Source organism: Panicum virgatum, chromosome 2K (assembly GCF_016808335.1).
Source record: "Panicum virgatum strain AP13 chromosome 2K, P.virgatum_v5, whole genome shotgun sequence".
In the NCBI taxonomy this organism is placed as follows: domain Eukaryota; kingdom Viridiplantae; phylum Streptophyta; class Magnoliopsida; order Poales; family Poaceae; genus Panicum; species Panicum virgatum.
In genome coordinates, this window is record NC_053137.1 from 33,395,371 (window position 1) to 33,467,459 (window position 72,089).

At 44.6% G+C, this 72,089-nt stretch overlaps 2 protein-coding genes and 1 pseudogene across 2 annotated transcripts; 2 read left to right on the forward strand and 1 right to left on the reverse strand.

Moving 5' to 3' along the window:
- Positions 1-32,394: 32,394 nt before the first annotated feature.
- LOC120673796 (enoyl-[acyl-carrier-protein] reductase [NADH] 2, chloroplastic) lies at positions 32,395-37,065 on the forward strand. The gene is made up of 13 exons (XM_039954802.1): positions 32,395-32,684; positions 32,962-33,212; positions 34,191-34,300; positions 34,381-34,436; positions 34,552-34,636; positions 34,711-34,758; positions 34,860-34,934; positions 35,023-35,134; positions 35,930-35,981; positions 36,067-36,118; positions 36,202-36,259; positions 36,469-36,567; positions 36,684-37,065. Exons 2-13 carry the CDS (start codon positions 32,966-32,968, stop codon positions 36,812-36,814), a joined length of 1,125 nt encoding a protein of 374 aa, XP_039810736.1. The 5' UTR covers positions 32,395-32,684; positions 32,962-32,965; the 3' UTR covers positions 36,815-37,065.
- A 2,332-nt stretch (positions 37,066-39,397) lies between these two features.
- On the forward strand, positions 39,398-40,487 carry LOC120673802 (18 kDa seed maturation protein-like). Its single transcript, XM_039954814.1, has one exon. The coding sequence runs from the start codon at positions 39,482-39,484 to the stop codon at positions 40,106-40,108; it is 627 nt and encodes a 208-aa protein (XP_039810748.1). The 5' UTR covers positions 39,398-39,481; the 3' UTR covers positions 40,109-40,487.
- A 12,830-nt stretch (positions 40,488-53,317) lies between these two features.
- LOC120673786 lies at positions 53,318-55,072 on the reverse strand (annotated as a pseudogene).
- Between the last annotated feature and the right edge of the window lie 17,017 nt (positions 55,073-72,089).

Below are 72,089 nucleotides of genomic sequence, written 5' to 3' on the forward strand. Positions count from 1 at the left end.
TTCAGGTTGCGGGATATATCGGTCCCAACTGGACCGCTGTCCGGCCGAGGGTCCGGCTGTTCCAGCAGCGGGTGCATAACCTGCATAACCATGAAAAGCTTGTGCTTGTAGTGACAGCATATCCATCGCATCATTTCGTGACCAGCTTCTGGTCATCCTTCCCAACACACTACTCCTGCGAGGTACTTCGATGGGCTGCAACTCAAAAGTATAACCACGGCTTTTATATAAACGGAGTCTCGGGTTAGGAAGTGGAATGTCGTTTACATAACCGGGAAAGGAAAATATAATAGAGCCGTCTGGAGCACTTTTCAGAGTATGTCCTTGAACTAAATATGCCATATCGATTGATGGTCGTGGAGTAGCGATAAAAGAAACTCGAGCCCAATTCAACACGCACAAACTTGTGGAAATTCTAGTGGCCAAAGAAGTGCACTCAACTGGTCCGGACATTTGAAAATTTCCGAGCCATTGGCGAACCATTTCTTGCACAGGGGCAATTTTTATTTTGTTCACCATGGCATAAAGAATACGAAGTTCATCCACACGAACTGTTCGGACATCATCTCTAGGGAAACACATAAGAGCAATCTATTTATGCATCAAACGTAAAGTTGGATGCGGAATATCATTGCAACGGGGGTGCGTGTACGCGTTTAACCCAGAGATGGTGTGCCAAAAACTGTCCCGGTGATAACCCTTGGTTGCTTTCTCAAGATCAAGATTACACCTATGGTGAAAACCCAAAACAGTACTCAACTCTTTCCATGATAAAGAGAATTCCTCCCCGAAAAATCGGAATGAAATACCGTCGTTTGTCTCCACAAGAGTGCAAAGAAACTAAATGGTTAAATCTCTCGAACCAAACTCAGAAATTTCAACAAATGAAGACCATCCCACGGCTTTCCAAACACTCGTAAATTCAGCATTCATACCTATCTTTTCCAGCAGGTCTTCATCGAACTCCCATGTATGACCGAAGGTTCGACCCTTCAGGATGTTGTACGCTTGGAGTTCTCGCTCCCCTCGAATGTCGAGGTGGGAGTCATTGGCGCCTCCTCTTCTTCTTGTTGTACTGGCTGCTCTTCTGACGCCTGGGACTCAGCTTGCTCATCTTGATGAGTGTAGCTTGGCATGGGGGTGGACGGCCGATGCAAGCTTGATCGACTTGAGCTCGAGCCGGTCACCTTCTTGAGCGCTCCCGACATCTTCCTTCCGATGTTTCTTGATGTGGTGTCTGGGGTACTCGGGATTATCATTTGGTCCTCTTTTGATTGGGTTGAACTTCTCATGATACATATCATCCCGTGGTACTACCCCTGAAATGTTAGAAATTACTTACCTGGATTGCACCATAATGTGGTCGCTTTCTTGATTGATGCAGTGCGCATTGTTGTTGGTGATCAGGCAGCGGCAATAGAGCACTTCTTCAAACAGAGAATTCGAGCCTCTTCCAAAGTTGGATGCAATCATGATCAATTCAACTGCCGGAGTGTTGACTTCTTGAAATCAAGAGTGCCAAGTCATGCTTGTCTTAAAGTTGACTTAGATTCGTCGTGAAGTACATTGGCGAATTGGAATTGATCGGAGACTACCCCTGTCTCTACACAAAGAGAAGACAGCATGATTGTCCTGCCACATCACTGGCCACTAACCATAGAGATTTTCCTTACATAAAGAAATTCTTTTAACCTATGCCTTCCCCGGCAACGGCGCCAAAAATGCTTGTTGGCGCCTACCAACATCACCAACGATGACGCCCGCAGACGCCAATTTGCGTGGTAGGTAAATCATGGGCCACGAATAAATCCGCAAGCGCACGGAGTACCGCCGTAGCATTTTACCCGAGAGTAACCGGGGTGTCATTTATATTTCTGCAGGGAAGGCGGCAGTGTATAGAATTTAACTAAGCTCGGAAAGACTACCATGGATTAATGTCAATGATCCGAACAGGGAAATAATATTCATGGTAAAAGGGGGTAGTGAACACACAAACACAACTAGATAACACACCTAGGATATCAGAGAGGAAAGAGCAAGATCAAGGATGACTAGAGCTATATTCTATTGTACTCTCATGAACAACTGAACTGAGTCGTTCACAGCAAAAGGAAAAGCCTAATCAATGGACTAGGGAGACCGCATCCAGATGAACAGGAGAAGCCTGATCATCTGACGGCTTTATGTACCTCCTACTCTTCTACCCGAACGTGGAGGATTACTCGGGGCATGGACAGGACTGTCACCACCTGCCGGCTATCTCTACAAACCGTGGGGTAGAATCGCATTCAAACGTGGTCATCAACCTAGGCACCACGCCTACGCTAACGAGCACCACTCTAGCCTTGCGCCAGGACACCCTTGTCTATCCAGGGCCTTAGTTCTAGAGCGCCCAATTAAGGAAGATGAAACAAAGCCATGATACACGACTAGTCTATACATGCGAATCACTCAAGATACTCATAACTCACAAGAAGGATCATATACACAACAAGGGCATACGAACCAAAGTACTGAATAGAGTAAATAAGCATCTAGTACAAACTCAGAGAATTATATGAAGAGAAAGTAAAAGACATACCGGACTCTCCATGAAGACTCTAAGACCTCGAACTATGACTCGAACCTGAACTCCTCTAGTCCTAAGACCTCTACAAGAGAAGATGAACTACATCTTGAGAGAGTAACTTGATTGCTTGGATGCTTGGTGATTGCTTGAAATGGAGCCCCTCCCCTCATATATATAGTGGGGAGGCATCCCTTGCTCGGCCGGGAATTGTGCACGGGCCTCCTGGAATCGACTTCCCCATCCAATGAGGAACTGCCATGTCGAAGGATTGAGGCAGTGGGGCCCATGGGTAGGTCGGCTGGCCTCCCACTGGGCCCACCGACCTTCTCCTTTGCCCCATGGGCTGCCCTCGGGGCCCATTTGTTACTGGTGTGTGGCTCGGCCTTGTTTCTACTGAATTTCTGCTCTAGTGGCCTTCTGATCCATGTGTGATGATGTCTGATTAATCAGTGTTTGCTCCTTAGCCAAAAAGGGTGTGATTGCCCTCCATTTTCAGCTAAATCCTGCACTCATAGAAATCTAGAGGGATATGTGGAATTCGGTTATTTATTAGTGGCATGAGTGTAAGAAATGCAAGTCCATCCATTTATTATGGCAATATTGACGCACAGAACTGGTCGTTAGTGAGCGTCAACAAGACCCCCCAAGCTGAACTTTGCTCATCCCTGAGCAAAGCTAAACTTTAGGTTGTTGATCAGGAGTTGCTGCAATGCTTCATTTCTTCATCATGCACAAGTTACAATAAAACATTCAATCTCAAACTGAATAAGTTGGTCAAACTTTGGGCGTAATGAACAAGCATGTCGGCAGGATCAGCCGATGCGGATAACGAACAAATCAGCTTAAGGCAGCCGATTGCACGTGTATAACAAAATCTAAGCTACGAATGTGTAACCCAGATGATGCAAGCTCGAAACAGATCTAAACCGACTTTTAAGATAACAAAGTGTTAATCCAAAACCTAAAGCCGATCTAATATGCTTCTGGCAGATAAGTATGATAATGGCCAAAAATATAGGGAAAACCTACAAATCTAGCCGATATCGATAAATTATGAATAAATCTAGATGAGAAAACAGTGATGCACCCGAGATCAAAGCCTAGATAAACTCGATAACTTTTGAATAGATTTGAACGAAGCCACAACGATACTCCCGGTAGCTAATGCTCAAATATACTCGGTAAAACAAAAATTCACCAGCAAACCAAGTCGCTCGAATGTGAGGCGTCCTTGATCAACTTGAAAGAACTCGTCGAAAAGAAAAGAAGAAAGGCAAAGTCGCCGAAAAAGTGCAAAGGAATTGTAAAATGTTTGTTGTATTGGATGTGTATCAAGTTTTTTCCGGTCCCTTACAACTGATATATATAGCCTAGCGCTACCAAGTCCTAGCCGATTACGGCAAACTTTACTTGACTAAAAAAAGACTTTCTAAAAAAATAAATTGCTTAAATATTACAACCGAATCATCAAAATCCTCGTAGAGCTTGGATTTCCTTTTCTCCCCCTGATTCATCGGCAACCTCTTCAATCGGCCAATCACCAAACCGCGTGGATCAACATCTTCATGGAATATTCCTTCTGGCCCATCGGCTGCACTTTATCGGCCGGTTCTAATCCTGTGCATCTTTTGGTTTCTTTCAAATCGGCAATCTTCCCTTAACAAAATCATCTTCCTTGACATGTGCCAAAAAACGATGTCAACACATGCCACCAGTTTCGGAGTAATTTATTCGTTGCTTCGAAACTACTCTGACCCATAATTACTCTTTTGTACCAACACTCCAATCAGAACCTAAAGCAATTCCTCGAGTCATGTGCCCATGGCATGCTTCACTATAGCCAGGTAAAACTCTTATTTGCCCCTGAACTTTCGCTTCCGATCCACACAAACCTCTCGCGATGATTCACTTTCCGTCTTTTCACCTCCTCGGTTTGGTCCATAAATATTACCCTTCGGCCCGACATTGGCAACAAGCCTCAATTAGCTTTAGCACCTCCTCCTTTCTTCTTCTTTCAACCCAAAAACCCTAGGTCTTTCTGTAGCAATGGCCGGCCTCAAGCGCTCCGACGAAGGTCCCTCCGATGCTCCTCTGACAATCCGCCACCGCTTGGAGTAAGCTTCCTCCTTTCACCTCTGATTACCATACTTTTGTTCAATCTTGATCTCCAATTTCTTTATTTCTTGTGTAGAGACGACGCTCCTCCTTCTTCCGACTCCTCCGATTCGGAGGGTCCTCCTTTCCCCGGTGTCCCCGAAGACACCAAGGAGTACATTCGCCACCTCCTCCGCGAGAAGGATGAAGCTCGGCAGAACTACTCCCAAGAGACCATGAGGTCTTAGCGCCTCGCCGCCGAACTGGAGGTGGCACAATCCGTCCAGGCAGTCGTCCGGGCTCAACTCACCGCCGCAGACTCCAGGGTCACTCGTAAGTTACCTTTCTCATGCATCGCTCCCTTCTTTTCAAATCTTCACTTCTGACTCTTTGCTCTTTCAGTCCTGGAGTCGCAGATCCAGACCCTCCACGCCGCAGCAGCGACCGCCACTGGGTCGGTTAACGCTCGCGGCGATGTTGATGCTCACTAACGATCATTTTCAGGCGTCAACTTGATCAGAAAATCATGAGAGTTTGCATTTCTTACACGCATCCTTATCCAATAAAGTCCCTAAACAACACTTTACCTTCTAGAATATGCAAGTTGTGTTTTTGAGCTAATATGCAGGTTGCAAGCACACTTTGGCCCAGCAGAAAATCACAAAAAATATCAGAGTACCGATTCAGGCTTAAATGGACCAAGTGTAGCCCAAAAACCGAAGCAAAACAAGTCAAGACAGGCCAACCCCAGCGTGGATCAGACAAGAAGGCCCAGACAAGCCCAACCCCCAGCAGTTGGGGGCGGTTGGCGGCCAGGGCAGGCCGGCCGACCAGGACCATGGGCCCCACCGCCTCGACTTTGCCATGTGGCACCTCCCTGTTGCTCCTTTAGGTCGCTTTGGGGTGCTGCGGCCGGTGGCTCCCTCCTATAAATACAAGGGAGGGTAGAGAATGAGGACACACACACACACATCTCACTTCACTCACCTCTCAAGTTCCTTCTTGCATAGTCTTTAGGCTTAGTGGAGTTTAGGAGAAGTCTAGGACTCATTGAGTCGCTGGTGTTGCTCGAGAGTCTGGTATGGGTTCATCTCTAGCTCTCTCTTATAATATTCGGTCGTTTGTAATAGAATTAGACTATGGTTACCGATATCTGCTTGAAGTATATTCTGAGTTATCGAGTATATGCTTCTTGTCATGGTTGCGTTATCATTCTATGCTTGCATTGTATGATCGTCCTGTGCTGGAGATGGTTAGTTTTTTGTTCCTAGAACTCTGTATGGGGGTAGGAGGTACATAAAGTCATCGGGGGTGTACGGGCTCCTCCCGTCGCTTCGATAGCGATCTCCCTGTTGTGTACTTTAATCTCTGACGAGCTAACCAATGAGAAAGTGTAGATATAGCTAGCCTAGCACAGCTGACTCGAGCTCTGACTTTTACTTTGCTCCCGGCCTAAAGCATCTTTTATCTTTCTTTTATCTTTCTTTTTTTATTTATCCGAGAGGGTAGTTTGTGTGTGTGTCACACTACCTCCTACCATGTTATTATCTTACCCCTGTTTATGCATGAGAATATCCAATCTAGATAGAGTTCACCCACTAATCTATATATTCTCTCACTCACCGCCTTCCCTGCGGAAATATAAATGACACCCTGGTATACTCCCGGGTAAAATGCTACAGTGGTATTCCGTGCGCTTGCAGATTCATTCGTGGTTCATGAAATACTGCCACCCCAAATTGGCGTCTGCGGGCGTCATCGCTGGTGACGTTGGTAGGCGCCAACAGGTGACACCGTCGCCGCCCTTCTGTGGGACATTCCCCACTGCAACCAGGAGGTCGCTGGACATAGGGTCCGCCACGGTGCTGCTGTGGCCCTCGCCACAGCCCAGTTCCAGTCCACCTACCGCTGGGCGGTGAGGACTGGTGGGCGTTCGAGGAGCTCGCCGACGACATGGAGATGGTGGCCACCGCCATCTCCGAAGAGATTAGCATAGAGGCGATCATCGGCAATGTCTTTGCCGATGACTAGATCTCTAGGAGTAGCGTCTTCTAGGAATAGCCTCTGCTGTATCGGCCAGATCATCTGATCGGCCTTTTGTAAAAATATTATTAATGCAGTATTTTCTTTCTCTGTCAACTTCCACTGAAATTTCTCCAAATTTTCTCGTTGCATCAACTGACAATGCAAAAAATCAACATTGACCTGAATCCAAACAATTTGGAATGTATAGATTTTTTGCACTAAGGGCAATACATGTCATATCGGCCATAACAACTCAACCGATAACTCAAATCATTCGGCTACGCATCCACCAAACGCTAGGATAATACTTCTTCAAATATTTCCCATTAAGGGCCCTAGAATACTCTTCCCCTTCAAGCGTTTCCAAAATATAAGCATTACCCGGAACACATCTGCTTATTCTGAATGGTCCTTCCCACGTTGGTGACCATTTGCCGAATTTCGAATTCTTTGTCCCTATCGGCAAAATCAACTTCCAAACCAGCTCTCCTTAATCAAAGGCTTTGGCTTTTACCTTTTTATCGTACCATCGGCCAACCCTGGCTTTATTTGCTTCAACATTTGCAAGAGCCTTCAGCCGATAACCAGCCAAATCTTCCAATTCATCTTTCATCAAAGCCGAATACTCATCGGCGGTTAACTGATCTTGAAACACGATACGCCGCGAATCAAGCTTTAATTCCCAGGGGAGGACAGCTTCATTCCCATATACCAACTGATACGGGGACACTTTTGTAGCACCATCACAAGCCATCTTATACGCCCACAAAGCCTCATTAAGCATAGTATGCCACTTCCTAGGACACTCATCAATCTTCCTCTTGATCAGCTTGATGACCCCTTTATTAGACGCTTATGCTTGGCCATTAGCTTAAGCATAATATGGAGAAGAATTCAGCAACTTAATTCCCATTCCAGTGGCAAATTCTTCAAACTCCTCCGATGTGAACATAGTACCTTGATTGGTTTGTAATGGTTTGTGGAATAGCAAACCGATAGATAATGTGTTTCTTGATAAACTCGGTCATCTCTCTTGATGTGACATTCTTCAGAGGAATCACTTCAACCCATTTGGTGAAATAATTCGTGGCCACTAGGATGAATTTATGATTCTTACTAGATGGTGGATATATCTGACCGATCAAATCAATCCCCCATCCTCTGAACGGCCACGGCTTAATTATTGGGTTCATAGCAGATGCAGGAGCTATCTGTACACTTCTAAACTTCTGGCATTCTTGGCAGTCTTTATAATATGTGAAACAATCCTCTAGCATTGTTGGCCAAAAATAACCATTTCTCCTAATCATCCACTTCATTTTATATGCCGATTGATGAGACCCGCAGACACCTTCATGAATTTCACCCATTAGCACCTTTGCCTCTTCTTTACCAATGCACTTGGGTAAAACCCCATCAATCGTCTGATAATACAATTTTTCTTCCAACAACAAATATTTGATCGCCTGGAATCTGATTTTTCTATCCACTTTTTTAGAGGGATTTTTCAAATAATCAATAATCTCTTTCCTCCAATCATCAGCTGCCAATTCTAAGGCCATCACCCCTTCCATCAGCTGATACCCTGAAGTATGCTGAGCCAGCCGATTTGCATCACTATTATGAAAATGAAACTTTGAAACATGCTCAATGGTCACCTTTTAAAATTCTTTCAGTAATCGGAGACACTCTTCATGATATAAACGCAGAATATCATCTTTGCATTCATATTACCCAATTAACTGATTAATTACCAACATAGAATCCCCAAAAATTTCAACCGCATCGGCTTTGATCTCTCGAAGTAATTGAATCCCTTTGAGAATAGCACGATACTCAGCTTGATTATTAGTTGCAGATACTTCAATTGGAAATGAGAATTCAAAATTTGCCCCCCCCCCGAGGGGAAATCAGCACTATACCAATTCTAGGACCATTCCCACATGAAGATCCGTTGAAGAATAAAGTCCAAGGAACAAGATCTACCATGCTTAGCTATGGCCCACAATGTCACAATGTTGCACAATAAAATCGGCTACGGCTTGACCATTAACCACTTTAGCCGATTCATATCTTAAATCAAATTCTGACAAGGCAAAAATCCATTTTCCTATCCTCCCATTTAAAATTGGCAGTGAGAGCATGTATCTAATTACATCATCCTTGCTCATGACAACACACTCAGCCGATAATAAATAATGCATAAGCTTAGTGTAGGAAAAATATAAGCAAAGACATAGTCTTTCAACTAGAGAATACTTGGTTTCAGCATCCAGTAATCTTCTACTCACAAAATATATAGCTCTTTCTTTTCCTTCAAATTCTTGAATAAGGGCCGATCCGATGGCACGTTTGTCAGCCGATAAATATAATTTAAATGGCTTGTGCTTTTGGGGAGGAACCAATACTGGAGGATTTACCAAATAATATTTGATCTCATCCAATGCCTTCTGATGTTTCTCTCCCCATACAAATTCCTGATCGGCCTTCAACTTTAGTAATGAGCTGAACGGCTGAATCTTTCCAGACAGATTAGATATAAATCTCCGAATAAAATTAATCTTGCCGGTCAATGACTGAAGTTCAACTTTTGTTGTAGGGGCTTCAACTTTGTCAATGGTTGATATAGTCTTCTGACTAATCTCAATCCCTCGCTCATGTACCATGAAACCCAAAAATTGGCCAGCCGATACACCAAAGGCACATTTATTTGGATTCATCTTTAAACCATGCCCCTTGTGCATTCCAAAGCTATACACAGATCGGCCAAATGTTCTTGGTGCCCTTTTGATTTTACAACCACATCATCAATATATATTTCCACAATCATGCCGATGAGTTCATGAAAAATGTAGTTCATGGCTCTTTGATACATGGCACCGGCATTCTTTAGCTCGAAGGTCATAACTACCCATTTGAACAAACCGAGATGTCATGGACATCTAAATGCAGTCTTGTGAATGTCTTCTTCTGCCATAAAGATCTAATTGTATCCAGCATTGCCATCCATAAAACAGATCACCTTGTGCCCAGTAACGGCATCTACCAACATATCGGCTATTGACATGGGATAACGGTCCATCGGCGTGGCTTTGTTGAGATTTCTGAAATCAATGCACACTCGCAATTTTTCATTTTTCTTGTAAACAGGAACCACATTAGAAATCCATTCATCATATCGACACTGCCGAATAAAATTGGCTTCAATTAACCGTGTGATTTCGGCTTTTATATCTGGCAAAATCTTAGGATTGCACCATCTTGTTCCTTGATGATATGGTCGATATCATGGTTTTATAGGTAAACGATGCTCAACAATAGATCTATCCAAACCAGGCATCCCATAGTATTCCCAAGCAAAACAATCCTTGTATTCTTTTAAAAAATTCTTCAATTCCTTCTTGTACTCGGGATCCAAGCTAGCACTAATAAACATCGGCCTTGGTCTATCACCATCTCCAATATCATTCTCTTCTAGCAAATCGGCCGACGTAAACTCGTGTCCCAACTTTCCTTCTTCTTCTAGGAATTCATCCATTAAGAACTTTTTGAAGAACCGACTGCTTGGATCGGTGTGGAATCATTATCAACCGATGAATCATTATCTTTCTCACCATCGGCCCTAGCTTTGACACGCCAGACTTGTGACTTGATTTCCTTCTTGCTCAAACTCAACTCTTGCTCTTCCTCTATGATCTCCAGTTGGCGTAACCTCTGAACACACCTCTTTTGTGATCTGGTCAAACCTCCTAGACACCATTGTGGTTGACTAGTGCGATCTGAATCAGGTTCGCGTTCTGGATCCCCTCGCTTTGGCTTATCATCTTGCACTCTGTCATCGGCCATCTATTCCAGCCGATCGTGCGCGGGTACTCGTCTTCCAGTAGGATCATGTAGCATGGTCCTGCCCCCCAGTCGATCATGCACCGATACCCTTTTTCCTAGCCGATCATGTATAGGAGTATGCTCACGTCGATAGGGTTCATCAGCATGATGTGGCCTTTTATACGACCGGCTGCCTTGACCATTGCACTCAGGACAATCATATGCGGATGGCAATGACAACCCTTCTTCCCAGCAGTAAACAAAGAAAGGACATCTCCAATGCTCCTTTTCACAATGCATCTCCTCTTCTTTGCATTGCCGTCTTTCCCGGTCATGCTGGAACTTGCTTAACAATATTTGAGATGTGACACGTCTACGTGGTGCCAAAGAACGTTCGGCCTCTTCCTGTGAACCCTTCCCTTTGACTTCATCAGCCGCTATCTGTGCATTGGGATCAACAGCCCCAGATTTCCTAGCCGATGATGATGTCAGAATCTTGGCTTGAGGAGGACCTTTATCTCTGGCTACATCCACCATGTTCGTAGAGAACGGATGCTGGTCAATCTTCATCGTCCTTTTGGGAGTTTCAAACTTCAGCTTCCCTTGCTCGAAAGCCAACTGAATTTGCTGCCAGAAGACTTTGCACTCATTTGTATCATGCGATGTGGCATTGTGCCACTTGCAATACTTCATATTCTTGAGTTCTTCCTCCGACGGAATCTTATGATACGGCTTCAATTTGACCAACCCTTCCGACAATAATAAATCAAAGATCTTGTCGGCTTTGGTGATGTCAAACCCGTATGACTCAGGTTCCTTTTTCCTGAACGGACACATCACCGGCTTCTTGTTGTTTTGGTTCCACTCAGCCGACACGACCGTCTCTTGCTCCTCATCAAAATCATTATTAGCATAATATTCTACATAATTTATCTTATTTTGAAAAGGTTTTTTGGACTCATAGGACCAAGTCTCTCCTATCATCCGACTCGCGATCTGACTGATGCTTTCAAACTCCTGTCATGCATATTTATCCTTGATATGTGGCAAGAGTCCATTAAAGGCCGCATCGGCCAATTGCTGATCGAACAGTAGCAAGCTGTAGCACCGGTTCTTAACATTTCTGAATCTTTGAATGAAGGAAGCAACCGATTCATCGATCCTTTGTCTTAAACCAGTCAAATCGGTCAACTTTAATTCAATAACTCCAGAGAAGAAGAACTAATGGAACTGTCTCTACAGATCGGCCCAATATAATTTGGAGTTTGCTGGCAATGTAGTGAACCAAGCAAAGGCCGATCCAGATAAAGAAAGAAGAACAACCAAACTCTGAGTGTGTCTTGGTTGCCCTCTTCTCCCAACTGTAGAAGGGACCTGTTAACATGTTCCATCGTAGAAACTTCTCCCGCCCTGATAACTTGGTAAAGTCAGGCATTTTGTACTTATGTGAGAGAGGAATCTGATTGTAAGCCGGAGGATAAGGAGTCTTGTACATAACAGACTGCTGCTTTGGCCTTAAGCCAAACTGCTCCCTCATTACTTCAGCTATCTTAGAGTTCCAATCAACCTGCTGGTCAACTGCTGGCATCTGCTGAGGGGAAACCATGTTCGCTAAGTTTGTCATCATCGCAAGTTTTGGTGACGTATGAGTCATCGGTTGTCCAGCCGATTGCATCTGATGTGCTTATTGAGCCACCCGATTGGGTGTCTGCTGAATCGTTGGTGGTTGGATCGATGTACTAGTTGACTCCATGTACGGCACGTTGATGTATCGCAATTGTCCAGTCACTTGATCATAGAAAACCCAATTGACTCCATTCTGGTGATGAGATTGTGAAAGCAGAATTTCTATAGGAGACTTGGGTTGGAGTAAGATTGCGAGACGCTGCTGTGGGGTCATCGGCGGTGGTGCCGATGCGTTGAACTATGACAAAAGTTGTGTCGCTGATGCATCCTGCTGGGAACCCATCGGCTGAGTAGCCGATGGATCAGGCCAAGGGGTCATCGGCTGAGTAGCCGATGCATTAAACTGTGTCTTGGGTGGTGGAGTAAACAACTCAGGTGGCATAACATATCCAGTAGCAGGATTCCACCTTTTGGGAACCCAGATGCATATCCACCTTGCATGGCTGTATGGATAGTCAGAGTAGTCATGTAGACAGGAGCCGTCGTAACGGTGGACGCCGCAGTAGAAGTCTGTGGTGATGCTTGACAGTTACTCGCTTCTGCCTGGCAATTTTGAGCCGACAAAGCCGCTGCCATTGACACCTACAAGGGGATATACTGCATCTGATTTGGCTGTATGTAACAAGGACCCATGCAACTTGGGAACGTGCCCTCTGCAAAAGTCTTGACCACTGCGTTGTGCACCATGTTGCCCATGACTGTTGCACTCTTGACAAATGCTTGTGCCACAGCTTGACCAACTACATCTATCATTTTGTTCTCACGTTGCGTTTCTGTCAACGACTGGAAGGATAGAAGATTAAACTTCTTGATCACATCACCAGATCTAGTGACGCTGTATGACTTGAGGCATTCACGTTTAAACTTCTCCACAAGCTCCAAGTAATCTTGCTTTTGATCTTCTTTGAGCTTGTCTTCAGGAACAGGGACGTAGTTTTCTTCATTGACTTCAGAATGATCACCAAGTTCCACCATGTTGAAGCTTTCGGTCCCACCAGGCGTGTCAAAAGATGTGTTGACGCAAAAATCAACACACTAGAATTCGAGGGCAAGTGTTCGCCAAGCTCCGGAAAGTCAACCAAGCGTGCCAGTCAATTTGACCTGTAATTGACAAGGGAGAAAATGAAGTCAAAATTCGAGAGCGTATCGGCTGGAATTCCGAATATCTCTCACACAAGCGTATCGGCAGACTCTGCCGATACAGAAGACGACAAAAGAATATTAAATGCAGGTGCGTAATGAAGAAGCATGTCGCCAAGATCAGCCGATGCAGATAACGACAAAATCAGCTTAAGGCAGTCGATTGCACGTGTATAACAAAATCTAAGCTACGAATGTGTTACTCAAATGATGCAAGCTCGAAACAAATCTAAACCGGCTTATAAGATAACAAAGTGTTAATCCAAAACCTAAAGCCGATCTAATATGCTTCTAGCAAATAAGTATGATAATGGCCAAAAATATAGGGAAAACCTACAAATCTAGCCGATATCGATAAATTGTGAATAAATCTAGATGAGAAAATAGCGATGCGCCCGAGATCAAAGCCTAGATAAACTCGATAACTTTTGAATAGATTTGAACGAAGCCACAGCGATACGCCCGGTAGCTAATGCTCAAATATACTCGGTAAAACGAAAACTCACCAGCAAACCAAATCGCTCGAATGTGAGGCGTCCTTGATCAACTTGAAAGAACTCGTCGAAAAGAAAAGAAGAAAGGCGAAGTCGCCAAAAAAGTGCAAAGGAATTGTAAAGTGTTTGTTGTATTGGATGTGTATCAAGTTTTTTCCGGTCCCTTACAACTGATATATATAGCCTAGCGCTACTAAGTCCTAGCCGATTACGGCAAACATTACTTGACTAAAAAGAAAAGACTTTCTAAAAAAATAAACTACTTAAATATCGCAACTGAATCATCAAAAATTCTCGTAGAGCTTGGATTTCCTTTTCGCCCCATAATTCATCGGCAACCTCTTCAATCGGCCGATCACCAAACCGCGTGGATCAACATCTTCATGGAATATTCCTTCTGGCCTGTTGGCTGCACTTCATTGGCCGGTTCTGATCCTGTGCATCTTTTGGTTTATTTCAAATCGGCCCTTAACAAAATCACCTTCCTTGACACGTGTCAAAAAATGGTGTAAACACCTGCAAGCTTGGTGTTGTTGGAAATCTGCGCGGCCTCCATTTGCCCAATCTTCTCATTTATCACCTGCAAATCATTGTCAATTCCAAAGGTGTACTCCCTCACTTGCTTTTGAAAATGTTGTACGATGCCTTTGGTGCGAGGTGTAAGCAGACCTCCACCATCCTCATCCTCACTCCCTGCACCTGCCATGGTTAGCTTGCAGCAAACAAAGTCACAAGAAGTTACCTACCAACTAAAGGAAATAGGTGGTGGCACACTATATGTTCACTCACACTTGTCCATTCAAGTTCTTACATGTTCTTACCAAGCAAGGCAGGAGGTGTCGGCAGCTAGCAAGAACAACACAAATGGTTACACAAGCACAATCCCGTGATGTAGTAGATAATTTGTGGAGCTATAGGTGGCCGCAAACAAAACAAATCAAGGTACAGCTAGAACCACATTAGTCAAAGCAAGTTGAATAAGCATTCATTGATGATCCTATGCTGGTCCTAGTGCCAAATCAAGCTAGAGACGTGAGCCTGAACACAAATGTTGTCACACACCAAGACAACAAGGAATGCAAGAAAACAACAGCTTTACTCCCTTCACTTTTGTTTCTTTTTTTTTTGCTCTTTCTTTCCTCCTTTTTTCAAGGGTCTAAAACTCTTTTGTTTAGTATCACAACAACCCAAACAATGGGATTACTTCAGACAGCTCCTTTGAAATCAGATCAACATCTCAAGTTACAAACAACAGGTCGTGAATCTCAAACGCTATTGCGAAGTGCTCAGAGGGAATTAGGGAGCAAAGTTAGATCCGTTGGAAAGAACATGAGATAAGCCTTCCGGATTGTATTTAAACACTTGAATCGGACATACAACACAAGATATAGGACTATTTTCTTCCAGTGCTTAGATCTAGGAAGATGGAATCGTGGTGGCAGAAATGACAGTGGAAATATGAATGGATTTGGTGGATTTTGTGGTGACTAAAACGTGACCAGAACTCAAAACTCTAAAGATTAAATCACTAAGAAACAACAACTAGTCCAAATAATGCAACTGAAAACTCAACAAGCAAAGAACTAAGTAGAACAGCAAAGGCTCAAACTTGTTGTTGGAATTTTCATATCTAACTTATTTTTGTGTACTCTTTTGGACTGTAGGTAAAGGATGGGTAGAATCTCTCACCGAAAAACCTTGCTCTGATTACCACATGATGGAAACCGCTGGGGTTTGCTCCCGATCTTTCGATGAGAGTGGGGGATAACTCGATTTGAGGAGGATCGACGTTGTGTTGCCCGACTACAACACCACAAGGGCTGCGCTGCGCCTTAGCGACAGCTACACCGCCTCCGATTTGTGTTGTTCTTGCTGTTCCAAGAACAACCTTGAACCTGCAAGCAAATCAAAGAACAAGCAAGAACAAGTGGACAAGCAAACAGCACACAGACCTTGCCCAAAGGATGAATCCGATACACACAAGTTTAGGGTTCTGAATCAAGCAAACGGGTGGTCTAATCGACACACGCGCTCACCAGGAAGTAGCAGAAGCTAAACTTACAACAAAACAAAACCCAAGTCTCAAATGGTGGCTGCTAGTGGTTTATATAGGTGGGGGAGCAGCCAAGAGGTGTGGAGGGTGTAAACCCTAACTTAGAATGGGCCCCTAGTGGGCTGAACTAGATACAAGGACCTCAGCCTAAGACTGGAAGACTGAATGTCATTTTGGTGATTCTGCTTAGCTTCTTTGGAATTTCGTCATGAGGTTGGATCCATCTGAAAATAGACTTCAGGAGCTTTCCAACAAGTACTCATGGGCTTCAAACAATATTCAGAGCTAAGAGTTATGGCCTTCCGAAGTTACCCCTGCCTGGAGGTCCGAACTGGTAAGGTCTGATCTGATCATCCACACTCGCTTTCTTGTCATGTTTGCTCTCCCTCCAATCTAGTTCAAGTCCCAAGTTCCTAAGCATAAGAAAAGCATCACAAGAATTTAGTGGTACCCCATTCATGGATGAAGGTTTATGGATAGCGAGGAACGAGTTTACCTAATAATTTAGCTCTCGTTCACGGGCTCTTGTCATTGGTCCTTGCTGCATAGTAGGCATGGTTGTATCGTTGGGAGGGATGTCTTCATCAACAGTTGCCCTGTGCGGGCCCCCACAACGCGGCCGACCCCCCTGCTCCGCCGGTCCGCCCTGGCCACGGGCATGCCCCGCCGTGCCTGGCCGAGGCCGTGGCCATGGCCATGGCGTGCGCAAGCTGGGGCTGGGCTGGGCCTCTCACTGACCAGTGGGGCTCGGCTGTCAGCCCCTGTTTGGGGTTTAGGGTTTTCCAAAAGTAGATATTTTGGCTGAAATTTTGTAAAATGCATAATAAATCACAGAAAAATGCTAAAAATGCAAAATGAATTTTGTTAGTTTGACTAGATCTTGATCTACAGAGGAAAAATACTCATGCTGGGGAGATGCTAGTTTTGCCCATGCTAAATTTTTTATTGTGTGTGTAGGCTTGTTTATTTTGTGTCTGCTGTTCTAACAGTCTAAAAATTATGAAATTTATGCAGTAGCTTACTCTTTGCACGTGTAGTTCACTGTAAAATTTTCATGCGCATAACCTATATGCATTTTTGTGGATCTTTAGTTGCTCAGTTTATCTTGCTAGGGGTGAGTTAAATACTTTCTTCTGCAATAAATGTTGGTGAATTTTTGTTGCATACCTTGTCAACGTATTGTTTTGCTTGTAAATTTTTGTGGCTATATCATTTCTGCAAGTTAAGTTTTTGCAAGTGTTTAGCTCCTAGCTGCAGTTTTCCTTGTTTGTGCTAAATAAATTCTTGTCTACAATATATCCTTGCAACAATTGCTCGAATTTCATCTACCTTTTCTGTCCTGGCTTTAGGATCAAAAAAGGGTGCACTTGGGAATATTTTGGTTCTATTTGCTTGCTACTAAATAGAATCTCTAGTTGGTTTTTCTTGCCTTATGTTTTTGTCTAGCCATCCTAAGCAAGTTAGTAGTGTTTTGAAAAGAATCTTTCAGGCTAAACCAAGTGTGGAATCTGAGCCCTTAGATTAGCAGCAAACTGTTCTTTTATGAGTTGGGTTTCTTGTTGCTTAGTAATTGCTTGCCCAGTTCCATCTTTCTTTTAATTGCCTTGCATTGCATCAGGAGCACCAGGTATCAATTTATTGCACCGCTGTTCCTCTAATTGTTGCATGGCATCTTTTTCATACGTGTAGATGCTGCGAGCGAAGTAGTCTACGAGCTGGTTGCAGAGCCAATCCAGGAGCAGCAACCAGGAGAGCGGCAGGGCGAAGACACAGTTGAGCAAGCTCCCAAAGAAGTCGCTCACCCCACTGACCTGCAAGGCAAGCCCCGGAGCATGACCCCTAATTTCAGTATTCAATGTTTACTAGTATTGTGTAATTATGTTTCTAGGAGTTGATTGGAATCTTAGATGCATGACCATTAGATTTCCTCCGTCACTCTACTAGTGTGCAGGTCATTAGTACTACAATGCTTAACTAGCATTCAGTAGAAGTCGAGTCATTCCTGTCACTTATGGCAACGTGGCTTGAGAATGAATTAATGTGAAAAGAGAAATAGAGACCAGGTGGAGATGAGTTTGGTTCTGGAATATGTAATGGATGTAGAGTAGCCTCCGCCTGTGTCATTTGAGGACGGTACCATTGTTGACTATGCTGACTAAGTTTGAACAGTACTAACCACATGCCAGAAGTAGCAGGTAGTCGAAAACGGTAAGCTAATTACCTAAGTTGCAACGATACTTTGAATCGCGACCTGCTACTCTGGGAGTGGTATGATGGTGGGTGTTGGATTGTGTGTCACCTACGGGTTCTATGGGAGTTCGCATTGAGGGGCCCTTCGCCCGAGTTTTGGTAGGCGTGATTCAGACATCGGGGTAATGAAGGGAACGGTTGACATGTGTGACCCGACGGGGTTTACGCGTATCGTGTGAGTTAGGTTCACCTTGCAAGGTTAAATCGGATTGATTCACCGTCTCTCTTGGTTTAGAGAACCTTGGTCACTTCGTCACATCGTAGTAAATGATTGAGATAGGATTTGAAAGGTGAGCATATTGTTGACGGTGCTTAAGTGCCATTTTCACCTGTCAACTATACTCAACAATAAAGGAAAACTACATGCCTTACCCACATATTTGTATCACTAACCTCGCTCCACAGTTGTTTTCGAGTTTTGTACATTTCAGATGAGTAGGAGCGGAATAAGATGAAAACACGCAGTAGACGCCATACAACTATTGTTGACGCTCCTTAGCGCCCCCGATTTATATACTGCAAGCGCACGGTTTCATGTAGCTTTTCCCTTAGAGTATTCCCCCAAGGTTTATCAATCCACGCAACCAAAGAGACAAGAAACAATCTACTAGCATAGAAATTCCTTTGTGTGAGATGGTGAAAAATGAATCTAATCTACTAAAAACGACAAACACCGAAGGTAGCAAGAGAAAGTTAGAGATAACCAATCTAGATCACCTAGATCATGCATATGTTGTAGTTCTAGCTAGATAAAGTGAAGTAAGGTAGATGTGAATCTCAATGAAAAGCCTCTTTAAACCCAAATTCTCCAATCCGATCCCTCGATACTCCGCCTACTCTGTGGAGACGGTCTGTCACGACGCCCCCCTTTTGAACGAAATACCCTGAAGCAAGTCGAACCCCCTTTGGTAGTTCCGTCATGAACCTCTAGCCACCATGACTACAAGATCATGCTAAGCGATCTATCTCGATAATAGATCTAGGATGAAGCAAACCCAAAGAAAAGAACGAAATCGAAAGAGAGAACATGGTCGCTAAACATTCGGAATCACAAATAACTTCACCATGAATGATAGTACATCACAAGATCACAACCGGGGCCCTACCTTGATCTTGATGATCCTAGCTCCAGAACTCCGACGTGGTCTTCCTTGCAAGGTTCCCACGTCGGCTAAGGCGAACCCTAGACAACTAGCATGACCCTCGGCTCTCAGAGAGGTGTCCCTCTATCTTCTCTGCTCCTTGACGTCGTCTCCCGAATTGATCTCTGCGTGAACCTTGGGGAGGGGTCTTTAAATAGCCTCAGGGAACCCTCGGTCAAAGGGGAGGTCGAACCGACCTAGAAAAGGACTGGGCCGGCCGGCCCAATGAGCCTAGGCCGGCCGGCCTGGGTCTTTCCTTCGCCGAATCATGTTCATCTTTCTCCCCAAGTCTCCTGGAATCTTCTAGAGTTTATGTCTTTCACGATTGCACCCCTTTAGACGTCGTTATCTTCGAGATTTCTTCGAGGAGAATGATAGGATGGAAAATCCTTCCTTAAATATCTCTTTGCTTTGCTTAGCCCCGAAGTATCTTGATCTTATGGGCTTTGTCTTTTGGGCTTCATTGGAGGGTGGAAGTGCATGAACGGGCCTCTAATCATCATGGCCTTCGATCCTTTGTTCAGGCTTTGGCCTTTGTCTTTCTTCGTGTCATCGCGTGATCATGGGCCTCGCCATTTCATGCTCCAAAATTGGTCAAAAACCTGCAAAAATGAAGTACCTCCAAAATATATGTGCAAACGCGAAAACGACCAATAATTGGGCCGAGGTTAAGATGGTTAGTAATTCTGATATTAAATTCATGCCATTATCAAAGTTAAACAGGGGATAAAATGGATACTTAAGCAGCGCCAATAACTATGCAGAATATCGCATCCGGCGTCACCCCCTTACAAAGAAGGCCCACATGTTAGAGGAAACGGGGCCTCACGCAAGATGCACCAGAGGATAAGGAGAATATTCCATGGATAAACCATCCAGTAGAAGATCAGGCTGAGACGCTGCCAGGTGGGGTCGGCCGAACCTGGCCTGGTTCGCGTCCAGGTGCACTTCGAGGAGGAGTGGCTGCCAAGGCACCTGATCACCTTCCATATGTGTGTTGGCGGGAAACCGACCTCTAGAGCTATAAATAGGCCTCTCCCCCAACCCCCTCAACACACACACACACACACACACACACACTTCATTTCATTCTCTCCAAGAAGGCTCTCCTCTCTCTTGCTCTCTTAGCTAGGTAGTGGAGCTAGGCTAGTTCTCTTTAGCAAGCAAGTCGTCCTCGGAGTCGTTGAGCAATCTGTTGGCGCCTACCAACGTCACCAGCGATGACGCCCGCAGATGCCAATTTGGGGTGGCAGTTTTTCATGAACCACGAATGAATCCGCAAGCGCACGGAATACCGCTGTAGCATTTTAACCGGGAGTCGGGCTGTCATTTATATTTCCGCAGGGAAGGCGGTGAGTGAGAGAATATATAGATTAGTGGGTGAACTTTATCTAGATTGGATATTCTCATGCATAAACAGGGGTAAGATAATAACATGGTAGGAGGTAGTGTGACACACACACAAACTACCATCTCGGATAAATAAATAAAAGAAATATAAAAGATGCTTTAGGCCGGGAGCAAGGTAAAAGTCAGAGCTCGAGTCAGCTGTGCTAGGCTAGCTATATCTATACTTTCTCATTGGTTAGCTCGTCAGAGATTAAACTACACAACAGGGAGATCGCTATCGAAGCGACGGGAGGAGCCCGTACACCCCGGCGACTTTATGTACCTCCTAACCCCCATACCGAACGTGGAGGATTACTAAAAGGCTCGGACAGGGCTGTCACAACCTGCCGGCTACCTCTACAAACTGTGGATATAGTTGACATCCAGCAACACTTAACTAATCTAGACATCATGTCTACACTAGTAAGGGATACTCTAGTGTCCCGTGCGGAGCCCCCACCCTCTGGATGGACAAACATCACACTAGAGCAACCATACGAATACTGGAGCAGTTGATAGAGTTCTAAGAACAAAAGACTAACCATCTCCAGCACAGGGCGATCATACAATGCAAGCATAGAATGATAACGCAACCATATCAAGAAACATATACTCGATAACTCAGAATATACTTCAAGCAGATATCGGTAACCATAGTCTAATTCTATTACAAACAATCGAATATTACAAGAGAGAACTAGAGATGAACCCATACCAGACTCTCGAGCAACACCGACGACTCGATGACTCCTAGACTTCTCCTAAACTCCACTAAGCCTAAAGACTATGCAAGAAATGCAAGAGAGGAGAGGTGAGTGGTGTGGTGTGGGGTGTGTGTGTGTGTGTGTGTGTGTGTGTGTGTGTGTGTGTGTGTCTGTGTGTGTGTGTGTGTGTTCCTAGTCTGTACCCCCTCCCTTGTATTTATAGGAGGGAGCCACCGGCCGTAGCACCCCAAACCGACCTAAAGGAGCAACAGGGAGGCGCCACGTGGCAAAGTTGAGGTGGTGGGGCCCATGGGCCTGGTCGGCCGGCCTGCCCTGGCCGCCAACCGCCCCCAACTGCTGGGGGTTGGGCTTGTCTGGGCCTCCTTGTCTGATCCACGCTAGGGTTGGCCTGTCTTGACTTGTTTGGCTTTGGTTGTTGGGCTACACTTGGTCCATTTGAGCCTGAATCGGTACTTTGATATTTTCTGTGATTTTCTGCTGGGCCAAAGTGTGCTTGCAACCTGCATATTAGCTCAAAAACACAACTTGAATATTCTAGAAGGTAAAGTGTTGTTTATGGACTTTATTGGATAAGGATGCGTGTAAGAAATGCAAACTCTCATGATTTTCTGATCAAGTTGATGCCTGGAAATAATCATTAGTGAGCGTCAACAAGATCCTCCAAGCTGTCCTTTGCTCGTCCCGAGCAAAGTAGGACAAATCAGGTTGTTGATCAGAAAATCACTTTGACTCGTACCTTACCTATCATGTCATAGTCTGAAGCAAAGGGATTCATCTATAAGCTTAAATAAGTTGGTTAGCATACCTTTGCTCAATTACCTTACTCCTTTATGTGCCTTTTTAGCTATCTCCTTGTCTTGAGCTGTTGAAAGTCAGAACGGTGCATAGAGTGATACTTACTTGTTCATAGATCCGTAATCCATCTGGAGATACTTTTTTTTGAAAGAATTTTGAAAATATGGCAAAGCTCCTAGGATAACTCTCTCGAGGCACTCATCTTGTATTTCCTTACCAGGGCAGTATCTGCCTTTGATCTTCCCTACTACTATAAGCCTTTGTGGAGCTCAAGGTAGGATAAGAACAGGGCACACTTGTATTCTATTTATTGTAAAGTCAAAGAGAGGATCCATGGAGAAACAAGTCATGCAATCTCGATCAAAAGGTGCAAGTGTATGAGGGGATGGATGGGTGGATGGATATGACTTACTCCTTGAGGTAATGGCTTCTCTCTCTCAAATCATCCCTATTTCTTTTCTTTTTTTGAGACATGGTTACCCTTTTTTTCTCTCTCTTTTTTTTGGGTCATGCTTCTTTGGCATGCCATCTTTTCTCTTTATGGGGCAACCATAATCTCACTTTATTTTATTTCAGGGATGTTCTACAAGAGAGATCACCAAGACATGGAGCACTTATTATGTGGAATGAATGGGTGGTGGTGCCAATTCCCAGTGTAGGAATGTAGCAATTGGATGGGATGTGTACGTGCTTATGATCGAGAAAGCATGAAAAGCATCTCACTAGGGTCACATAATTTGACAAAACTCAACAGAATATCAAGCAGCATATGTGTAAAGGGTTTTTTCGTGGAATATGACATATGGCTTTGGTAGGACATTGCATATCGCTGGGGAACTTGCCTCTTTTAGAATTTTTGAAAACAACTCCAGACTTCAAGCATTACTAGAACAAGCTTGCACAACCTTATTTACCATATCTAAACTCGCAACAACTTAGATTTGAACCAAGCATACGTAACCCATGGAACTTTCGGGTTCATTGACAAGATATTTGCATAACCAGCAGATTTAAACTCAAGAGAACTCTTATTTTCAAACTAGGCACAACAGACATGATAGAGCAAAGCAAAACTCATCCTTTCAACTTATCAAAAGGAGTTAAAACATTCTTACCGCACATTATGAAAAAGGGAAATAAAGCAGTAAATTTTTATTTTGTTTTTGAAAGTTTTTTTATCAAATTTTACTGAAAGCAAATAAATGGATACAGTTGACTTAGGGGAGGGAACCTCCCCCAAGCTAGCTCTTGGTTTAGGGTCCAAAAAGCAGGACCTTTCTCCATACCTGATCAGATTGAGGTCGTTTCGTCCGTACCTGGAGAAGTAGTAGCGGTCGATGACGTCTTGTTCTTCTTGCGCCACACCTTCTTGGTCTTCTTTGGTGGCATAGGCGGCGCAGGAACAGGATCCTTGGATGCAGGATAGACAATTTCTAGATCTTCCCATATTGTGTTGGTGATGAAGTCAGGGATCTTCTGGTCGTCTTCCACTGGCTCGGTTGGTGGAGTATGAATTTCCCAATCCTCCCAAGCTGGCTTGGAAGGGGGATGATAATCCTGACCATCCCAACCTGGCTCTGCCCATAGCCCTTGTTTCTCACTATCCTCATGAATCAGGAATACCTCCCTTTTGTTCTGGAACTTGAATTTCATGATCTTTCCCATAATACGGAGGCTGATTCTTCCTGTCCCCACATCAATTCTGGCGTTTGTATCCATGAAGAATGGTCGCCCAAGTATGAGCAGAATTCCAAGATCTCCTTCCATATCAAGGACTACAAAGTCCACTAATATGTAGGTATTCTTGACCTTTACCATTAACCTTTCCACAACTCCTTCTGGATATCTTATCGTGGAATCCGCCAGCTGAACACACATAGTGGTAGGAGAAATTAACGGATAGCCTAGCTTCTCGAAAGTCACCGTGGGCATGATGTTGACGCTGGCTCCAAGGTCACAAAGGGCGTGATCAAATTCATAGTCAAAGATTGAGCAGCTGATCACTGGGGTTCCGGGATCTTCTCTTATTGTGGCTACTAACTCGCCCCACGCACCTCTTCTTGGGTGTGTGAGCTTTTCTGCATAGCTGAGGGGTGTCCTGCTAAGTGACTCTTTTCGCATAGCGTTGATGACATTTATGGTCTCTAGAGTTGATTCGAGTTGTCCTGGAATCTTTCCTAGTCAGCAACAGGTGTAGCAGCAGCTAATTGAGCCAATTGAGTTTCTAGCGCCTTATTGAAACTCAGCTGGTTCTTCATAGTCATGGAGAATCCATCCATCTTGGCATGGATAGTCTCCATAGATTTGTCTATAATAGCCAACTTCTTCTGAAGGGACTCATTGATCTTCGCTTGGCCGTAGACAAAATCTCTCAAGGTAGCCTGGTTAGGACCGAAAGAATTCGAATTCCCATTACCTCCTTGGTAGTATGGGCGTGGTTGATTCCACCCCTGACCTCCTTGTGGACGAAACCCATTGCTGCCATTGAGGAATAGAGCCTCTTCTTGGGTTTCTGAGCAATTATTGCCCGAATGTCCAATATTTCCGCAGACCTCGCACATCATGCGAGTCCCAAGGCTTGAAGTGTTTGCAATTGAGCCTTATCTTGGGAATAATCCTCAAATTTTTTGAGGAGGAGATCAATCTTCATAGCGAGCATGTCGCCCTCCTTAACGGAGTGCATACCTCACTGGTGCGGTTGGAGGCGATCATCGCTCCAACCTTGGTTGGAAACCATCTTCTCGATCAATGATGTAGCTCTTTCAATGGTTAGCGAGAAGAAAGCTCCACCCGCAGTGGCATCCACATGATCACGGGTTGACTGTATCAACCCATTGTAGAAGTTCTATAGAATGAGCCAATTATCCATCCCATGGTGCGGACACGCTAGAATGTACTCCTGAAGCCTCTCCCAAGCCTCCGGAATTGACTCATTTGATGCCTGCTGGAAGTTCGAAATCCGACCACGAAGAGTTTTGGTTTTGCCCGTCGGGAAGAACTTCGAGAGGAACGCCTTGGCAGATTTGTCCCAAGTATCCACAGCAGCCTTGTTAGCATAAAACCATTGCTTCGCTCTCCCCAAGAGAGAGAACAGAAACAGACGGAGCCGAATAGCATCTTGCGATACACCCTTGATAACAAAAGTACTGCAGAGCTCCAGGAACTGCTAGAGATTAGCGCTGGCATCCTCATTCTCCTTGCCACAGAATGGGCTGGCCTGCACCATCGTAATGAGACCCATCTTGATCTCGAAATTTTCTCCTCCGGTGTTAACCTCGGGCCCGGTAGGGACCTGGTTAGCAGACGGAGCAGAGTAATCACGGAGTGCCTTCTGGGCCATAGCTCTAGGAGCTGACGATGATGCGATGGCTGGATCGACTGCCGAGAGTGAGATCTAAGGAGGTACGATACGAGGTCGAACTCTTCTCAAAAGTGACTCTGGATCGGAATGAAAGTTTTGCGGCAGATCGAAACCGGTCATACACTACCCTATTTTCATATCAACAAAGACAAGAAAACAAAGCCAAGTTAGCCTGTTTAGCAAGTGAATACCAATTTAGATTTTGTTCACAACTTTTATCTATATATTTCACTATGTGCCTTCTCTGGCAACGGCACCAAAAATGCTTGTTGGCGCCTACCAACGTCACCAGCGATGACGCCCGCAGACGCCAATTTGGGGTGGCAGTATTTCATGAACCACGAATAAATCTGCAAGCGCACGGAATACCGCTGTAGCATTTTACCCTGGAGTATACCGGGTTGTCATTTATATTTCCGCAGGGAATGCGGTGAGTGAGAGAATATATAGATTAGTGGGTGAACTCTATCTAGATTGGATATTCTCATGCATAAACAGGGGTAAGATAATAACATGGTAGGAGGTAGTGTGACACACACACAAACTACCCTCTCGGATAAATAAATAAATAAAAGAAAGATAAAAGAAAGATAAAAGATGCTTTAGGCCGGGAGCAAGGTAAAAGTCAGAGCTCGAGTCAGCTGTGCTAGGCTAGCTATATCTACACTTTCTCATTGGTCAGCTCGTCAGAGATTAAACTACACAACAGGGAGATTGCTATCGAAGCGACGGGAGGAGCCCGTACACCCCGGCGACTTTATGTACCTTCTACCCCCCATACTGAATATGGATGATTACTAAAAGGCTCGGACAGGGCTGTCACCACCTGCCGGCTACCTCTACAAACCGTGGATATAGTTGACATTCAGCAACACTTAACTAATCTAGACACCATGTCTACACTAGTAAGGGATACTCTAGTGTCCCGCACGGAGCCCGCACCCTCCGGATGGACAAACATCACACTAGAGCAATCATACGAATACTGGAGCAGTTGATAGAGTTCTAAGAACAAAAGACTAACCATCTCCAGCACAGGGCGATCATACAATGCAAGCATAGAATGATAACGCAACCATATCAAGAAGCATATACTCGATAACTCAGAATATACTTCAAGCAGATAATGGTAACCATAGTCTAATTCTATTACAAACAACTGAATATTACAAGAGAGAACTAGAGATGAACCCATACCAGACTCTCGAGCAACACCGGCGACTCGATGACTCCTAGACTTCTCCTAAACTCCACTAAGCCTAAAGACTATGCAAGAAATGCAAGAGAGAGGTGAGTGGTGTGTAGTGTGTGTGTGTGTTCCTATTCTCTACTCCCTCCCTTGTATTTATAGGAGGGAGCCACCGGCCGCAGCACCCCAAACCGACCTAAAGGAGCAACAGGGAGGCGCCATGTGGCAAAGTTAAGGCAGTAGGGCCCATGGGCCCGGTCGGCCGACCTGCCCTGGCCGCCAACCGCCCCCAACTGCTGGGGGTTGGGCTTGTCTGGGCCTCCTTGTCTGATCCACGCTGGGGTTGGCATGTCTTGACTTGTTTTGCTTCGGTTCTTGGGCTACACTTGGTCCATTTGAGCCTGAATCGGTACTTTGATATTTTTTGTGATTTTCTGCTGGGCCAAAGTGTTCTTGCAACCTATATATTAGCTCAAAAACACAACTTGCATATTCTAGAAGGTAAAGTGTTGTTTAGGGACTTTATTGGATAAGGATGCATGTTAGAAATCCAAACTCTCATGATTTTCTGATCAAGTTGACGCTTGGAAATGATTGTTAGTGAGCGTCAACACAGTTCTCGGTTCCTGGTATGGCTTTGTATCCGACTTGTCAGACTTCTATTCATAATATAGAGTTTTGCCAAGGTTGCTTTACTATCTCGATAGTTTATCAATCCATGCTTAGTTCATTCATAAGTTATGCTACGGTCTTGGTTAGGCTAGATGATCCAGGTATGGATAGAGGTTCATTGTGCTTTCGGGCTTGCTCTAGTATTTTACTCGTCCATCCGAAGGGTGGGAGACCTGGGGGCACTAGAGAAGTGACTTCATACACAAGCGTGGTGCTCGGGTATGCGGGATCCTTCGGATATGACCATGCTCCATGGTGTGACTGGGGTAGACGGCAGGTGGTGACAGCCCTGTCCGTCCGGCATAATAGCGATGTTGTGTTTAGAGTACTCCCCGATGTTCGGGTTTGGTGTAGGAGTTCATCAAAGAGGTAACGGGACTGGATGTACTTCGGTGCGGGACCTTCTCCCCGCTATCCCATTTTCGACACCTGCAGTCCTAACCATGATCTAACATGACCCCAGCTTTGGATAGAAGCACTAGGACACCTAACCTAGCCTAAGCTCCAGCTGACTTGATGTAGGATAGAGTAGTTCTTTGTTTTATAGTTTCTCTCTTTTATTCCTTCCTCTTGGTGTGTGGATGTGTACTGTGTCTCATTACCCTTGCTTATTCTTTATCTGGACTTACCCCTGTTAGAGTACTGCCTATTGCTTGAGGCACAATGTCATGGTTAATGTTGAGTACAATACCTTTGTTACTGACCGGTACTAAACTGCTGGCCACGCCAGCAGCTAGGCCGAGCAGTTTAGTACCGGTTGGTAATACCAACCGGTACTAAACGATTTTTTTTCTTTTTGATGCTTTATATTTGTTCTCTTTTCCTTCCAATTTCAATTAATTAGTATTAGTAGTCGTACTCGCAGCGATTTGTGTATTCGTACTCGTACTCGTATCTAGAATTCGTATTTGTATATGGAGCAAAGCAAATAAAAAATTATATACATACATGGATAAAAGAAATTTTAGAAATTATATACATACATGGATAAAAGACAATAATATTTACAAGTATGAATTCTCATAAGTTTTTTTATGAAAAATTCTTCAATAATTCTAATCATCTGCATCGTCATCGGCACCGGCATCCTTCTTGCGGCTTTTGTTGAGTTTATCAGCTCGAGCCACACTTATCATTGGATCGGAATGAAATTCACCTTTTGGATTTATCACCTCATCCAACAGGAATCCGCAGAGTGCTTCTTGAATTGCCCTGATTCTTTCCGGTTCGATGAGGTTCTCTTTGAATCTCCAAATCTGTCAACAACAAATAAACACTAATAGTTTAATTTAGTACCTGTATGGAATTAGATACAAGAAATTGTTACTAATGTTATACGTACTTCGAAGTTTTCTTGTGTCACCCTCTTGGTATCTCTGCAAAAAAAGTGCATGTGCTCACATACGTAGTATCCGCAGAGGTTGGTTCCTTGTTTCTGTCTCAAACACTATATACATATATACATGTTATGAAATATTCATGCTGTTTGAATAAATGAAAGTAGATGTGCGATATTCGTACCGGCTTGTTATGGTTGAATTCAAGCTCAGTCGGTGTTGACGTGACTCCTAATTGTGTTTTGAGGAACCGAGACCATGCCCTTTGCATGATGTCTACGAGATTTTGATATAATTCTGGTGGCTTATTCAAGGAGTCCCACACAGTAACTCGAGACCGATCGATTTCGATCACAAGTAGGATCCAGTGGAAACTGTTGATACATACATATGGATACAAGAAATGTTAGATATATACACTTATTGGCTAGTTGAAGTGACTCAAAAAGTGAAAGGACTCACTTGAAGTTGTACGACAACAGAATGAATGTGAGATCATGCTGCCCTTCCAAGGACATGACTAAATTATTCTCGGTCCGATTAGGATATTGGCGTACACACTCTTCATGTATAACATTCGGATATATGAAGCCAACGTTGTAAATCCCGCTCTTCCGGCATTCTTGCATTTTCATCCTACACGATTACAAATAAAACGAGGGAATGAGAAATCTAAACAACTTAGTAGAGCTAGAGTATACAATTGACAGAAAACACTTACATAGACCATACACTGACGAGGGACTTGTCTAGGGCGTCTTGATGGAATAGAAACAAAAAATGGTCAAAATCAATCCAAATGTCATCCATTCCCCGATAGAAATGGGTATGTTTAATTCGAGCAGCCAGCATTATATTTTTTACACTATTATTTTTTACAACACGGTGAAATTCTTACAATTACAATGAAATCTGAATAAATTAATTAAAATAAATCACATTAATTTGCAAATTGATTGAAAAAACTCTTACAATTACAATGTAAATATGTACATCATTATATCCTCATATTCGAATTGCACAGCCACTTACAATGAAGTCTGAAATATAATGAAATTAGAGTTGCTATTGAGGTATTAATCATCATTGTGTGCCGTGCTATGTCACAGCTCTCTCTAAGCCCTTATTCTTCGTCGGTCTTGACCTCACCCTATCTACATAATGAAGGGTCTAGAAAGAGCTGTGACAGAGCAGGCACAATGTGACTAATGCCCCCAATAACAACACTGCTTCGTTTACATTTCACACTTGCTAGTAAGTGTCTTTGAACTACAATGCAAAATCACATTAATTCTCAATCAAAAAAACTTGAATAAATTAATTGAGAGAAATCTCTAATTAATTGAAATAAATCTCTATAACTCCTAATTATTTTGACACCCTTCCGTTCTAGGAGAACACTCTTTTCAATATCCAGAAACCATCTAGAAGAAAAAAAAACTTTATTTCAGAAAATGTATATGTCAGTAACCTCGACCCTTCGGTGATGGCAATGCCTTTCGGGGGGACACGGTGCGATACAAGGATGTCACCAATCGGCCAGTCGCAGCACCAATATTTCCGGTTAATAGGAACACAGCACTTGGCATAGGCAGCGTGCTCGTTGATATGCTCTCAGTGCAACAACGCCCACGTTGACTGCGTCAAATGCTGTCTTCGTATCAATCGGAAGTGCTGGTGATGCGACCAGCCGATTCGCGACGTCCATATAGCGCATAGTTTTTCCCCGAAAGGTAGTGTCATCACTATTGGATGGAGATTAACGACGTATACTTGTTTCGAAATAAAGATTTTTTTAGCTTATAGATAGTTTCAATGTGAGCCTGAATAAATTCACTAGAGTGTCAAAATAATCAATTCATAATAAAAAAATCTATTATAATTCTTTCATTAGTTCATTATAAAAAATTAACTATCCACATTATGGTTATATCTACTACAATCACATGTTTTGTCTACACTCATTCTAAAAATTTCTACTATCCACATGCTCATCTGAATCTAAAAATAAAAAATGTGCTACGGTCATTTGTAATTTATAGAAAATGATTGAAAATATGTCTATAAATTTTTCATATTCAACCTAGCCAATAAACCTACTCCCACATTCAAGTCATCAGTTCTATATATCTCAAATCATTGCATAAATCAAAGAAATCATACTCATCCTCACTATTTCTAAAAGTCACAAATTTCTCTAACTATAGAGCATAAAACGAAGAATAAAGACTATCAATGAAGAGAGGATGAAGTTGCAAACCTTTGGCGTACTTAGATAACTAGAACACTCACTAAAACTAGAACAAATGGCGGCAACTCTCTAAGGGAAGAACAACCCTGAGCTCGAGCTTCTCTGGTGAAATGGCACTGGCTCGGGCTCGGGGAGGAAGAGGGGTGACAATTTATAGTGGGCGCATTAGTACCGGCTGGAGCCACCAGCCGGTACTAAATTTCCTCGCGGCAGTTTAGTACCGGCTGGTGGTTCCAGCCGGTACTAAACAGTCACTAGCTGTCGGTGGCGGATGTCAGAGCATGTCAGTGGCGGACTTTAGTACCGGCTGGAGCCACCAGCCGGTACTAATAGGCTCCCAGGGCCACTGTTCCTTTGGCCCGGTACTAAATTTGCACATTAGTACCGGTCAAAGCCGTGACCTGTACTAACGGCCGCGGACGAATGTGCGTTTTTCCAGTAATGTATATATGTTAGAATTTTAATTTGGGTAACACTGCGGGCCCCTAAACTTAGCGGCACGTGTCATACCGGTCCCAAACTTTCAAAATTCACATCTGAGTCCCCGAACTCATTAATTGGTTCACGTGAAATCCAAATCACCGTTACTCTTTTTAAACAGATAGCGTGTCAAGCTGACCGGACACTTGACATGTTGGGTCCACATACCAAATTCACCTCCCTCCTTCCTCTGCCTTCCACAGCCATGGCCGGCATTGCGGCGGCGCGGCGAGCCTGCCCGCGTCCAGGGCAAGGCCCGCCATGCTGCCGGCTGGCCGTGCGCTGCAGGGAACATCGCGCCACCGTCGTGCCCGTCCATGGCTGTGGAAGGAAGAGGAAGGAGGGAGATGGATCTGACATATAGACCCCACATGTCAGGTGTCCATTCAGCTTGACACGCTGTTTAAGATGGGTAAACGATGATTTGGCCCCCACGTGAATCAATTAATAAGTTTGGGAATATAATCTAGATGTGCAATTTGAAAGTTTGGAGACCGAGACGACACCTTCTAATAAGTTCAGAGGCCGGCGGTGCATGTACTCTTTAATTTGTAAAAACGTCTTCTTGTATCTATCTTTCAATGTGGGCATATACATCTAACAACACTGATGTGCACAAATCATCTATGTGTCATCCTAAGTAATATTCAACAAAAAAAATAGTTAATTGTATGTTGAACTCAGTACGTGCAGGTTGAATATTTTTTGTAGAAACAAGGATGTACGTGCAGGAGCCAGCCGAGCCAGCCAAGACGCACAGGAGCGCTGCAGCCGTAGAACGAGCCACCATCGGGCATGAGGGCTGGGCGAGTGAGCCATCCTGTTTGCGCGGCCGGATAGCTGTGACTGCAGAGCGACGTCGAAAGGGTCGATCTGGTTCCAGCTCCGAGCACTCCCTTCGGCTGATCCATACGAGAGATGGCCCTCTAAACCCCGCAGGGGCCCCACGTGTCATTCTCCGTCCACGCCGGCTCATCCAACCTGAAGCCTCATCGAGAACTTCCCTTCCCCCTTCTGGTGGAGCCGGCACAATCGTTCGCGCTCCGATTGCAACGCCGCCATTCCTCTCGCCCTCTCCCTCTGTTTCTTAAACCTTTCCCTTCTCTCGGAGCCTCTCCTCCTTCCCTGGCGGCGACGACTGGGCGAGCGGCGGCGCCATTTGTCCTGTCTTCACCAGCCCTTTGCCGGCGACGAGCGCATCCTCCAGGTATGCCCGCCCCTTCTGTTTCCTTCTGCTGTGCGAGACGGAGCACCCCAAACCCTAACAAAACTAGTCTATTTGTGTTCGGATCTGAATCCAGTTGCAATATCTTACCTGTTAACTTCGATTTCGTTTTAACTTGGAAAATTTTGGGTTGGTTTTGGATTTCTGGTGTTTGGCTGACCTTGGCTGTAACAGTGCAGACACTAAAGTTAAAGGACATATATACCCTGCTCTTTCAGTTAAAATAGTTTATGATGTCGGCCCATTTTTCTACATAAAGGGCAATGGGAGCATCCGTGACAACTGGTATGCAGATGCTGGCCATGCGCCCATGCATCCCAGCCTGCAAACAAGTGCTTGGTTCGACATCAGCGCTATCTGCATTTGGAAGGGCACTTAGTACCAGAACTGGGTTTGGCAGCTGTTCCAAACCCACATCAGTGGGGCCAATGACTTCTTCAAATTGTAAGAGGGTTATTGTGAGGGCAATGTCTCAGAGAGGGTCTCAAGGGCTTCCCATTGATCTCACAGGTAAGCTGAATGTAGATGTTCTTTGCTCGAAATTTTCAAGCTACATTGTTATTGATACATTTCTACCAGTGCGTTTTTTCCTAAATTATTTCTTGTTGGTATTTTGTATTATTATTATTATTGTTGCTAATGCACACTTCCATTGTGCTTCTGTAAAGTTAATGCCAAACACAAGGCTTGGATTAACTTTCTTGACCAAACTGTAAGCATGGAACTTTACGAAAAGAACTTAAGAGAAAAGGATAATTGAAGTAACTTCGAATCAACTTTGGTTGGGCTTCAAAAAACGAATAAATAAAAAGAAATAAAATAAAGTAAATTCAAGGAAGAGTTCCCTTTTTCAGGGGGCCATTCAGGGGTCTCTCTCTCTCTGTGTGTGTGTGTGTGCGCGCGTGCGCGCGCGTCTGATTTAATGATGTACAACTGAGAAAGCTTCACCTCTTAATTCTTCCCTGGGAAAAAGGTCTTTCCATGACGAATACTACAAATATACTATGGAAATTTGATCAATGGATTTGTTTCTCTCCACAACTACATAAAAACAATAAATACACCTCTGTCGAAGATGGCCTATTGGTAACAAAAAATTTGAGAAATATTAAAATGGAATAAGTCTAGACTTGTCCATAGATTCTGGAGTCATCATTCAAATAGAGTACATGGAAATTTGAATGGGAAGCAAAGCAAAATAATCTATATAGTTAAAAGCTGAAACATTCTAGTCAAAATTATTTAGTCAAATGTAACACTCTACTTTATCAAATGTAAGAGCATTTCTAAGTGAAATATAACAAATTATTGTCTTATAAATAGACTTGTCGATGTATGAAACTGAAATATAACCATTAACTAGCTCCATTGTTTTAGAAGTGCGTGATCTTTTTTTTTTGAAAGGTGGGCCTACTTGATCTGGCCCCATGCACATCTTCAGTCACTACAGGTTTTTTAGTTATTAGCTGTCTTGTATTTGTTTATCAGGCAAAAGAGCATTTATTGCTGGAGTTGCTGATGATAATGGTTATGGTTGGGCAATTGCTAAGGCTCTTGCTGCAGCTGGTGCTGAGATTCTTGTTGGTACATGGGTGCCTGTAAGTCGATCTCAGTCTCAAAATTTATTGGACTGGACGTTCAGGTGAAAAGTTATCTTAGAGTTATCAAAAATGTGCAGGCATTGAACATATTTGAGACAAGCTTGAGACGTGGAAAGTTTGACGAATCACGGAAGTGCGTTCATCTGATTAACAACAGTTTCATCATAGTTAAAGTTTTCTTTATTCTACTTCAGTGATTCTTGCTGAGACTTCTAGTTTCTTTTCACTTCTACATGTATTTGACGCAGGCTACCTGATGGATCCCTTATGGAGATCGCTAAAGTATATCCACTGGATGCGGTTTATGACACTCCTGAGGATGTTCCTGAAGATGTAATGCTCATCGTTTATGATGTCTTCGTTGTCATTCCCTTTCATGCTTTATGAACCTTTTGTTCGTGTTGCAGGTTAAAGCCAACAAAAGATATGCTGGTGCTTCAAACTGGACTGTTAAGGTTAGCTATAATCTGCCTTTTCCCCATCAAGCAGCTTCAATGCTATGCTATGATTTGCTTGCTATCCAGTGTTTAATTTCCATGTTCTCTAAATCTGCTAGGAAGTTGCTGAAACTGTGAAGAATGATTTTGGCAGCATTGATATCCTCGTGCATTCTCTCGCTAATGGTCCTGAGGTTAATCTATCATCAAATCTTTGTAGTAGTTACTTTCATCGCCACGTCAGGATCATCTAGTTGACCTTTTCTTTTATCAACACAAAAGGTAACAAAGCCACTGTTGGAGACATCAAGGAGAGGGTATCTTGCTGCAATTTCAGCATCTAGTTATTCCTTTGTTTCCTTACTTCAACACTTCCTTCCCATAATGAATCCAGGTAATGTTTCTTATATGATGTGCCTGTTCTGTTTCTCTGCTGATTTTCCCTTCAGCTCCTATGTTATTTGCTCAGTTTTATTTTAATGACTACACACCTTCTCATGATAGCATTATATTTTTGAAGTGAGCAAGGATATCCTTTTAAAACTATGTTTAAGTGCCGGTAGCAAATCTACTTTGCACTTTCTGAATTTCAGGACCTGTTATTGTTAAGTTTGTTGTCGTGGGCTGACACCACTGTTCAAGAAAACGCTAGGTGCTAGCCTATTGACTAGCGCCTAGGAAGGTTGAACGTAGTTTAAACATAGACGTTAGGCCTCTGTTTAGCATTTAATCTCGATTAAACGGTATTTTTTTTTAACCTTGGCTGACACTTACATTGCACTCCCCCACCTCTACAGCTAATTTTTGTTGTCTACCGCGTTGGTGTGTTACAAATCCTTCCATGAGGCAGCCCTTTTTCACATTAAATTAGTTCCTTATATCCGATATAACAAAGAGAATGTATTAGCTCATAAGGAACGAACTAGTAGTTAGTGTTAAGCCAAGAACAAGGCATGTTGAGCCAAACTTAGCTTTGGTTAGGTAACAATGCAGATAAACCAGACTTTATGTGATAAAACTGTGGATGTGCTTTTTTATAAAAAAAATATTGTTTCCTTTCATTGGACCAAAAACTATTTGTTCACAAAACTATGCTCTAATATATTTTTTAGTAAAGAATTCTTGTTTCCTTTCGTTGCATCAAAAACCATTTGGTCTGACACATAGCTTTATTTTCGATAATTTGCAGGAGGTGCTAGTATCTCTTTGACCTACATAGCTTCTGAGAGGATAATTCCGGGGTAAATATTTTATTAATGATTTCACTTTCACTTCTAAATTATCAGCTTGTACTTATGGTTTCTTTGGGGATTGCTTTATTTATAGCTATGGTGGTGGTATGAGTTCAGCAAAAGCAGCACTCGAGAGTGATACAAGAGTACACACTTCTCTATGAGATCTTGCACATGTATATTAATGCTTCCGCTGTATATATTTATTCCTGATCCATTTCCCATTCAGGTTCTTGCGTACGAAGCAGGTCGAAAAGGCAAAATCAGAGTAAACACAATATCAGCAGGTAACTTCTTTTCTTTTGCAAAGAAAGTAAACAAGTTTCTCTTTAGGAAATCTTGCAGAACAGAAACTGTACTGCAAATTGATATGTTTATCCATAACATTTGTGATTTGCAGTAACTTTATTAACTTAGCAGCACTTTTATTCTTGTGTCATCTGCATCAAGCATATTCTTGTGTCATCTGGGTCATGCATCGCATCCATCTCCATAGGTCCCCTGGGAAGCAGGGCTGCGAAAGCTATCGGATTCATCGAGAAGATGATAGAGTATTCCTATGTCAATGCACCACTGCAAAAGGAGCTATTGGCAGGTCAGATTTCCCGTCCTTCCGTTTGAGTGTATCTGTTTTGCCTGTTTCAAAACAAGTTGAAAAAACAGCTACTTCTTTCCTCGTATAACCTGAAAGCGCCATTACCTACTCGACAGATGAAGTTGGGAACACAGCAGCATTCCTCGTGTCCCCGTTGGCGTCTGCAGTCACTGGCTCAACTATCTACGTTGACAATGGGCTCAACACAATGGGACTTGCACTTGACAGCCCAACTTTATCCACATAGGAGGCTCTCGGCTTTGGAATTAGTTCAGAGGACGGTAGATTTTGCAGGAAATTGAGTTTATTGTTTGCATTAATTTGAACTATCAGTTGCCCTCCGGGAATAGAATCGTAGGATGCAGTTTATGGGTCCATGTAATGCTAGGGTTTAGCTTTTCTAGGCAACTGAGCTCCCTTTGCTGTCTTCAGCTTCTGTTCGTTGTAAGTAAATCGTCCAAGGTCTCGACCTTTGTGGTAAATGTTTTTTATAAACAATTGTCAGTACCTCTGGACTAGGGTACCCCCTCTTGCTGTGTCTAGACGAGAGCCTTGTAGTTATACTACGCGCTGACGGTCTGAGCAGCCGGACACCCGCGGTCCGAAGCCCTTCTCACCCGGTCAGCGGCGCCAGACCCATTCCTTGCTAGGGAAGGATCTAGTGACGCTGCGTGTCCCGGAGAAGGGAGCGATCAGCCAAAATAGCCGGGGACCCCGGACCTCCCACGGGCTCCTGGATCCTCATATACTATCCGGACCTCTCAGCGGGGAGGGAACAGACACCCCGTCTGGGGCAGGTCCGGAGCCGCCATGTGTCCGTAGGTGCAGGCACGCGCGCGGCCGCGAAGCTTCCTCGGGAAGACTCGCCCACTTATCACATTCAATACAGGAGACGTAAGTGCGCTCTGTCACAGCAGAGCTCGAGGCGACTTTTGCCAAGCTGCACTGTTGATCGCGCGTTACCAAGGCACACAGTGCAGCCGCTGGCGTCGCCCACGCCACGCATGTCAGTCTGCTACGCCAGTTGGACACGACGGCTCGCCTTCGTCCATCATGACGCCTATGCGGTAGACCCAACAGTCTACGCCGCAACCTACACTACCTCAACGGGCGCCTCGCCGACGGGACATGTAAATCTACTCCTCGGTCAGAGAGTCCACAGGGCGATGAAGCGTATCCGGGGAGAGATTCTCAAACACTGTAGCACCATTAATGCCTTATGCGCAGTATACTATACATCCGCGTTGGACCCACATGTCGGGGTCCCAACGCCTGTGTACACGTCCCCTTGGGTTATAAAAGGGAGACGCCCGTTAGAGAAAGGGAGGCCGAAGAAGTCCCGGCAGAGGCCAGTACCCAGCCTGGGCAGAGGATAGATTCATTCATATGCAAGAGCAATACAACTCACAGTGTGGATTATACCTGGGCATTTCTCGGGTCGGGTCGGGTTCGGGTCGGGCCGAAAAAAACCCGGTAGAAAAACTCATGGCCCGAGCCCGCCCGTGGCCCGGCGAAAACCCTAAAATGTTGGCCCGAGCCCGCCCGCAGCCCGACCCGACGGCCCGCGGGCCGACCCGCTGACCCGACGGTCACCTACATGATCCCAGAAACCAGCAGCAACAATCGTACAGGCATGACTAATTTAAATATTACATGATCCGAACATCACAATTCTGATAAAACAACTGTACAACACATGCACCACAGACAATAGTTCACACAGATCACAGATGTGATAAAATAAAATGGCAAATGGCATAAATAAATAAGATAACAGATCACAGATGTGTCTTTTTGACCGGGCCGTCGGGCCGGCCCGCGGGTTTAATTTTCAGCCCGCACCCGACCCGAATTTTTCACCGGGCTGAAATCATGGCCCGGACCCGCCCGCCGTGTTCCTCGGGCCGGGTCGGGTCGGGTTTTTTTCGGGCGGGTCGGTCCGGGTTCTTCGGGTCGGGCGGCCCATGCCCAGGTCTAGTGTGGATGTAGGGTATTACGCTCCGGCGGCCCGAACCACTCTAAATCCTCGAGTATTCTTGTGTTCTTGCTTCCTAGGTAGACCTGCCGAATCGTTTAGCGCTTCCCCGAGTACTCACCCTCTGAGATTAGGCGAGTGCACTACGCTACCCGGCTGTGGGTCTCCACAAACCACAACAACAATCACAAAATGTGTTGGAACAAGAAATTGGAAGAGCTCTCGTTGGTGAAATAAAATTGTTGTGCATGAATTGCAAATGGGCAAAATATCCCGACCTTAGGTTGAATCCAATGAAAGTTACGCTATTAAGGGTGTGCTTAGATCACAAAATTTGTTTCAGCGCTACGTTTGACCACTAGGTGTAATGTGGATAACTGATAAAATCTGTTCCATAACCTTCGGATGTAATTGCTAGATGAATTTTTTAAGTCTGTCTAATCAGATCGTAATTAGATAATGCCATGTTACAGTAAACAACTTCTATTATGCATCCATGTAATTAGTTTTATAATTAATCATGTTTGGTCCTTTTAATCTTCGGTTCAAAATTACTACAGAGAATTTCGTCTAAATTTTTACCAGACACACCCTAACTAACTCACAAATCTCCCAAATCGCGCCTAACGGGCGCTTTCATATAGTCGCACACCACGATCTGAATATTTTAACATCCGAAAGCGGGAAACAGCCGGATCGCTAATCAGAAAGGAGAAAAAACTGGGCAGCTTCTTGTATCCGTGTCCGGATCACCCGGTGCCACGTGCGCCGGCAGCGCTTCTCGACACCGGCACACGTACACCGCGGCTCGAGCCGACCCGGGACACGTGCACGTACACGCTCAGCCTCGAGCACAAGACGACACGCATAAATCCCCCCCGCCGGCCGGGCCACCAGTCACCACGACAGCAACAGCACATCGCCGGTGGTGGAGTGGAGATGCAGGGCCGGAGGAGCGCGAGCGCGCTGGAGTCGGCGAAGGAGGCGGCGGCGAACGTGGGCGCGTCGGCGTGGGCGGGCAAGGAGAAGACCAAGGCCGTGGTGGAGGAGAAGGTGGCCCAGGCGAGGGCGCGCGACCCGGCGGCGAAGGCCGCCGCGGACGCGCGGATGGAGGAGCGCGTCCGTGGGGTGGAGGCCGCCAAGCAGGACGCCATGCGGCACAACGCCGCCTCCAAGGAGCGCGCCTCCGCGGCCGAGCACCACCCGACGCCGCTCGGCGTGGGCGGCGCTGCCGCCGCGCCACTCGTGCCCGCGGGACCCGGCGTCTACGTCCTGGACCGCTCCGCGGTGCCGGCGGCTCCAGCGGCGAACGCAACGGACGGCGACCATAGTGCTACTGGTGGCGTGCCGGTTGGCGCCGAGGCCGGCGCGGCGGCGAGGCCACATGCAAGTGCCGGTGCCGGCGTCCCGCCGGCGAGCGGCACGGCAAGAGGGGATGATGTATCATGTATCAAGCGTCGTCGATCGTGTGCACGTGGTTGTGCAGCTGATTGCCTCAGGCCCCGTTTAGTTCCCAAAATTTTTCATACAATACCCGTCACATCAAATCTTTCGACACATGCATGAAGTATTAAATGTAGTTGAAAAAAATAACTAATTACACAGTCTAACTGATTAGCACGAGATGAATCTTTTAAGCCTAATTAGTTCATGATTGGACATTATTTGTCAAGTAACAACGAAACATGCTACAGTAACTTTTCACCCTACTTTTTGCAAACTAAACGCGGCCTCAATGTATGAGATTTCCTTCGCATTGCTGTGTGTGCCATATCTATACGTCCGGTTGTTTGTTGTCATATGCCATTCGTAGATTTGGCACTGTCATGTACTCCGTTTTTAGCATTGCCCAGATTTGGCCGTAGCCAAATTTTAGCTTGGTATGTTTTTTATGATATATTTTCTCCGTTCGTTTGACTTTTTAAATTTTAAGTTTGAACACTTATTTTCTCCAGTCCATTAGTACTCCCATTTGGAGTAGGTTGGTGCTAAAGTTTAACATTCTTACCTATTAGCACCCCTAGCACTTGGATCCCAGCAGGATCCAAAAACTAAAGGAGAAGGGGATGGCCAGCTTGGTATGTTATGGCAGCAAACCAAACAACTCGACCATGCCAAATCGCATGGCGAGCATGCCCTGCGAGAGCGCTCAGCAGCCTCAACCTAATCCTCCTAATCCAAAAGAGGTTGGCACATCGGAATACGCTCCTTCCATGATTCGAGAAACAGATGTGTTCATATGAAATACAGGAGCTGTCCGTATCAACTTATTATCTAATTCGCTAAATTATTTCTGAATATGATTTGTGCACATAATTCAATGTTCTTTTTTTTTCATTTGAAACGGAGTTCTTATCTCGAATATAGTGTTTGACTGTATTACGATACAACAGGAGCTATTAAGACTAATGAATTTGCATATCGACGATGAGAAGACATCGTTATTGATTACTGCTCAGGTTCACATAGACCGCCAGTTCAGCTGCAGTCAGTCTAGTCCAACCATGGGCATCAACCTGAACATGCATTGTAAGCGCTCAACCTTGTCCACATTTCGCCACAGAAAACCAAAAATAAAAACGTGTCTTTCATTCGATTGTCCATATGAAAAGGCAGTCATCCACTGGTGCTGGTGATTACTGATTAGTGCCACGCACACCCCTGACGTCCCTTTCATTATCTCTATTTTCTCCATATGGTCATTATCTGTATTATGGAACCAATTTTCCCTACAAAAAAGCACGGCTGCTGAGCAGCACTGAATCAACCAGACACTACAAATATTTACATTTCAAGCAACCTAGATAGATCAAGTTAAAGTATTTGATACCAAGGGCCTAATTAGGTTGACAGTGGCAAACCCCGACATTGTTTGGCTCACCAGTCCCTCCAGCTCAGGCATAGAAAGGATCGACTTACAGCTCCAAATCAACAAAAGTAGTCGCCTTCAGCTCCAACTCAATCGTTTGTCCTTTCGTCACATTCAGTTCAGAGTCGATCTTGAAGAGAACATCAGTCATCACGAGTCATAATACCACAACCATCTGCACAGCAAAGAAAAACATATATAACCACAAACATCCAAAAACAATAAAATACATGTTGCCCCAAACGCCCGGTGCCTCTGCTTTACTAGCTACCTAGCACAGGATTTCTCAAGAAATGACTCGCCTCAAGTTTATTCCAGATATGCCATGATGTCTGGGTGCTGAGATAAGGAGTGGCATCGCACATTGTTCAACTACCATATAGAAAGATACAGCTGTACTGTGCAAAAAACAAGTACAGAAATGAAACACTGACCAATGCAAATAGGCTATTCGTATACAAATGTCTGCTATAGTTCAATTTTGAAGACCTAGGTGCAGATGAGTATGATATCTGTCATGTATATCTGAATCTGACTGAATTCAATCCAGCCGCATTGACACACAATTTGATCAATTCAGTCTATTATGGCAGCACAGAAATATCATTCTACGTCAACTCAGGCAATTCAATCAAGCATTACTCTCCCCTGGCTCCCGTTGTTTGGCTATAACACTACATCTGTAAGCTCGGAGGAAAAAACCTAACAGAATCCAAAGTTGACCCACCAATCAGATATTATTCTCATGAGTATAGTTAGTTTCTGATCACAACTTATCATGTTGCATTGGATAAGGTTCATCATCATAACATTTTGTCAGAAGTAAAAGCTGTTCATGAATCAGCCTCATTCCAGGAAAGATACAGAGCAGCATCAGAAGAAATAATATTATGTATAAGTAGAACAAGTTCGTCTAAAAAATAAAGATTAGAAAAAAAAAACTGTTTTCCTACACAGTGTACACACTTGTACTTAAAAATGAATAACTCCTTATGACTCCAGAAAAAAAGGGTCTAGAAGCTAAAAAATGTGCCTTGATCAATCGATTGGCTAATGATGTTTAATGTGAAATGAAATCAACCTTCTGAAGGTATTGCAATTAGCTTCCTACCAATTCAGAGAAAAATATACCAAAAGGTATAAGATCTTACATTCCTTCATGATTACAAAAAATACTGAGATGAAACTTGGACCATACTAACCACTTATCAACAGTTTTCGTTCTTTGGCTTACTAAAAATGCGAGTTTAATCTTTTTTTTCTTCCATTCAATATGCTCCATACCATTCGTTTGAAGCCCTAAAAAATGTGATCCAGTTGTGAAATTTGCATCTTATGCCATAATGGCACAGTGCACACTGGGGACAACATAAATAGGCAATAAGTTTTTTTATGTTAGCAATAATGTGTGTGTAATGTGAGGAATGTTGAGTACTCTATCCTACTTGTGATGAGTGAATTGTCAACCGTGCAGTGTGATCGTGCGCTTGGTCTTTGGATTGCAGGTACACGGGCGTCGAGTGTCGACGGGGAGCTGCCGTGGAGGTGCTGTGGCCGATGGACCGTGCGGTGGACGGCGGTGAAGGGCAGCCGGGACCGGAGCTCGGACCGGGCGGCAGCTGTGGCGTCCACTCCTGGATCGAGGGCGCAAGCGGCGACGGAAGGCGGGTTTCTTGGTTTGCGCCACAAAACCAAGGAGGCGGACGGCGGTTGAAGACGCCAAGTCGTGGAGGCACGGGCGTCGGTCTCGGGAATGACGGAGGCGACGGGCGTCGACGGCGTCTAGGGCCTCGCTGCGGGCGAGGAGGTGACGGGCGTCGGGCGGCGTCTAGGGCCGTCAGAAGGCCGAGGCGGGAACGGCGTCTAGGGCCACGGCGTGGAGGCGGGAATCTTCCCGCGCGTGAGGTTTTGACGGTTTTCTCAAAACCGGCCACCTACCCGGGTTTCGCGGACCCTCCAAAACCGCGGACTGGATCTTCATCAAGACAGCGGCATCGCGGAGAAGACTTCGTTTCGAAGAAAGAACCTCGGCCGTCGGATGAGATCATTGTACAGGGGGTGCTGCAGGCCTACCGGTCTGACCGGTCCCTGGCACCGGTCTAACACACCGGTCTGACCGGTCCAGCGCACTGGTCTGACCGGTCTCGCGGGTATAAATACCCCTTCACTTGTGTTAGGTTAATTGCGGCTTTTGTATTCTGTTCGTGGACTCTCTGTTTTTCCAGGCCGCCGCCCCTGTGTTCTCCTCCCCCTGTTTCTCTCTTTTGAGTTGATTTTGTCCATGGATTGTTGAAACCTTGTAAGGGATTTGATTGGGAAAGGAGGCCCTATCCTCCTCGTGCCCTCTGGCTTTTGATTCGATTCAATCCCCTGGTTTTGTGCCTTGTGCAATGGATTTTTGATTTCGTTCTTAGCACACTTGATTGAGAGGAGGCTACGAGTTCTTAGCTGTGATTCCCGTGCATCTAGCCCTGTCCTACTCCCTCTGGAATCACGAGCTCTTTCGAATTCGAGTTCTTGAGTTTTAGAGAAAACCCCAACCCTTTTGATCTCCTCTCGAATTCTCAAGAATCGTTGATCTTTAGGACGAGATCTTTTGGGGATATGTTCACGGGCTAGGGGCGAAGTAATCCCCCAAGTTTCACCGATTTCCGAGGTCGTTTGCTCGAGATTCAACGTTTGAATCCAATTTCTCGGGGGTTTTCTGGGTGCTACCGGTCAGACCGGTAGGCACGACCGGTTAGACCGGTCTAGCGCACCGGTCAGACCGGTCGAGCGCACCGGTCAGACCGGTCCGGGCAGATCAGTTCTGCAGTTTTCCCAATTCGCTTCCGATTTGCTTTGTGGTTTCGCTCGCTCATTCGAGGTCTTTTGTGTTGGTTTAGCTTTTCCATAGCTATTCCAAACTTTGGCTAGAACGCTTGAGGGTTCGGGTGATTTTCGGGATATAGGCCGACGGTTTGAATTTCGGAAGAAATTTTGATCGGCTCCCATTCACCCCCCCTCTGGTCGCCGGCTTCGGTCCCACAATTGGTATCAGAGCTCGGTTGAGGTTTTCAGTACCTTAACCGGTTCGAAAACCACTCGGCGACCATGGCGAGTCTTGGTAAGATCCCGGTGTTTTCCGGCGAGGATTATGCCTACTGGAAGGTTCGCATGAGAGCCTTTCTGCAGAGCATGGGAGCCGATGTCTAGGAGATTACCACGAACCAGCTCTACAAGGTGCTGGCTGTTCGGACCACGCCTCTTCAGGTGACCCAGCACGAGACTAACGCCAAGGCCGTCAATGCCTTGTTTGCTGGCGTTTCTCGTGCGGAGTTCTCACGCGTCCAGGGTTTTCAGGAAGCCCACAAGATTTGAACGTGCCTTGAGAACTACCACGAGGGTACACCTCAGGTGAAGGCCAGACTGTTCGAGACTCACCGGCGTGAGTACGAGAACTTCACACAGGAGCCGGGTGAGAGCATTGACCTGATGTTCAGTCGTTTTCAGTCGATTGTGAACAAGGTCAATGCGAACAGATCTGCTGGTGCCCTTGAGTACACAGAGCACGAGAAGGCCCTCAAGTTGCTTTACGCACTTGATCGCTCTGTGTGGGATCTCAAGGTGAACACGATCATTGAGTCTGCAGGCTATGAGACTCTGACCGTGAACGAGCTTTTCAGCAAGCTCAAGGCCACGGAGGTGGATAACCAGACAAGAGCCAAGCTCAATGGTGCCCCTCCTTCCAAGAGCGTTGCTCTTGTGACTGGCCCGGGTGGATCGAGCTCTAACGCTAACTCTGCTCTTGGCTTTTCTCTTGCCTCTTTGCCTTCTGTTTCAGATGAGCAGCTGGAGACGCTGGGCGACGACGACTTGTGCCTCCTCATCAGCAAGTTCCAGCGCGTCTACCACAACAGGCAGAGGAAGAAGAACCCCGGGTGCTACAACTGCGGCAATATGAACCACTTCATCGCCGATTGCCCCAAGAAGTCCGGCGGTGGCCAGAACAACTCCTTCGACTACTACCGCCACCGCGACCGCGACGAGGGAGGCTCCAACAAGGAGCGTCGGTGCCACAAGCACCGCAGTCGTGACCGGGGAGGACGCTTCGACAAGGAGTCGCTCAAGAAGCGCTTCCAGTACAAGGCCAAGAAGCGGGAGAAGGCCTTCCTGGCGCAGCTCAGCGACCTCGACAAGAGCTCCGACACCGACCGCTCTTCTTCACCGACCTCCGACGACAACGACAAGAAGAAGAAGAAGCGCGACAAGGAAGCCACCGGCTTCATCGGCCTTTGCTTGGCGGCCGGTCGGCGCAAGAGCTTCTGCACCATGGCGGGCAAAGCCAATGGTGCTCGTGCGTCTTCGGGTGGACACACTACACCGACGCACTCCGGCTCTTCTCCTGGATCCGAGAGCGATTCAGAGGTAAACTCCACGATCGACCTGCTTGATACAGAGGTTAGGGAGTTGTACGCCGCTCTCGACAACCAGAAGAGGCTGCTTAAGGAAGCAGCTAGAGAGCGTAGAAAGCTTAGGGCTGAGCTGGCTTGTGCTAGGGAGAAGTCTAGTGAGGATGAGTGCGCTGGCTACATATCTCACATGAACGATCTTGTTGCTCTCCGTGCCAAGCATGATGAGAACGTCGCGGACTTAGATGTTGCTAAGATTTCGCTTGTTGACATTTCTCATGAGCTCGCTAAGGCCAAGCATGAACTAGAACTGGTTAAGGATGCTCCTATTGTTAGCGATGTGCATGAATGCGAGGAGTGTCCTATCTTTAAGTCCGATCTAGCTTCGTTGCAGTCCAAGTTTGCTACTGTTGTGTGCGAGCTAGAGGAGATGAAGTCTAGGCCAGTTTTGCTTGGTGCTTGTAAGCTTTGTCCCACGCTTAGGTCGGAGCTAGAGGAGAAGAACGCTTTGATCAAGTCTTTTGGAAAGACTAAGGTCATAGAGTCTAGCCCACCTATTGACTGCTCTGTTTGCCCTGGTTTGATCTCTGATTTGGATAATCTTGCGGTAGAGAAAGCCAACCTGGAGAATGAGAATACCTATCTTAGGGCGATTCTTAGTTGGGTTTCTGCTAGTGAGCCGCAGTTGGGCATGATGATCAAGCAGTTCAAGTGTGGTGATGGGTTTGGGGTCGGTTACACATACACGAAGTCAGACTTTGACAGGTTGTATGGTAAGATCGGCAAGACTGCTGGAAACACTGCTAGCACGAGCACGCAACCCTCGCTTGTTGACCCCGCGGATGGTGTGCTTAAAGAACCACCGAAAGCACCTCCGCAGAAGCAGGTTTGGGTTCCAAAGCCCAATGAGCTTAGAAACTCCCTCGACACGCTCCCTGCTGCCACAGCCCAGGTTGCCCAGAAGAAGGGGGCTGCTCCTCCCCATCCGCAGGCTAGGCCTCCACCTCCCAAGTGTGAGGTGAGGTACCACTGCGAGTTCTGTGACAGGGAAGGTCACTTGGAGGAGTTTTGCTTCAGGAGGAAGCAGGCTGTGAGGAGAGAGCAGGAGAGACGGAATGCGGACATGTACTCTGCTCGGGTGCATGGTCCTTCTCGGCATGGTGATAGGCGAGATGCTAGGGCGCGCCGTGTAGGTGGAGGTCAGGGAGACGGTGGTGGTTACCGTGCTCCAGCGGGTGGTCGCTTTGCCGGCCGTGCTCCTGGTCATTTTCAGTACGGCTATGGACCAAGAGACCGAGGCTTTGGAGGAGGTTTTGAGGCTCCACGCTTTCCTCGCGGTGGTGTTCGTCAGTCACACGGTAGACGGGACAGGGGATACGCTTTACCTGACTTTGCTTTCCCTTCTGTAGAGCAAATGGCTCGTCACTAGTTTGCTTCTCACTTTGCTAACCCCAGTGTCGAGACGTTTGCTCCTCCTTTGTCTCGATGGTGATGCAGGTTGGAGGCCTGGAGAACAAGTGCTCCATGGATCTTGGTCTTATGCAGGTTTGATCAAGACTTAATGGTTCTCCAAGGCTGATGGATAGCCCATGGTGGCTGTTGTATCCTCTGTACATTTAAGTTTGTTTTTTGAGTTCTTTGTACATTTTCTGCGTGTGACTTGTTGTAGATTCTACATCTCTACTTGTTTTGCTTGCTAGATCTGTGCTTGTGCTTTGATGGACTAGCCACTCTGTATGCTAGTTTTTGTGATTTTCATTTTGTCATGACTCTTGCTAGCTCCGGGTGTGTGTTTTGTCCAGTCCCCTCATGCTTGTGTAGCTTTTCCTCCTTAGTTCTGGTTGCTAGCTCAAGTATCTTCTTCGTATAGTCTTGCTGCCTTGGTTCTTGTTGCTGAGTGCCTTTAGATTATTCTAGGAATATCTTTTGTTTTGATATGTTCTAGAGTATCTTTTGGTATACCCTGCATGTGGCTTGACTAACACCTAACCATTTGCTTGAGTTTTGCTCTGGATCTTTGGTGTTTGCTATCTTCTTGTGTCCTAGCTTCTCATGTGCTAGGTATCACTTGTTGAGGGGGAGCTCTACCTCAGGTGCCGATGATGATCCGGAGTTACTGCGCCGGCTGCAGGCTCCGGCCCCTTCTGCTTCGACTACCTCAGCTCGGGAGGACGATCCAGTACCACTACTTCCACTTCGATCATTCACCTCTACAAGAACTTGTTCGAGCAGAAGGTGGACCCGCTGAGGACGCAGGGGAGGTGACCTCGAGCTTGCTATGCTCTAGGTCCAGCGGGATCTTCATCGAGGTATGTGAGCGTTCGGCTTGTACGTTTTTCTCTCAGGATGGACTTGTGGTTTTCTGATTGTTGCCTTTTCCATGGTACTCAGTTGGATCCATTTGGTCTAGTCCTATGCGTCTTTGAGCCGTTGTATTTGCTGAATTCTTCAGTTGCATAGCTTTTGGCTTTTCTTTGTCTTTCTCTTAAGTTTTAGCTTGGTTAGTTACATTGTGCATTTGCATTGTACATGTTTGCATTTTGCATTGTCTCACTTGCACTAGCATTCTTGTATACATTGCTATGATCTTCTAGTGCCTGCTAGTGTGAGTTGATAAACTTGATCATGTATAGCTTGCTCCACTGTGTATATGACATCATCTGAGTTAAGCTATTTTGATTTGAAAATCTGAAAACATGATCACCCTGTCTTGGCTACTAGCATGTTAGGGCGTGTTGATATGCTTTGCTATCTTATTCATGCTAGTGTGGCTTTTCGTTCAGCAATTCATACTTGAAATGATCTAAATCTGATAAAATTGCTTGAACTGTTCTTGAAATGGATTGAAAAGATTCAGGTGGGATTGCTTGTCGCACTGATCGAGCTTTCGGGACGGCTCACTTTGCACTTGTGAGAACCCGGGCAAGGCTGTGCATGACTGAAACGAGTGCTTTAAGCTTCTGAATGTCTTTTGGCATAGGCTTGGCCTCGTTGCTAAGTAAAGCATGACAAGCTTTCAACCCCTGGCACTTAGAATTGCTTGATATAAAAAATTGATTGAAAAATGAATGTTGGCAACTTGTTTTGGCTGTTTTGGCTCACCTGTATGAGTATGAGTAGCACTGCTTTTCATTCCCTACTTTTTAGTGCTAGATCATGGGTGATGCTTTTATTTCTCCTAAACTGAACTTGCCTAGCTCTAGACTGATTTGATATACCCTGTTGAGCTAGATGCAAGTCTTGTTTATGGATGCACACGTGCTTGTCACTAGATGTTGCTCATATCCTTGTATCCCTGAATGCTTTCACTTACACCTCCTGCATTGCATTCATTGCATAGCATCTGTTCAGGGGGAGTTTCAGCTTCAGGGGGAGTTTTAGGTCTTTTCAGACTTGATGTGTGCATGTGCCAACAAGGGGGAGAATTTTGAGAGAAGTGATCGAACAAGGGGGAGACTTGTTTGATTTTTGAAAAACTTGTTGTGCACAGGGCTTTGAGAGTGCATCATTTTGGGAGAGTTGCACATGTGAGAGGGAAAAACTTTGCTTGGGGAGTTTCTGCTTTGGTTTTGGCTCCTGGTGTTCTCGTTTTCCCTCTGCTGCTTGCATGACTGCGTCGAGCGTTACCTCTGTCTTTGAGGAGTCATGTTTTGGCTTTTGATCGATTGCGTCGAGCCGTTGCCCTTGTCTTAGGGGATCGATCTTTGCTTGAGTAAGTGACTGTTCCAGCCTTTCTGAGCTTTTTGTCACTTGCTTGAGTTCTTCTCTTTCGTGCTTCTTTGTTCTTCTTTGGTTTCACTTCTCTTGATTCGTTTGTGGTGTGTTGATAATGCACTCATCAAGGGGGAGATTGAGGAATGTTGAGTACTCTATCCTGCTTGTGATGAGTGAATTGTCAACCGTGCGGTGTGATCGTGCGCTTGGTCTTTGGATTGCAGGTACACGGGCGTCGAGTGTCGACGGGGACCTGCCGTGGAGGTGCTGTGGCCGATGGACCGTGCGGTGGACGGCGGTGAAGGGCAGCCGGGACCGGAGCTCGGACCGGGCGGCAGCTGTGGCGTCCACTCCTGGATCGAGGGCGCAAGCGGCGACGGAAGGCGGGTTTCTTGGTTTGCGCCACAAAACCAAGGAGGTGGACGGCGGTTGAAGACGCCAAGTCGTGGAGGCACGGGCGTCGGTCTCGGGACTGACGGAGGCGACGGGCGTCGACGGCGTCTAGGGCCTCGCTGCGGGCGAGGAGGTGACGGGCGTCGGGCAGCGTCTAGGGCCGTCAGAAGGCCGAGGCGGGAACGACGTCTAGGGCCACGGCGTGGAGGCGGGAATCTTCCCGCGCGTGAGGTTTTGGCGGTTTTCTCAAAACCGGCCACCTACCCGGGTTTCGCGGACCCTCCAAAACCGCGGACTGGATCTTCATCAAGACGGCGGCATCGCGGACAAGACTTCGTTTCGAAGAAAGAACCTCGGCCGTCGGATGAGATCATTGTACAGGGGGTGCTGCAGGCCTACCGGTCTGACCGGTCCAGCGCACCGGTCTGACCGGTCCCGCGGGTATAAATACCCCTTCACTTGTGTTAGGTTAATTGCGGCTTTTGTATTCTGTTCGTGGACTCTCTGTTTCTCTAGGCCGCCGCCCCTGTGTTCTCCTCCCCCTGTTTCTCTCTTTTGAGTTGATTTTGTCCATGGATTGTTGAAACCTTGTAAGGGATTTGATTGGGAAAGGAGGCCCTATCCTCCTCGTGCCCTCTGGGCTTTTGATTCGATTCAATCCCCTGGTTTTGTGCCTTGTGCAATGGATTTTTGATTTCGTTCTTGGCACACTTGATTGAGAGGAGGCTACGAGTTCTTAGCTGTGATTCCCGTGCATCTAGCCCTGTCCTACTCCCTCTGGAATCACGAGCTCTTTCGAATTCGAGTTCTTGAGTTTTAGAGAAAACCCCAACCCTTTTGATCTCCTCTCGAATTCTCAAGAATCGTTGATCTTTAGGACGAGATCTTTTGGGGATATGTTCACGGGGTAGGGGCGAAGTAATCCCCCAAGTTTCACCGATTTCCGAGGTCGTTTGCTCGAGATTCAACGTTTCAATCCAATTTCTCGGGGGTTTTCTAGGTGCTACCGGTCAGACCGGTAGGCACGACCGGTGAGACCGGTCCAGCGCACCGGTCAGACCGGTCGAGCGCACCGGTCAGACCGGTCCAGGCAGATCAGTTCTGCAGTTTTCCCAATTCGCTTCCAATTTGCTTTGTGGTTTCGCTCGCTCGTTCGAGGTCTTTTGTGTTGGTTTAGTTTTTCTATAGCTATTCCAAACTTTGGCCACAACTCAGGCAATTCAATCAAGCATTACTCTCCCCTGGCTCCCGTTGTTTGGCTATAACACTACATCTGTAAGCTGGGAGGAAAAAACCTAACAGAATCCAAATTTGACCCACCAATCAGATATTATTCTCATGAGTATAGTTAGTTTCTGATCACGACTTATCATGTTGCATTGGATAAGGTTCATCATCATAACATTTTGTCAGAAGTAAAAGCTGTTCATGAACCAGCCTCATTCCAGGAAAGATACAGAGCAGCATCAGAAGAAATAATATTATGTATAAGTAGAACAAGTTCGTCTAAAAAATAAAGATTAGCAAAAAAAAACTGTTTTCCTACACAGTGTACACACTTGTACTTAAAAATGAACAACTCCTTATGGCTCTAGAAAAAAAGGGTCTAGAAGCTAAAAAATGTGCCTTGATCAATCGATTGGCTAATGATGTTTAATGTGAAATGAAATCAACCTTCTGAAGGTATTGCAATTAGCTTCCTACCAATTCAGAGAAAAATATACCAAAAGGTATAAGATCTTACATTCCTTCATGATTACAAAAAATACTGAGATGAAACTTGGACCATACTAACCACTTATCAACAGTTTTCGTTCTTTGGCTTACTAAAAATGCGAGTTTAATCTTTTTTTTTCTTCCATTCAATATGCTCCATACCATTCGTTTGAAGCCCAAAAAAATGTGATCCAGTTGCGAAATTTGCATCTTATGCCATAATGGCACAGTGCACACTGGGGACAACATAAATAGGCAATAAGTTTTTTTATGTTAGCAATAATGTGTGTGTAATGTATGTGTCCAGGTGCAGAGTCTTTAGTCTTAGCGGATTTTCAGCTAGCAGATTAAAGATAATAATAGACAATCACAGTAGTGATCCCTGCCTTAATTAGAGAATATCTCAGCCTTCAGAAGCATACAGATGTGTATATAGATAGAAGAAATCAGCAAAGTAAGCAATTGTCAGCACCAAAACCACTGTGTACGTGTGTATCGTGTGAAGTATTCTGTTTGTACTTAAAGCAGTGTTTCAACACCTAGGCGTCCAGGCGCACCCAGCTCGCCTTGGGGAACAGTTACGCCTGATCACCTAAGCATCTGGGCGTACCCAGCTCGCCTTGGGTCACCTTTGAAACACTGCTTAAAAATATATATCATTACTTCACATCCATGATTCTCCCTAATATTGATTATCAACTCATTCTGCTATACTAAATTACACCAAGAGGAGATATGATAATTGATTTCACATCTTCAACTTGGAAAATGGAGTTGATGAATAATACAGGAATGATGAAAGGGGTGGCCGCTAGAGGATCGAATTGTGGCCGCTAACCAAACCTTTGGGTCATCATCTAAATCACAGGCATCCTTCCCCACCTAGTTCTCTACTCTTTTCGATTAAATCGACCTGTATTCTGAAGTTACTGATAATTTGTCCAAAGCAATTTGACATATATTCTGGTGTTCAGTTTATTAGATACATACTTTGTACTCTTATCTTGTATAACATACAAACAGAAACTGGCTCATGCAAATAATCTGCTAAATAATAAAATATTGTTCAGAATACAAAGATGCATATTGTGCCATTCCATTATATAGATCAGGCTCACTGAATCAAACTTAACTTTTTCTGTTTCAAATTTCAAGTGGATTCTGCCACTATACCTTGTTTTATCAACAAGTAACATCCCGAGTAAATCATCAAATACCAAATCTATAAAATTGTCTCATTAAAGGAGCATCAACAATAGAGGCACATCCACAAACACACATCACAGCAAGCACACACTGTTACATGCAGGTAGCACCTCAGCATCATATCGTAGACCATAATTTGACAATAACTACTCAATAGTCAATATGGTTTGGTATTAATGAGTATAATAAAGAAAGGTTTAGTATACACAGAACATGGTTAATGAAATGTGAAATTGTAGACTTTCACAGGCATAAAGCAACAAATATACATGGGATACTCTTCTGATAAAGCATCCCAAGAAAGTAATACCAATGACCATTCATAGATTATAATGGGACATTTCAACTCCAACAAATGGTAGCATATTAGGTCACATGGTTTATGCACTCAAAATTAAAAAGGAAAAGCATCCATATAAGCATTGTTTGCATTTCTTGGCCAGGTAGTGCTCGTATGGCAGTAAGGCTTAAGAGAATAGTACCAGGTCAAGCCAGCATCTTATTTTGCATCCCAGTCCTTCAGCTTCTTACTTCCCTTTGGTTTAGCAATAGGTGCATTCATGCCTGCCATTTTTGAATTATACTTTGGCACTTTGCTCGCAGAGGCCTATTTGTGGCCCATCTAAAAATTCATTACAAAGTAGTGCAGAGTCAGTACATGTGTTATCCTTTTAAAGACCAAGATATGCACCAGAAAACATAAAAAAAATTCAACTGATAAATGTGCAATAAGCTTTAAAGTTTTAACAAGCTAGAGATATAATAACTGCGGTCAATTATATGTGTCAAAAGCTACAATAGGTATGTCAGCTCGAAAATTAAGAGCAGGGCACCTATTGGACCCAATATTAAAAGCATCCAAAATATAATATTTCCTTCAGGCAATCATTATTTACTGTTACTTGAAAATTAGCAACCTCTGAAAGCACATGTAAAAATACAAGGCAACTGAACAGTATCAACAATGATGAAACAAATGAGTACTTACGGTGCATTCCAGTCCGTAGTATCCTCATTAACAAGATGTGTCCACTTCATTCTGCCACTGCGCCCGAAGTGTTTAACTTGCATGACCTTGGGTAGGATGCTCTTATCCATCTTATCTTCTCCAGTAGGTTCAGAGAAATCACGGCTGTAGATATCATCTTTACCAGCTGACTGAATAACATCATCAGCACTTTCCTGGAAGAAAGCACCTTTGTGGTAATACTTTTGCATAAACTTCCACTTCTGTTTGGTCTGACCAAGCTGCTTTGAATTCTTCCGCTCCCATTCCCGACGCTCCTCCTCAGTCATATTCCTGACCTTCTCAATCTCCTCCTTCTCCTTCAACCTTGCATCTCTTTCCTCCCTGTCCCTCTTAATTCTTGCTATTTCTCTATTCTTCCATGACTCGTACTCCTCTCCTTCATTCAACTCATCATCTGTATCGACATCCTCAATGTTGTCCTCTTCATTCAGTGCCTTCTCAATGTGCTCCTCCTTTTTAATCTCTTCAACCACAATCTGTCTAGTCTCTATCTTCCTAGCCTCCAGCCTCTTCTTGACAAGCTCCTCAAGCTGTCGCTCCTCCTCCTCAAGCCGTTCACGCTCTGCAATGGTGTCTCTCTGTGACTTTGGTATGAAGACAGGTTTCACCATGGCCATGCCCATCTGCTCATCCTCAGAGTCCGTCTCATATTCAGATTCCTCCTCTAACTCATCCTCCACTGGTTCTTCCTCTTCCTGAGGAAGTAACTCCTCCTGCTCCCTTAAGAGCTGTCTCTCCCTTATCCTCCTCCTCCTCTCCTCCTGAGCCTCCTCGTCCTCCTCATCAATATCAACTTCCTGCCTCTCATTCTCCTCCTCAACAGTTGACACAATCTCAGCCTGCCGTATTCGGCGATGATCTGCCCTCAGCTCCTCCTTATTCTCATAGGTTTGTGCAAGACGCCGAAGCCGACGGTCATCCTTTGCAGGGATGTCAGCATCATCATCCTTTGGGAATGCCTTATCAAGGGAGACCCGTGCCGTCTGAAGATCTATCTCCTCATCAGCCTCGTCAGCCCACTTAGGCGCCTTTCCTGGCCAGTACCGCTTGACCTTTGTCTGCCATGAAGCTTGTCACGCACCGCAATGGCCGCATCACTTACACTGGCAGCTACAGACATGGTTAGAGTTGGTCACTAATTCCCCACTCCTGCGTACACAGTCAACCTGCAATAGATAAACCATGAATGACATCATTACCCTTTAGGTATGCCAGTGAAGCACTCATTTAGCTCCACACAGGAAACAGATAACTTACATGGATTTTCCATTATGATTGTAGATAATTGATATAGGAGATATAGTTTCAAAAGATTAGCTATGTGTTTGTTTCCTTTTCTGATTTAAGATTCTAAGCTAAGTGCCACAGGAAATAGAACTTCAAAAGGCAACTATGTAATATAACGACAACATCCTTTGCAATTAGTCAAACCAAATTCTGAAAGGAATGGCAAAACTTTGAAAGCAAAACTGGTCATAAATTCATATGCATAGGGTAAGACAGGGGCGGACCCAGCATAGGACATGGGTGTACACACATGTACACCCGATGATTCTTGCAAACGAAATCGAAGTTAGTAGGTATATATTGTAACTGGATTCAGATCCGAATACAAATAGTTTTGTTAGGGTTTGGGGTGCTCCGTCTCACACAGCAGAAGGAAAGAGAAGAGGCGGGCATACCTGGAGGATTCGCTCGTCGCCGGCAAAGGGCTGGGCGAAGATAGGACAAATGGTGCCGCCGCTCGCCCAGTCGTCGCCGCCAGGGAAGGAAAAGTAAGGGAGAAAGGGGAAGGTTTAAGAAACAAAGGTAGGAGCCGAGGAGGAGGAGATGAACAGGAGGCCCTGAGCGGCCGAGTCCAAGCGGGAGGGCTGTCAATGAGCCGAGCTCGAGCGAGCCTGCCACCGAAAGCTGGAGCATCCCGAGCCGAGGTCGATTCACGACAGAACTACTCACAGCAGCAATTTTTTTTCGGTAGCAGCAATATTAAAAATATAAGGCGGCGCCGGTTTTTTTCGGTAGCAGCAATATTAAAAATATAAGGCGGCGCGGTTTTCGCGGCCTGCGGTAAGGGCCACGTTAACCTAAAATATTAGCTCCATCCGATACGGTTTGGATGGCTCGATCCACCTGTGCTTCATTTTTTTCTCTAGATTTGCATGACTCGATCCACCTGTCCCGATATTTTCCCTATGGCTAATGGACATTCATACCTTCGCAGCATTTATGGCGTCGATCCATCGCTCTCATGAACAGCCACCTAACAGGTACTCTGTCGGGACATGATGAATGTTTCTACTATTCACCGCTATCTAATATAATGATACTTCTAAAATGAGCCAGCAAGTAGTGACATGCGAATGTGATAACAAAGAGTAAAAGTACTCTTAGTTAAACACCAAAAATTCGAGCATGTTGGCAACACAATTTTAGTAATCAGTAATCACACCAGTAGTATATGACATGTGATGTGACCCAACAAACATGTAACTGTTGATGAATAATCTTTCCTAGACCAAACAACTTGCTGCTCCCATCTCGATTCAGTGTTTGGTACCCCAAGACGATGCATAGCCAGTGTCCTTCTTCTTCTGATCCTTGAAAGTGACATGACCTTGTGCCTATTGATGGGGCTGCCGCCGAACCCGTACAAATTGGTAGGCTTGGTTGAGCCACACAACATTTAATAAATGCACTATTGCATGCAGGGATCCATCACCTCACCGGACTGTTCAACTTGACTATTCATGTTCCTGTCTTTTTTTATTGCCATGTTCCTATAGCCGCTGCGTCCCAGTTCCTTCTCCTGCCTATATAAGCATGGCATTCCCTTCGTTTCAATGCACCTCTCCACATTTGCCTTCGTTGAGTACTTGCTATACTTCCTGCTTGAAAACATATTCTCGAATAGCTCCATAATTGTAAGTTCCAATAGCATGATGAGACTCATATTGTACCAACGCATTAGAACACTCAACAATTTATAGATACTACTATTGTAATGATCATAATGAAAAGTCATACATATATATATATATATATATATATATATATATATATATATATATATATATATATGTGTCGGAAACAAAGGGTATAATGGCCATGCTTTATACGGAGGCTGCATGTGATTGTTGCATGCACAATGTATCTCCTAGCAACTAGACTATTTATTTGATACAATTCTAGTTTTGGTTGTAAACTTGTAATTAAGTCTTTCTGCTAGCATTTTCACATTTTTGTTGTTTCTCCATGCATTTCCATTAGTCATTGAATATATTTTTTATTTTGCTATTTGTTTTCTATAAATATATATATTTATATGTGTATCCACATCAATATCAATATGTATTTAGATACGCGATAGGTTCATGATGCCCTATATTTTGACCCAAAAATCTTGCTTCAAGATTTTGGCCCAACGATCCAACCTAGCCCTAATCACCAAATCAGCCACGTTCCCCGTCCTCCCGTCGAACCCAGGCGGCCACAGCCCCAACCTCCTACCTATCTTGTGGCTCCGGCGGCCGCTCGCTCGCTCATCTACCGGCCACTGCCCGCGTCCTAGAAGGTTGCACGGGGCTGCCGCTTCGCTGGCTCACGCATTCGCCCCACGCCTGCCCCACGCCCCACGCAGACCTCTACTCCGGCCAGACTGCGACTCTTGCCGGCGCCCCCCACGGCCACACCTTTGTCCCGGCTGCTCGGCATGGCTCCTCCTCAGCCCAACACCCAGCGCCACCGCCTCCCACCGCAGCTGGCCAGTAACCTTCTAGGATGTGTGGCATCTAGCATCCCCAATTCTCCAATCTCCATTGCCCAATTGCAATCCCGTCCATTGTTACTGCTTTCTCTCTCCCTCTATTCCATCTCAATCTCACTTCTAAACTCAGACTTTAATTAGGTGATTAACTGAATAATTTGCATCTATTTGTGTTGCTGATGCTATCAGGATGTTTAGCTATGAATAATGTGAACATTTTTAAATTAAGCGTATAATGGGGTCTTTGTAGCCATGTTATTGTAAATTTAATTACTATATACCGATTATTATCAATTTGCTATTAGATTATATTGGATTGTTCTTTATTTTTTTATCAGGACTACCCTATTTCCAAATGCTGGGTCCGCCACTGCATGGAGGATATGCCTGCTAGCAAAACAAGGAAGAGGCTACGTGAAAAGCGACTAGCCTTGGAGCCAGGTGTCTTGACATTTCCTCTCCGATTATAGTTGCATTGTATACTTAGTAGGTGTTTGTATGCGACTGATTTGCTACTATCGCCGCAGATTGTGTTTCACCATCTACTTTTTATATTGTGATCCAAATTCATTATACAAGAAAAGGCTCTCTAAATGGACATTTGAGATCTGGTGGGAGATTGTTGGAATTTGAGCTTGGCCCATTAAGTATTTCAGTTATTCCAAATAAATCCCAAAGGCTCATATGGTGCAAACTTTTAATCCCACATTGCTAGTGGAAGTTGTGGAGACCATGTGACTCTCCTATATATCTAACCCATAGGCTGCACTAGTGAACATCAATATGATTTATATACCCTTTAGGGCTTGCTCCTCGTTTAATTGATTCTTCTTGTAAGCTGCCGCTAGGCGTTGTAAACACACATCCGATATAGTGAAGATTTACTGGCTGGCGCTCGTGGTTTTCTCCTTTCACATTAGAAGGATTTTTCATGTTAAATCCTCGTGTCTTCTGTGATTTGATCTTCTTGTTCTTCGCCGTTTATTCGCCGTTGTTTCTAACAAGTGGTACCAGAGCTTTGGTTAGGGTTCCGCGATGGCATCGACGAAGTATAATCTACCGCCGCTGGATTACAAGACGAGGTTGTCACTGTGGCAAGTCAATATGTGTGCTGTTCTGGCGCAATCTCAGGATCTTGATGAGGCGCTGGAAGGCTTCGGGAAGAAGAAGAAGATCGTAAGGCCCTATCTCTGATTCAGCTTTATTTGTCTAATGATATTTTGCAAGAAGTGCTACAGGAAAAATATGCTACAGAACTCTGGCTCAAACTGGAATCGATCTGCATGTCCAAGGATCTAACCAGTAAGATGCATATGAAGTTGAAGTTGTTCACGCTTAAGATGCAGGAGGGTGACTCAGTGCTGAGTCACCTATCTGTCTTCAAAGAGATCGTTGCCGACCTAGTGTCGATGGAGGTTGAATATGATGATGAAGACTTAGGTCTTCTTTTGTTATGCTCTTTGCCCAGTTCGTATGCAAGTTTCCGTGACACCATATTATTAAGCCGTGATGAACTAACCCTTGCTGAAGTTTGTGAGGCACTCCAGTCCAGGGAGAAGATGAAAGGCATGGTGCAGGCTGATGGATCGTCCTCAAAGGGTGACGCCTTGCATGTTAGAGGCAGATCTGTGCATAGATCATCGAGCGACAACAACGATCATTTCAAGAGCAATAACGGTAGAGGCGCTCCCAGTCCAAAGGTCCCAAGAAGAAATTCTATAAGTATTGCAAGAAGAAATCTCACAACATTGAAGAATGTTGGAAATTGCAGAATAAGGACAAGAGGAAAAATAATTCTGATGGTAAAGCTAGTGTTGCTTCTGCTGCTGATAATTCTGAATTAGATTGCCTGGTTGTCTTTGCTGGTTGTGTTTCCGGTCATGATGAATGGATACTTAATTCCGCATGTTCTTTTCATATGTGCACTAACAGAGATTGGTTCAGTTCATATGAGCCTTTGCAGAATGGAGGTTTTGTGCGTATGGGAGATGATAACCCATGTGAGATTGTGGGCATCGGTTCTGTTCAGATCAAGGCCCATGATGGCATGATTCGCACACTGAAGAACGTGAGACATATACTAGGGATGAAGAGAAATCTGATCTCGTTGAGCACAATTGATAAATACACTGGTTCAGGTGGAGTTGTAAAGGTATCAAAAGGTTCTCTTGTATATTTGCTGGGTGATCTCAGTGGTTCAAATTTATATGTTCTGAGAGGTAGTACTATGCATGGTTCTGTTGCCACTGCTACTGCTGTTAATAATTATAAACCTATTAAGACTGACCTTTGGCATATGCGTCTTGGACATATGAGTGAGCTTGGCATGACAGAATTGATGAAGAGAAACCTTCTGGATGGCTGCATCTTGAGTGGCAAGACGAAGTTCTGCGAGCATTGTGTCTTTGGTAAGCACAAGAGGGTAAAATTCAATACCTCTGTTCATACCACAAAAGGTACACTTGATTATGTACATGCTGATTTATGGGGTCCTTCTCGTAAACCTTCATTTGGTGGTGCTCGTTATATGCTTACCATTATTGATTATTACTCTAGAAGAGTGTGGCCTTATTTCCTGAAAAACAAAGATGATACCTTTGCTGCTTTTACAGAGTGAAAAGTCATGATAGAAAGACAAACTGAAAAGAAAGTCAAGGTACTTTGGACTGATAATGGTGGAGAATTCTGTTGAGATGCTTTTGATGATTATTGCAAGAAGGAAGGCATTGTTAGGCATCACACCATTCCATACACTCCACAACGGAATAGTGTGGCCGAGCGTATAAAAAGAACCATCATCTCGAAGGCTCGTTGCATGCTGTCCAACGCCCCGCATGAGCAAGCATTTTTTTGCAGAGGCTGCTAACACTGCATGCTATTTGATCAACAGGTCACCTTTTATTCCACTCAACAAGAAGACATCTATTGAGGTATGGTCTGGTACACCTGTAGATTATTCACACTTGAGAGTTTTTGGCTGCACTGCTTATGCTCATGTTGATAGTGGAAAATTAGAGACTAGAGCTATTAAATGTCTGTTTCTTGGTTATGGTTCGGGAGTGAAAGGATATAAATTGTGGAATCCTGAAACTAGAAAGACTTTCATGAGCAGAAGTGTTGTTTTCAATGAGTCTATGATGTTTACTGATAGCTTGACCACAGATGATGCTTTAGTTGAAAAATTGCAGCCACATGCCAGTGTGCAGGTGGAGCTTATGGATGACCAGGAAAATGAAGTTGTTGGTAATAATGTTCCAGACAATGTTCCTAATACTGTTCAGCAATCACCTCCAGTTTCACAGTCTGTTTGCAACAAGAGGAGGATCCAGATGTACCTATTGCTCTTCGCAAGTCAAAGAGGAGTTGTGGACATCCAAATCATTTAATTGAGAAGTGTAATTTGACTTATTATGCTTTGAGTTGTGCTTAACAGGTGGAGGATGCTAGTGAGCCAGCAACATATACTAAAGCCATTAATTCTGTTGATAAGGACAAGTGGATCTCAGCTATGCAGGAGGAGAAGCAGTCCCTTGAGAAGAATGGCACATGGGAGGTTGTGCACTTGCCTAAATGAAAGAAGTCTATCCGCTGCAAATGGGTCTTCAAAAGAAAGGAGGGTTTATCTCCTAGTGAGCCTCCAAGATTTAAGGCAAGGTTAGTTGCAAAAGGCTTCAGTCAAATTCTTGGTGTTGATTATAATGTTGTGTTCTCTCTTTTTGTTAAGCATAGTTCAATTCGTACTTTTTTTAGTATTGTTGCTATGCATGATCTTGAGCTTGAGCAGTTAGATGTGAAGACTGCATTTTTACATGGAGAGCTTGAGGAGGAAATATACATGGATCAGCCAGAAGGATTCATAGTGCCAGGCAAGGAGAATTTTGTTTGCAAATTGAAAAAGTCCTTGTATGGTTTGAAATAGTCCCCTCGTTAGTGGTATAAAAGGTTTGATTCATTTATGTTGTTACATGACTTTAAAAGATTTGAATATGATAGCTGTGTGTGCATTAAGTTTGTTGATGGATCACCTATATACTTGTTGTTATATGTTGATGACATACTTATTGCTGCCAAGATCAGAAAAGAAATTACTATATCGAAGAAATTGTTGAGTAGCGAGTTTGATATGAAGGATTTTGGTGCTGCTAAGAAAATTCTAGGTATGGAGATTAGTAGAGACAGAAAATCTGGTTTTTTATTTCTTAGTCAGCATAATTACATTAAGAAGGTTCTTTATCATTTCAATATGCACGATTCAAAGAAAGTTAGTACTCCTATTGCACCTCATTTTAAATTGTCAGCCGCTCAGTGTCCTAGCTCTGATGAGAATGTTGAATACATGTCAAAAGTCCCCTATTCTAGTGTTGTTGGTTCTTTGATGTATGCCATGGTTTGCTCTCGCACAGATTTATCATATGCTATGGGTTTGGTTAGTAGATACATGTCTAATCCTGATAAAGAACACTAGAAGGCAGTTCAGAGGATTTTCAGGTACCTCAGAGGAACAGCAGATTCTTGTTTGAAGTTTGGGAGAACTGATCAGGGACTTATTGGCTATGCAGATTCAGATTATGCTACTGATTTGGATAGGTGCAGGACACTCACAGGATATGTGTTCACTGTTGGCGGTTGTGCTGTGAGTTGGAAGGCTACTTTGCAGCCTGTCGTTGCCATGTCTACCACAGAAGCAGAATATATGGCTATTGCTGAAGCGTGCAAGGAGTCAGTTTGGCTGAAAGGGTTGTTTGCTGAGTTTTGTGGAGTTGATTCTTGCATTAACCTGTTCTGTGACAGTCAGAGTGCTATTTGTCTCACCAAAGATCAGATGTTCCATGAGAGAACAAAGCATATTGATGTCAAGTACCATTATGTTCGTGATATCATCTCACAAGGTAAATTGAAGGTATGCACGATCAGTACTCATGATAATCCTGCTGATAAGATGACAAAGCCAGTTTCTGTTGCTAAGTTTGAGCTTTCCTCAAGCTTAGTTAGTTTGAGAGCTTAGCCCAAGAGGCTATTTGGTGCCAGAAGTTTTGTTCTTTGTTGTGTTCAGGTGATGGTTTGATTTGTGCTACAAGAGAGAATTTGTTTCAAGGTGGAGTATGTTATATTGTGATCCAAATTCATTACACAATAAAGGCTCTCTAAATGGGCATTTGAGATCTGGTGGGAGATTGTTGGAATTTGGGCTTGGCCCATTAAGTATTTCAGTTATTCCAAATAAATCCCAAAGGCACATGTGGTGCAAACTTTTAATCCCACATTGCTTGTGGAAGTTGAGGAGACCATGTGACTCTCCTATATATCTAACCCATAGGCTGCACCAGAGAACATCAATCCGACTTATATACCCTTTAGAGCTTGCTCCTTATTTAGTTGATTCTTCTTGTAAGTCGCCGCTAGGCGTTGTAATCACACACCCGATATAGTGAAGATTTGCTGGCTGGCGCCCGTGGTTTTTCTCTTTTGCATAGGAAGGATTTTCCACGTTAAATTCTCGTGTCTCTTGTGGTTTGATCTTTTTGTTCTTCGCCGTTTATTCGCCGTCGTTTCTAACACTACTGGTGTAGCATACGTGATGTTGGAAAAATAGACAACTGTAAGTTTAAATTCCGAACTAGATTTTTCATGACGAGAATTAAACCTGGCATGCATGACTCTAACATACTAGACAGTACGTATATCATAAACATGATCTCAGAAAACATGATTATCAAACAGATCTGATCACAAAATACGTATTGTGCGGGAGCCGCCGGGAAGACGAAAGGAGCAGACGAGACGAAGACGGTCTTTCGAACAGAGCGCAGCAACCGGCGTTGCAGATGACGGTACGCCGCAGCTCCTGACTTGGACAGAGGACGAGCCGTGTCGAAGAAGATGAGCAGTCATGCTTAGCGCTTCCCAAAAACTTTATTCGCCCTCTCCCGGTGCAGGATCACAAGAGCGAGCGGTTCCGGAGACCTGCTCTCCCGTTCGCCGGTGCACGCCGGCGCTCGGAATGGAGAAGACTACGGTGGTGGCACAGCAACGAGAAGAGGCAAAACCCTAACTCAGATTAGATCTTCTTATGAATTTCCAAACCTTGGGGACTCCACGTATAGCGATCTATGGTTCACTTTTTCCATGAGGGAGGTGGTCCATATTTAAAGGGAGAAAAACCCCTTACACCTTCGTCCATTAGCAATACGGGACTAATAAATAGTGAGTGAGAGAATATATAGATTAGTGGGTGAACTCTATCTAGATTGGATATTCTCATGCATAAATAGGGGTAAGATAATAACATGGTAAGAGGTAGTGTGACACACACACAAACTACCCTCTCGGATAAATAAATAAAAGAAAGGTAAAAGAAAGATAAAAGATGCTTTAGGCCGGGAGCAAGGTAAAAGTCAGAGCTCGAGTCAGCTATGCTAGGCTAGCTATATCTACACTTTCTCATTGGTTAGCTCGTCAGAGATTAAACTACACAACAGAGAGATCGCTATCGAAGCGACGGGAGGAGCCCGTACACCCCGGCGACTTTGTGTACCTCCTACCCCCCATACCGAACGTGGAGGATTACTAAAAGGCTCGGACAGGGCTGTCACCACCTGCCGGCTACCTCTACAAACCGTGGGTATAGTTGACATCCAGCAACACTTAGCTAATCTAGACACCATGTCTACACTAGTAAGGGATACTCTAGTGTCCCGCGCGGAGCCCCCACCCTCCGGATGGACAGACATCACACTAGAGCAATCATACGAATACTGGAGTAGTTGATAGTGTTCTCAGAACAAAAGACTAACCATCTCCAGCACAGGGCGATCATACAATGCAAGCATAGAATGATAACGCAACCATGACAAGAAGCATATACTCAATAACTCAGAATATACTTCAAGCAGATATCGGTAACCATAGTCTAATTCTATTACAAACAACCGAATATTACAAGAGAGAGCTAGAGATGAACCCATACCAGACTCTTGAGCTACACCGGTGACTCGATGACTCCTAGACTTCTCCTAAACTCCACTAAGCCTAAAGACTATGCAAGGAATGCAAGAAAGCAGAGGTGAGTGGTGTGAGGTGTGTGTGTGTGTGTGTCCTATTCTCTACCCCCCTTGTATTTATAGCAGGGTGCCATGGGGTTTCTGCAGCTAATCCTCTGCAAACCAATGTAGGGGACCAATGCCATGCTGCCACGTAGAAAGCTTAAGGCGGTGGGCCCCACGGGCCAGTCGGCCGACCAAGGGGTCGGCCGGCCTGCTAGTGGCGCCAACCGCCCCCAACTACTGTGGGTTGGGCTTGCCTGGGCTTGGCCTGGTCTGAACACCGAGGTAGAGCTTGTCTTGAGTGATCTTGCTTTGGTTCTTGGGCTACACTTGGTCCATTTGAGCCTGAATCGATACTCTGATATTTTCTATGTTTTTCTGTTGGGCCAAAGTTTGCTTGCAACCTGCATATTGGCTCAAAAGCACAACTTGCATATTCTAGAAGGTAAAGTGTTGTTTAAAGACTTTATTGAATATAAGTACGTGTAAAAAATGCAAACTCTCATGATTTTCTGATCAAGTTGACGCCTAGAAATGATCGTTAGTGATCGTCAACAAGATCCCCCCAAGCTGTCCTTTGCTCGTCCCGAGCAAAGTAGGACAAATCAGGTTGTTGATCAGAAAATCACTTTGACCCGTACCTTACCTGTCATGTCATAGTCTGAAGCAAAGGGATTCATCTATAAGCTTAAATAAGTCGGTTAGCATACCTTTGCTCAATTACCTTACTCCTTCGTGGTGCTTTTTAGCTATCTCCTTGTCTTGGGCTGTTGAAAGTCAGAACGGTGCATAGAGTGATACTTACTTGTTCATAGATCCGTAATCCATCTGGAGATACTTTTTTGAAAGAATTTTGAAAACATGGAAAAGCTCCCAGGATAACTCTCTCGAGGCACTCATCTTGTATTTCCTTACCAGGGCAGTATCTGCCTTTGATCTTCCCTACTACTACAAGCCTTTATGGAGCTCAAGGAAGGATAAGAACAGGGCACACTTGTATTCTATTTATTGTAAAGTCAAAGAGAAGGTCCATGGAGAAACAAGTCATGCAATCTCGATCAAAAGGTGCAAGTGTATGAGTGGATGGATGGATATGACTTACTCCTTGAGGTAATGGCTTTTCTCTCTCGAATCATCCCTATGTCTCTTTCTTTCTTTTTTTTTTGAGATATGGCTACCCCTTTTCTCTCTCTCTCTCTCTCTCTCTCTCTCTCTCTCTCTCTCTCTTTTTGGGTCATGCTTCTTTGGCATGCCATTTTTTTTTCTCTTTTTGGGGCAACCATAGGTGGTGGTTCTACGAGAGAGATCACCAAGACATGGAGCATTTATTTATGTGGAATGAATAGGTGGTGGTGCCAATTCCCAGTGTAAGAATATAGCAATTGGATGGGACGTGTACGTGCTTATGATCGAGAAAGCATGAAAAGTATCTCACTAGGGTCACACAATTTGACAAAACTCAACGGAATATCAAGCAGCATATGTGTAAAGGGTTTTTCATGGAATATGACATATGGCTTTGGTAGGACATTGCATATCGCTGGGGAACTTGCCTCTTTTAGAATTTTTGAAAACAACTCCAGACTTCAAGCATCACTAGAACAAGCTTGCACAACCTTATTTACCATATCTGAAATCACAACAACTTAGACTTGAATCAAGCATACGCAACCTACGGAACTTTCAGGTTCATTGTCAAGATATTTGCATAACCAGCAGATTTAAGCTCAAGAGAACTCTTATTTTCAAACTAGGCACAATAGACATGATAGAGAAAAGTAAAACTCATCCTTTCAACTTATCAAAAGGAGTTAAAACATTCTTACTGCGCATCATGAAAAAGGGAAATAAAGTAGTAATTTTTTATTTTGTTTTTGAAAGTTTTTTATCAAATTTTATTGAAAGCAAATAAAGGGACACAGTTGACTTAGGGGAGGAAACCTCTCCCAAGCTAGCTCTTGGTTAGGGTCGAAAAGCAGGACCTTTCTCCATACCTGATTAGGTTGATGCCGTTTCGTCCGTACCTGGAGAAATAGTAGCGGTCGATGACGTCTTGTTCTTCTTGCGCCACACCTTCTTGGTCTTCTTTGGTGGCGTAGGCGGCGCAGGAATAGGATCCTCGAATGCAGGATAGACAATTTCCAGATCTTCCCATACTGTGTTGGTGATGAAGTCAGGGATCTTCTGGTCGTCTTCCACTGGCTCGGTTGGTGGAGTATGAATTTCCCAATTCTCCCAAGCTGGCTTGGAAGGGGGATGATAATCTTGACCATCCCAACCTGGCTCTGCCCATAGCCCTTGTTTCTCACTATCCTCATGAATCAGGAATACCTCCCTTTTGTTCTGGAACTTGAATTTCATGGTCTTTCCCATGATACGAAGGCTGATTCTTCCTGTCTCCACATCAATTCTGGCGTTTGTATCCTTGAGGAATGGTCGCCCAAGTATGAGCGGAATTCCAAAATCTCCTTCCATATCAAGGACTACAAAGTCCACTAATATGTAGGTATTCTTGACCTTTACCATTAACCTTTCCACAACTCCTTCTAGATATCTTAGCGTGGAATCCGCCAGCTGAACACACATAGTGGTAGGGGAAATTGATGGATAGCCTAGCTTCTCGAAAGTTACCTTGGGCATGATGTTGATGCTGGCTCCAAGGTCACAAAGGGCGTGATCAAATTTATAGTCAAAGATTGAGCAACTGATCACTGGGGTTTCGGGATCTTCTCTTATTGTGGCTGCTAACTCGCCCCACGCACCTCTTCTTGGGCATGTGAGCTTTTCTGCATAGCTGAGGGGTGTCCTGCTAAGTGGCTCTTTCCACATAGCATTGATGATATTTACACTCTCTAGAGTTGATTTGGATTGCCCTGGAATCTTCCCTAGTTCAGCAGCAGGTGTAGCAGCAGCTAATTGAGCCAATTGAGTTTCTAGCGCCTTATTGAAACTCAGCTGGTTCTTCATAGACGTGGAGAATCCGTCCATCTTGGCATGGATAGTCTCCATAGATTTGTCTATAATGGCCAACTTCTTCTGAAGGGACACATTGATCTTCACTTGGCCGTAGCCAAGATCTCTCAAGGTAGGCTGGTTAGGACTGAAAGAATTTGAATTTCCATTACCTCCTTGGTAGTATGGGCGTGGTTGATTCCATCCCTGACCTCCTTTTGGACGAAACCCATTGCTGCCACTGAGGAATAGAGCTTCTTCTTGGGTTTCTAGGCAATTATCGCCCGAATGTCCAACATTCCCACAGACCTCGCACGTCATGCGAGTCTCCAAGGCTTGAAGTGTTTGCAATCGATCCTTATCTTGGGAATAATCCTCAAATTTCTTGAGGAGGAGATCAATCTTCATAGCGAGCATGTCGGCCTCCTTAACGGAGTGCATACCTCGTTGGCGCGGTTGGAGGCGATCATCGCTCCAACCTAGGTTGGAAACCATCTTCTCGATCAATGATGTAGCTCTTTCAATGGTTAGCGAGAAGAACACTCCACCCGCAGCGGCATCCACATGATCACGGGATGACTGTGTCAACCCGTTGTAGAAGTTCTGTAGAATGAGCCAATTATCCATCCCATGGTGCAGACACGCTAGAATGTACTCCTGAAGCCTCTCCCAAGCCTCTGGAATTGACTCATTTGACGCCTGCTGGAAGTTCGAAATCCGACCACGAAGAGCATTGGTTTTGCCCGTCGGGAAGAACTTCGAGAGGAACGCCTTGGCACATTTGTCCCATGTATCCACAGCAGCCTTGTTAGCATAAAACCATTGCTTCGCTCTCCCCAAGAGAGAGAACAGAAATAGACGGAGTCGGATAGCATCTTGCAATACACCCTTGATAACAAAAGTACTGCAGAGCTCCAGGAACTGCTGGAGATGAGCGCTGGCTTCCTCATTGGCCTTGCCACAGAATGGGCTGGCCTGTACCATTGTAATGAGACCCGTCTTGATCTCGAAATTTTCACCTCCGGTGTTAACCTCGGGCCCGGTAGGGACCTGGTTAGCAGACGGAGCAGAGTAATCACGGAGTGTCTTCTGGGCCATAGCTCTATGAGCTGACGATGATGCGATGACTGGATCGACTGCCGAGAGTGATCTCCGAGGTGATACGAGACGAGCTCGCGCCCTCCTCAAAAGTGACTCTGGATAGGAATGAAAGTTTTGCGGCAGATCGAAACCGGTCATACACTTCCCTGTTTTCATATCAACAAAGACAAGAAAACAAAGCCAAGTTAGCCTGTTTAGCAAGCGAATACCAATTTCGATTTTGTTCACAACTTTTATCTATATGTTTCACTCTATGCCTTCCCCGGCAACGGCGCCAAAAATGCTTGTTGGCGCCTACCAACGTCACCAGCGATGATGCCCGCAGACGCTAATTTGGGGTGGCAGTATTTCATGAACCACGAATAAATCCGCAAGCGCACGGAATACCGCTGTAGCATTTTACACGGGAGTATACCGGGGTGTCATTTATATTTCCGCAGGGAAGGCGGTGAGTGAGGGAATATATAGATTAGTGGGTGAACTCTATCTAGATTGGATATTCTCATGCATAAACAGGGGTGAGATAATAACATGGTAGGAGGTAGTGTGACACACACACAAACTACCCTCTCGGATAAATAAATAAAAGAGAGATAAAAGAAAGATAAAAGGTGCTTTAGGCTGGGATCAAGGTAAAAGTCAGAGCTCGAGTCAGCTGTGCTAGGCTAGCTATATCTACACTTTCTCATCAGAGATTAAACTACACAACAGGGAGATCACTATCGAAGCGACGGGAGGAGCCCGTACACCCCGGCGACTTTATGTACCTCCTACCCCCCATACCGAACGTGGAGGATTACTAAAAGGCACGGACAGGGCTGTCACTACCTGCCGGCTACCTCTACAAACCGTGGATATAGTTGACATCCAGCAACACTTAGCTAATCTAGACACCATGTCTACACTAGTAAGGGATACTCTAGTGTCCCGTGCGGAGCCCCCACCCTCCGGATGGACAGAGATCACACTAGAGCAATCATACGAATACTGGAGTAGTTGATAGAGTTCTAAGAACAAAAGACTAACCATCTCTAGCACAGGGAGATCATACAATGCAATCATAGAATGATAACACAACCATGACAAGAAGCATAGACTCGATAACTCAGAATATACTTCAAGCAGATATCGGTAACCATAGTCTAATTCTATTACAAACAACCGAATATTACAAGAGAGAGATAGAGATGAACCCATACCAGACTCTTGAGCAACACCGACGACTCGATGACTCCTAGACTTCTCCTAAACTCCACTAAGCCTAAAGACTATGCAAGGAATGCAAGAAAGGAGAGGTGAGTGGTCTGAGGGGGGTGTGTGTGTCCTATTCTCTACCCCCCTTGTATTTATAGCAGGGAGCCACAGGGTTTCTGCAGCTAATCCTCTGCAAACCGACGTAGGGAACCAATGCCATGCTGCCACGTAGCAAGCTTAAGGCGGTGGGGCCCACGGGCCGATCGGCCGACCCCAACCGCCCCCAACTGCTGTGGGTTGGGCTTGCCTGGGCTTGGCCTTGTCTGAACACCGAGGTAGAGCTTGTCTTGAGTGATCTTGCTTTGGTTCTTCGGCTACACTTGGTCCATTTGAGCCTGAATCGATACTCTGATATTTTCTGTGTTTTTCTGTTGGGCCAAAGTGTGCTTGCAACCTGCATATTAGCTCAAAAGCAAAACTTGCATATTCTAGAAGGTAAAGTGTTGTTTAGGGACTTTATTGAATATAAGTACGTGTAAGAAATGCAAACTCTCATGATTTTCTGATCAAGTTGACGCCTAGAAATGATCGTTAGTGAGCATCAACAGCCGCCCAAGCCGAGCCTGCCTTGGAGACCCCTCCTAAGGCCTTCCTCCGCCCAAAACGCCTCGGGAACGGCTTCACCTCGCTCCCATGAAGCTACCCAGCCCGGCCTCACCCTCTCTTCCTCGCCGGAACCTCGCTGCCGGCGGTTAGACCCGCCGCCGACCGCCTACTCCTGTGCAGAGCCTCACTCCGTCCACCTCGGCTCGAATCCAGGGTACCAAAAGGTAGCCCTTGATCCCCTCATCCTTTCCCCCAACTTTCCCCATGGCTCCGTAGCCAGATCTCGCCGGGAAACGCTGCGCCCTCCCCTGCTCTGTTTCATAGTCCGGCCAAGAACCTTCAGTTAAAAGAAACAGAACGTTCATGGGTCTAGATGCAAAAATGTAAATGAACTCAAATCAGTGAACTTTGAAAATGCGTATAAATTCGTAGATACATCATAAAAATTCAAACTAAGATGTTTTGGAATCCTTGCAACAAGCTCTAAAAGTTTTGTTACATACACATCTTCAGTTTTGGTCTGCATTTTAATCCAAGAAAAAGAATAAAATAAATAGGCTCTAAATGTTCTAGAAGTTGTACTCAGTAACTATAGCTGGTTTTTGGCTAGATTATGTCTTGCGATGTTACTAGTATCCGGTAAAATTTCAAACACATTTTGACATCAATAACTAGGTCAAAACTCCAAGTTTCCTATATCTACTAGTTTTGTTCATGTATTAATGCTGGTAGAAATAATAGGGTTCTGTGCATGAAACTTTTTCCATGCATGCATGTCACTAAAACCTTACTGTTTCACAAGTTTGACAAATTTTAGAGCTGATTAACTGTATATTTGAATGTCTACAAAAGTTAAGATCCATTTGATGAACAGAACTGTAGATACAAAATGTGCATTTTATGCTATGACTAGATTTGTTATTTTTGTTCTGGTAACAATCATAATTGAATGCTCATGATATTTTCGTCCATGACTAATCAGTGTGTCTAGATACTACATAAAAATTTTGACGTGCTTTAATACAAAGTTTATAGTTCGAATAATAATGCATGAATATACATTGCTTTATTCCCTGATAAACTTATTAGTGATGAAAATACTTCATATTTTTTCTAAAGCATTCTTAGGTAGAAACTAGGCACTGGTAAAAAAATTGACACCTAGAATTCTTGTAAAACTCCTTGGAGAAATAAAAGTTGCTATCTACTTGTTAAATTTATCAATTTTATATCTCCTGTTATATGCCTAGATTAATTCTGGAAAAGTTACAGTCCAGAGAAAATCATGTCTAGTTGTTTATGTTAAATTTTGAGCTCCAGAATCCATGCATAGCAGTCTGTACAAAATTATGAAATTCCTAGTATAATCTGAGTTAGTGAATTTTCATGCTTAGATATGTTCCTGTTATTTACTGAAATTTTTTCTGTAGATTCTTGAGCATATGATCTGTTAGATATAAAATTTGCAGCACCAGTTTGTGTCTATAGCTTCTGTTGTGTATTTTGTAAATAATCTCATGTTTCTAGTCTAGAAATTAAAAACTACAACCCAGCTCATTTTAGGAAGTA

Bases quoted from the DNA above. Each gene is read 5' to 3' on its own strand.
- LOC120673802 (XM_039954814.1), top strand. From the start codon at position 39,482: ATGCAGGGCCGGAGGAGCGCGAGCGCGCTGGAGTCGGCGAAGGAGGCG.
- LOC120673796 (XM_039954802.1), top strand. From the start codon at position 32,966: ATGGGAGCATCCGTGACAACTGGTATGCAGATGCTGGCCATGCGCCCA. The intron at 35,135-35,929 runs GTAATGTTTCTT...GATAATTTGCAG, and splicing joins CCTTCCCATAATGAATCCAG to GAGGTGCTAGTATCTCTTTG. The intron at 35,982-36,066 runs GTAAATATTTTA...CTTTATTTATAG, and splicing joins TCTGAGAGGATAATTCCGGG to CTATGGTGGTGGTATGAGTT.